General features: G+C 53.0%; 2 protein-coding genes across 8 annotated transcripts in view; both read right to left on the reverse strand.

The window, feature by feature from the left end:
* Window positions 1-1349: 1349 nt before the first annotated feature.
* LOC102939683 (adhesion G protein-coupled receptor E3) lies at window positions 1350-31906 on the reverse strand. 6 transcript variants are annotated; one of them, XM_037887897.2, is made up of 21 exons: window positions 30989-31904; window positions 29155-29258; window positions 21360-21416; window positions 20456-20593; window positions 19595-19750; window positions 17732-17887; window positions 14925-15059; window positions 10927-11058; window positions 9773-9849; window positions 8715-8819; window positions 7814-7991; window positions 7186-7305; window positions 6270-6472; window positions 5441-5611; window positions 5042-5272; window positions 4309-4544; window positions 3624-3690; window positions 2751-2842; window positions 2314-2482; window positions 2090-2197; window positions 1350-1574 (listed from the first exon to the last, which is right to left on the reverse strand). In XM_037887897.2, the coding sequence occupies exons 2-21, from the start codon at window positions 29183-29185 to the stop codon at window positions 1569-1571; spliced, it is 2568 nt and encodes an 855-aa protein (XP_037743825.1). In that variant the 5' UTR covers window positions 29186-29258; window positions 30989-31904; the 3' UTR covers window positions 1350-1568. The 6 variants fall into 6 exon arrangements, with proteins under 6 accessions (XP_037743825.1, XP_043389004.1, XP_037743824.1 ...); XM_043533069.1 differs by having other exon boundaries at window positions 5078-5272; window positions 29155-29288; XM_037887896.2 differs by having other exon boundaries at window positions 29155-29288.
* A 27930-nt stretch (window positions 31907-59836) lies between these two features.
* The window catches only part of LOC119564798 (adhesion G protein-coupled receptor E3), a 56950-nt gene continuing 46892 nt past the window's right edge, over window positions 59837-69894 (reverse strand). For both annotated transcript variants that reach the window (XM_043533047.1, XM_043533049.1), the window contains exons 17-20: window positions 61248-61339; window positions 60811-60979; window positions 60587-60694; window positions 59837-60061 (exon numbers count right to left, since the gene is read on the reverse strand). In XM_043533047.1, coding sequence (XP_043388982.1) covers window positions 60056-60061; window positions 60587-60694; window positions 60811-60979; window positions 61248-61339 — 375 coding nt within the window. In that variant the 3' untranslated portion in view covers window positions 59837-60055. The remainder of the gene's footprint in view (window positions 60062-60586; window positions 60695-60810; window positions 60980-61247; window positions 61340-69894) is intronic.

The following is a 69894-nucleotide window of genomic DNA, read 5'->3' on the forward strand; positions in this document are numbered from 1 at the left end:
TTATTGAAAGTTCTCTTTGTTATACACAGACTCAGTGCTTGTGAGAGGGGATGTAATTGCCTCTTAGAGGCACCTGGGGTGGCCTGAAGTTTTCCCAGATTACTGGGTGGGGGTGTGACGGGTTCGGTCACAGAGATCCCCTTGGGACTGTCACCTGATGTGCTGCAATTACCTCTGAGTCAGTTTTCCCTGCCAGCTTGGGACTCCAGAAACCGGCCTTGTTGAGCCAGACACTCTAGCCCGCTGCAACACAGAGCCAGAGTCTGGGCCATGACCCCAAAGCTGAAGACTTCAACTAATAACAGCTCAGCAGGTTACCTGTCTCCAGCACCCAGACACCCAGCTCCCAATGGGATCCAAACCTCAAAAACTGTTTTACTCTGTATAAAGTTTATTCATGGTAAATTCGTAAATTGTTCACCCTCTGTATCGCTGATAAAGAGATATGTACAGCTGTTTGCTCCCCCAGGTGTTAATCACTTACTCTGGGTTTATTAATATTCAAAAGTGATTTTATTAAGTATAAAGAGTAGGATTTAAGTGGTTTCAAGTAATAACAGCCAGAACAAAGTAAGTCACAAAGCAAAATAAAACAAAATACGCAAGTCTAAGCCTAGGACATTAAGAAACCTATTACAGGTATCAAGTATCAGAGCATGAGCTGTGTTAGTCTGTAAACACAAAAACTACGAGGAGTCTGGTGAAAACCTTAAAGGCTAACAGATTTATTTGGGCATAAGCTTTCAAGGGTAAAAAACCCACCCACTTGCATCTGAAGAAGTGGGTTTTTTACCCAAGAAAGCTTATGCCAAATAAATCTGTTTGTCTTTAAGGTGCCACCGAACTCCTCGTTGTTTTTGACTACAGGTAATATCTCACCCTCAAAGATGTTCCAATTAGCTTCTTTCACAGACTAGAATCCTTCCTAGTCTGGGCCCAGTCCTTTCCCTGGTACAGTCTTTGTTCCATTCAGCAGACACCTCAGGTGGTAAGTTGTGGTTTTCTCATGACTGGCACCCCCTTTGTCCTGCTCCACCCCCTTTATAGCTTTGGCACAAGGCGGGAATCTTTTGTCTCTCTGGGTCCCCACCCCTCCTTGGAAAGTACCAGGTTTAAGATGGATTCCATTACCAGGTGACATGGTCACACGTCACTGTAATACCCCTAGTCTCCATTCCCGGTGGGCTGGCCCACACGTACACAGGAAGGCTTTCAAGCAACTAAGGCCATTTATGACTGATTGTTTCTGGAGCACCCTTAATGGCCTCCACTTAATGTTTTTCATCAGTGATACAAGTTTATATCTTATTCTCCTAACTCCAGATATAGAAATAAAACATGCAAACAAATAGGATGAACACACTTAGTAGATTACAAGCTTTCTAAAGACACCCTACAAGGGGTATTTAGCGTAAAGCGTATTCCAGTTATGTCATATTCAGAAGCATATTTCCATAAAGCGTAGGGAGTGCAACATCACAGGGGGCTCCGGCTGGTTCTGTTTTGTATTGGAACTGCTAGGTATTGAACCCGGCCCTGGTTGTTGCCGCCTCCACCTGGCAGAAGGGTTACTCCTGGCAAGAAAAGCAGGACAATGACAATAGGTTCCAAGGCCACGGAGAGTGGAATGTGCAAACTGGCGGGTTGTCTCTGGGAGGCAACACACAAAGCCCCTGGATCCTGACCCATAGGGATAATGGAGCCAAGGGAAATTCTTCACAGTGCTGACTGCTCATTGGGGATGATTCGTCTGCACTGACAAGGTTTCAATCCCAGGGACAATCAGATCATTACACTGCAAGAGCCAATGCCTGCCTCGTCCACAGTGAGTGACCCCTGGAGCTCTCAGGAGAGCCAAGGGAAGGAAATGCGGAGGGGCCAGGACAGGGCATTCTGTTCTGGTGCCTAAGACATCTAGGATACTCCTCGATAGTGACCGACTCACTTACACTTCCAGTGACTTTCCCAGCTGGCTCATAACCAATCCTGAGTCATTCAGGGGGCAAAGCACCTTTACAGCAGTAAGGAGACCCAGCTAGAGATGAGTGTTTCACAGGCTGGTATTGGAACAGAGCAGAGGACCTCTTACCGTCTTGGTGCTGGTGGTGGGGACAGCAGACATGGATAGATCGGATGTCTGAGATTTCGTGCTGGACGTTCGGAATCCCTTGATCCATCTCCTGTACTCCTCTCTCACCTGGAGAGTGAGGGACACAGTCACTGCACTATGTAACTAACTCTGAGGAGATCAGACATGGCCACCGCGAGGCCGGTGAAGGCGCTGGGTGGGCGCTGACGGGCCGCGGGCATTACCTGCCGATTGAGGAGGCAGTGCACCAGGAAGATGAAGGGTCCCTGCAGGCTGCTGACGATGGTGAATAAATACGCCATGACCGTGCCTGCTGGTCCTACTTGGAGGAGACCAAGGCTCCATGTGCAGCCCAGGATGAAGAGCTGGGCAATGGCTTTAAAGGTCAGTAACCTGGATAAAGGCAGATGGAGAGATCCCGTTACAATAACCCTATGGAGAGCAATTGCATCAGGAGGATCTGGACAGAGTGGGGTGGAAGTACCGGCCCCAGCTTTCCTATGTGGAACAGGGTTACTGTCAAAGCAAACACTGTGGGAATTTGTTCCCATGGATCCTAGATATGCTGTTCCCGTCCTGCAATCCCTCCCTCCCTCCCAGTGCCAAGGACCCTCCAATCCAAGGCATCTGACCCTCCAGGATTGTTTCGTTGCCTTCTCACCTGTGGTCTCTGAGGGTGGACACATCTGCATTGAGGGAGGAGAGTCTGTTTCTCAGGATCCACAGGGTAAGGGCAAAGAACGTTATATTTATCTGTGGGAACAGTGGGAAATATTTCCTGTAAAACATCCCATCTGGGGCTGGTGACTCCAGCTGAGGCAGAGAACTATCCCAGGGGACCGAGCCTAACATTGCAGAAATGGGGACTGCTCATTTCTGGTGGGAATCATCCCCTCTCCTGTGGGAATCATCCCCTCTCCTGGCAGCTCTCGGTCCCTCCCCATGCGTGGAGCTGACAGCACAGCCAGGGCTGAGATGGATCAATGGGATCACAGAGGCCAGATGCTGCTCAGAGTTCAATATGGAGCCTCTCCAGTGGAGTCAGTTGTTATTTTGGGTTTACACTGGTGTAACTGAGAGCAGGATCTGGCTCAGAGACTCCAGATCCTGCCTCGAGAATACTTCCTGCTACTTTCAGGCTGTAACAAATTCCCCTCCCCGCAACTTCCCCAGGGGTTATGGAGGAATATGTAGGGACATTTGTTTCCCCCCCTACAACAACCACTGCAGAGTGTAGCCCTCTCCCTTCCTCGTTCCTTGGGTCATTAACTAGACTAGATCACACTCTTGCTGTCTTCACTTGGCAAAACTCCTACTGACTTCCATGGGAGCTGTGCCTGAGTAAAGGCTGTAGGCCTGGGGATACAGCTCAGGGACTAATCCCGGGACTGAGCACAGCAGACGAGCCAGGCGGGACCTAACTGGGTCTTTCCTTGTGTTTTATGGGCCACATTCTACTACCTGCTTCACTGAAATCAAGGGGGTCACAGAGGGGAGAGGAGAATGGGGCCCTGTGGTTCTGTGAGGTACCCACCAGGATTATGGCACAGACTGGACCCAGGAAGCTCCAATGAAAGCCTCTGTCCTGGCTGAGCCAGCAGCTGCAGGCAGGGAGGAAGAAGAAGGTGACTTTAATGGGATTATGACCCTTTTTCAGCACCGGGGTAGAGAGGGGGTGTCACAGGGCAGCTGGCTCTCAAAAGCGAGATGGATCTCGGCCTGCCTGTGACATGGCCGACGCTCTTGCGGGCAGCAGGCTAACGGCCCTCCCCATCTACCTCAGGAAGTGGAGCTACCCTGAAAACACGAGATGAGGATCTAGACTGGGCTGTCGAGAACACGCCACACCCTGTTTTAATGGAGTCGCTCACTTTAGAGGGGATCCTCAGGGATTTGCCCACAGTAAGAAGGTGCGTTTGTTTCCTACCCACCAGCCCCACAAACCCAGCCTGGGACCTGGGAGTCAAGCTGGGATCTTTCTGGCTTGTTCTTCCGCATCATCAGTGGGGCGAGGAGTGTAGATGTCTGACAGGTGGGCAACTCAACGACAGCGCTCGGGGCAGCCTAGTGTCCCTGGGGATGGGAAGGGTCCCAGGGGGACAGTCAGCTGCCAGGCAGGGTGAGCACGGAAATCTGGGTTCAAGTCAGACCTGGGGTGAGCCGGACAACCGCATGGAAGCCACATCCCAGCTCCCCTTCGGGATGGGCTCTGCACGTACTATTTGGAAGTTCCGTAGCCTCCAGGATTCACCGCTGCAGAAATAGCCACCACCAGGGCTGGGAATCCGTAGCCGAACGGGTACGTGAATCTCTTCTTGAACCGGCTGGCGCTGGTGTAATTCACGACCTGCAGGTTCCTGACGGTGAGGAAGAGGTGCAGCCCCTCCAGGAACATCCAGGTGAAGCAGGCCAGGAAGAGGTAGTGTAGGAAGCCAGCTATGACAGCACACGCCACCTGGGGAAGACAGAGAGCCCAGGGACACTGCAGTGGGGAAGGGAAATGCTGAGTATGGGGGAGACCTGCCGGGGGGAGGGGGGGGTCACACCGGGATTCTTGTTAGCACAGTTCTCCAGTTATAGTGCTCCATGACTCAGAGACGGCAGGTTCCTCGGTCTATGGAAGGTCCTGCGGGTGCACATTGCTGGTGCAGGAAGGGAGCAGAGATTAGTGGTTAGAGCAGGGGATCAGGGCTCAGGGGATCCAGGTTCTGTTCCCAGCCCTGCCACAGAGTCCCTGGGTGACCATGGGCAAGTCACGTAGGAGAGGAATCGAGGCAAAGGGACACTCTGATATAAGGATAGAACTGGCTGAACTCCAGGGGTTGGGGACACTCAGACCACTGTGCCCAGTGTGAAGGGGCAAAACAGGGTGGAAACACCCCCGTGGGAATCCCCCCTGTGTCCTGCATAGCCCAGAATCCAGGGAGCATAAAGGGGTTGAGAGCCACACACCCCAGCCCTGCAGCGAGTGGAGGAATCAGGCTGCACCCGACTGCCGGTGCGGGTCAGCGCGATAAGGAAGAGCAGGTCGGCCAGGAAGAGGCAGAGGCAGAGCTGCAGGTGGAGGGAGGTGCTGACGTTGCGGATGGAGCGGCACACGAGGAAGGTGAGGATGGCGAGGAAGAGGCACAGCAGAGAGAGGGCCAGTCCCACGTAGGTGACAATGGTCAGTGGCTCACTCTCCTGTAACACAGCAAAGGGAGAATCACCGGTGACCCCAGCCCAGCCCCCTCGGCTCCGACTCAGCCTTTCCCCCAGCAAAACCTCCAGTCGCTCCAGGGAGAGCTTTGCCCATGGCTGAGCGCAGAGCTCAGGGTCCAGCCCTGTGATCCGAGTCTCACGGTGAGATACCGTCACTGTGGTGGGAGCCATTAGGATGGCGAAGCTGGAGAGATGGTCACAGCGGCAGGTGGTGTGAGTGCTGTTCGTGTGCACGGCGGTGCAGCCGTCCAGAGACCAGCTGCCGCTCTCGGCCACTACTTTCCAGTAGACACAGAGAGCCTCTTCCTCCTGTTTTATGGCCTGGAAACACAACAGAATCATCCTCATCCTCACGGGACCACAAAACATCGTTTCTGTTATCACATGTCTATAGCAAACCCGAGGCCACCTACAGCTCCACGGCTCTCCCCACGCAGCCCCAGCACCCACTGGGGCCATCCCGGTGAGAGCCGAGAGAGAGCACAGATCCTGCTGCTCCAAACGCACAGGCCCTGCTGTTGGAGGGAAAGGGAAATAAACCCTTGCTAGCCGTTAGCACGAAACGGAACGTGGCCATTGGCCGAGTACTTCTGACTGCACCCAGCAGGGGGCAGTGCTGTGCGCACAAACACATATGCACCCTCACCACGGCATCACCGTATCAAAGTGTTTCATGCTGATTTCCTGAACTCCACTATCTGTAGAAAGCGGCTGTCCAGTTATTCCGGCTCAGGGGTGAGCTAAGCGGAGCTGTTACCCTAGAGCACTTTGCACGGCCGTGTGTCGTGGTGCGACCCCTATTCTCCTCCTCTAGTCAAACAGCCCCATCGCATCAGGAAAAAGGAGGCCTCTGCTTCTTAGGACCATCGGGAGCCAGAAAGGCAGCACGGTCCAAATGCCAGACAGGAGATTGTGCCTTGTATATGCCCCTCTAGAGGCCCAGATATGGAGTAAAGCGAGGGGATCTTCCTCCACGCACCTGTCTGTGGCACAGGGTGAAGTTTGCGGATCTGGAGAGGTTAATGGGTCTCCCGTCTCCGACAGCCCCACTCACCACCCTGGAGTTGAGATGACACTTCTCCAGCTTCCCATCAGCCGGTAGATTTCCCTCACTGAGATGTCTCGCACTGATGTTGGAGTCCAGGGTGGAGTAGGAAATAAAAGCAGCAGCCCCCAAACCTGCTGGGAGAGGAGATGATCCCTCATTAGGGAGCTGGAGACGTTATGGTGAAGAATGAGCCGGCCAGGTGCCCAGGGCTCACAGTGAGTCTGTGGCAGATCTGGGAATGGAACCCAGGATCCTGGCCACAACTCAAGATTTAGCCACTGGACCGTGCTACCTCCTCCCTCGGAGCCTCCAGGAGCACGTCCGGCTGGAAACATCTCGCTGCAGGATGCAGAGAAGAAGATAGTTTTTCTCAGTGAGAGCAGGAGAGGGGCTGGCCAGGGATGAGCTTCCCCTGGTGCTGGAGCATTCGGGGCCCTGAATATGGCCGCTGAGGGTAGGGGTACACATTACCCTAGTTCCCCACATCTCCATTTGGGAGCCTAGCTAGACTAGGGCGTCCCTGCCCTTTCCATTCGCTGGGCCCACTTCATACCAGAGCCCCTCTCATGAGCCGTCTCCCCTCTGTGCCCCCAACTCCTCACTGCTTGGGGCTCAAGCTGTGGGACGGCCAGGAAGGAAGGTGTCAGCTCCATGGCCCACAGCCTGAGAACCACTGGTCAGCCAGCAAGGAGAACTCCAGGGCTGGAGACAGAGGCCAGGGCCCGGCCTGGGGATCCATGGGGAGGGAGGGAGGGAAGAACGGGGAAATCCAGACTGGGGTTCATTGCCCGGGAACTGCTCTGTGCCGTGGTTTGGGCCCTGGGTGTCGCCATCCCCAGGGTGGTACCTTGTGTGGCTGCCCCGGTGACTGTATCACAGTGCACTTCCATCGTGTCGTTGTGAGCGCTCAGCGTGAAGACCTCGCTGTCCCGGCTGCAGTTCCCAGTGACGAGCCGCGTCTGGATAGCTGCGGGGGGTGGGGGTGAGGAATGACAGAGCCCCTCGCTGTGAAACCCCTTCCCTGGGAATCTGTCCATTCTGGGCCAGATCCACCCCCCTCCCACTCCACTTGGAGCTGGGGGGCTTCAGGACTCTTCTGCACTGTGGGAGGGGGAAGTTTGGAGCCCCCCCAACGAGTTCCATTGATCACCCCCCCATATCCCCTCCCCCCATTCTGGCTGTGTCTCCCGGGGGAGTAGTGGGGGTGGAGGTAGGTGCCTGGCTCAGCGTGGCGGCCCCTCGTGGTGGAATGCCAAATATTACATTTAAACCCTTCTCGGGCATTGCTGTTCCTGGTGGGGCTGGGTTCTGTTTCCTGGTGCAGGGGCAGTGCTGTTCTGGGTCTGTACTGAACACAGGCTCACATCCACAACGGCATACAGGCTCTAACTTCCAGTGGATTTGGGGCACAGTGTATAACCCCGTATCTCACAGCAGACAGCAGGTGGCGCTGAGAGCCACACGTCCCCCCTCACCCAGAGACTCTGTCGTCACGTTCTGTGTTGTCCTCTCCGGGGACTGGAGCGCAGTGGCCAGTGCGGCCAGTTCCACGCTCTGCAGCAGGACCGTCACGGCCGACTCCACTTCCTGCTTGTCTCTGCCCTCCCAGAGGGAGATGCTGTTCAGGAGGGAGTTGAAAGAGCGAGTCGTGTCCTGGGGACAGGAAAGGAAAAGCCCTGGGAGCAAGCAGTCTGGGGGTTGAGGTGCCATGTCCCATGTGTTCCCAGGGGGCATCGGGCATCACAGCCTCTCCCAGTTTCGGGGGCTGCAGTACTCTCAGAGGGGGAGCCCTTTACAAAGGGGGTCCACTGCGGCTGACTCGGGGCCCCACTGGGACCTGAGGCCAACTGGGGCTAGAACCCTTTGTCATTCCTTCTTCGCTCCTGCTCCCCCATCCCTCCATTGCAGATGCCAGGGAACAACGTTGTCACAAGCCGATGGCTTCCTAGGCTGTCTCTGTGCTTCGTCCAGCAGCTGCTCAGAAATGTCTGGCAGGGCAGGGACAGAGCCCAGATCCCGCTGCCTGAAAAACTCAGGTCATGACAGATGAGCTGAAGGAGAATCCCCATTAAGCGTTAGCAGTATAGCACCTCTGATGAACAACAACAGGTCTGAACACTAGAGGGCGCATGTGGGTGGACAAACACAAACATGCACTCACACCCCTGGCGGGCATGTGCACGCAGACACAGACAAACACCACGAGAAGGTGCACCCCGCCACCCAGCAGTGGAGGGCACAGGTCTTTTCTGAAGAGGATCTACATGTCTCCCCGCCCCCCAGTGAGACTCTGACCCGGCACAGCAGCACGCAGGGCTCTGGGCACACTCAGGGGCACTAGCCCGCAGAGCACATTCAAGGGACGGGGCCTCTCACCTCCAGTGATAACGTCGCACTCCCGTCTCCACACGTGGACATCAGAATCTCTAAGGTCGAATTAAAGAAATTGCAAAAACTGCTGTTTCCGCTGCTCTGCTTTACCTGCAGAGAGACCCAGGGCAGGGGGTGAGCTCTGCAGGGCCTGAAAGGCGACCGACATTGGTGTTTGCCTTATGGAGGGGCCTGATCCTGACACCCCTCATTGAGTGAATAAAGCTTTTATATCAGACGTGTCCAGGACATATACGATGGTGCAGCTGTAGTGAAGTGAGCTGTAGCTCACGAAAGCTGATGCTCAAATAAATTTGTTCGTCACTAAGGTGCCACAAGTCCTCCTTTTCTTTTTGCAGATACAGACTAACACGGCTGCTACTCTGAAACCTGTTCCCAAAGAGGAGTTATCAGTGGTTCACAGTCAAGCTGGAAGGGCATATTGAGTGGGATCAGTTCTGGGTCTGGTTCTGTTCAATATCTTCATCGATGATTTAGATAATGGCATACAGAGTACACTTATAAAGTTTGTGGATGATACCACGCTGGGAGGAGTGCAAGTGCTTTGGAGGATAGGATTAAAATTCAAAATGATCTGGACAAACTGGAGAAATGGTCTGAAGTAAATAGGATGAAATTCTACAAGGACAAATGCAAAGTATTCCATTTAGGAAGGAACAATCAGTTGCATACTTACAAAACGGGAAATGACTGCCTAGGAAGGAGTACTGCGGAAAGGGATCTGGAGGTCATAATGGATCAGAAGCTAAATATGAGTCAACAGGGTAATGCTGTTGCAAAAAAAGCAAACCTGATTCTGGGATGTATTAGCAGGAGCATTGTAAGCAAGACACGAGAAGTAATTCTTCCGCTCTACTAGTCGGATGAGGAGGATCGAGTCCCAGCGATGAAAGGAACAAACACAGCATTGCCCTGATCTTGGATGGGGTTTACAGGGGTCACCGTAATACCAAGAGCAAAGGGTTTTGTCTGGGAATTTCCATATTGGTGGTACAAAACACAGGGCAAAATCCCCAACAAATGAATGATGGGTTCAAATGTACCTGCAGAGAGAAATTCCTGCATGTCTCTTTGATTCCCTCCAACTCAGCACTGGAGTTCATGCTGGGGACTTGGAGTTCTGGGTAGAGAGGAGCAGACGTTAGAGCTTTCATATCAGATTTTCATGTCAACTCACTCCTGCCTGGGGGAAAATCCCCTTCTCTTCCCAGCCCTGACGGCTGCTCTCTGTCCACATGCCAGTCCCGCACTGCCAATAGTTTAACATGCAGCTCCCTCCCTTCCTCCCCGTCTCACAATGTCTCTCTCTACGTTCCATTTACACTCCGCTTTGGCTGTCCCTCCTGCTCCTGTCTCTGAGACTTCTTGACGTGTTTCCATCGACTCTGCAGAGAGACCTGCTGGGTACAGACGCCTCTGCCCACTGCGGAAAACCCACCTTCACCCATGCCTTCGCCCCGCTGCACTGCTGCCTCAGAGCCGCCCAAGGTAAGCGCCTCCTGAGCCCCCTCCCGCACCCAAACTCCCTCCCAGGTCTGCATCCCGCACCCCCTCCCGCACCCTCGCCCCCTTCCCCAGCCCTGAGCCCCCTCCCGGAGCCAATACCTGCTCCCAGACCTTGCACCCCACAGCCGCACCTGCACCCCAGCCCCCTTCCCCAGGCTCAGCCCAGAGCCTGCACCCCCTCCCTCACCCCAACCCCTGTCCCAGCCTGGTGAAAGTGAGTGAGGGTGGGAGAGAGCGAGCGAGGGAGGGAGAGGGATGGAGTGAGTGGGGCGGGGCCTCGGAGAAGGGGCGGGGAAGGGTGTTTGGGTTTGTGTGATTAGACAGTTGGCAACCCGAGGGAAGAGACACCCAGCCCCTGGCAGCCCTGCCCACCCCCTCCCCGGCCTGGCCCCTGCTCCGCGCCCAGAGCCAGACATGGGCACGCTGGTGGCCGTGGCTCTGAGACAACCGGAAAGACCCCAGTGGACGGACAGGCTGGGCTGGGGGGAGGTGAGGGCCTGGAGGCTGAGCCCTCCCCTGCTAGGGCTGAGACCCAGAGGGACCCCGTCCATGGGGGGCAGGGGGGCTGGTGCACCAATCCAGACCAGTTCCCAGCTCGCTGCCCCCTCGGGCAAGACCTCAGCCTGTGTAACCCCAGGCCCTGCCCAGCCCCCCGAGGTGCCCCCTCCATGTCCCCAGTAACAGGACCCACCTTGGCACAGGGTCGTGTTTCTGTTGGAGGGGACGTAGCCGGCCCGGCACTCACACCGGTAGCTCCCTTTAGTGTTGATACACGTAGCCCTGGGGCCGCAGATATCTGGGGTCTTGCGGCACTCGTCGATGTCTGAGAGGGCAAAGCGGGGTGGTGGTGTCACACACAGCATGGCTGGGGGCGCACTGGGGGCGAATGACCATGGAGGCACCCCCCCACCGATTGCAGGGGGCGTGGTCTGTCGGTCAGTCTGTCCGCCCAATCTACCCCCCCCGCTTCTATTCTCCTTTCTTCCCTGCTATTTGCAGGGCCCCAATCCCTGCAGCGCAACCCCTCCCTCACCCCCAGACCGGGGGGCCCAACCTTTGCCAGACCAGGACCCTGCGATCTCCTCCCTGCACCAGCCCTGAGAGAGCGGGGTTAAGGCGGGGGGCCGATCAGCCAGTTAAGCTGCAAAGGGGAAGCGACATAGGCTGCGTGCAGGGCGCTAGCTAGAAGGAAGCTCGCCTGGGAGGGGGGGCTTCTATACAGCCCGAGGGCTGGGCCCAGTGGTGGGGGCCTGAGGCAAGGGGGGCTAGGAAGCCCCGAGGAGGGCTAGGAGCCCCGGTGAAAGGGTTTCGCTGGCAGGCATAGGAGAGAGGGGTCTGACTTTGAAAGGCTCCCCCAGCACGGGGATCACAGCGTGACCTGGCCGGACGGCCGAGACACGGGGCAGCCGCGACTCCAAGAGAAGAAAGGGGGCACTGAACTGGAGCTAGTCGCCAGAAGGGGGCGCCAAGCTCAGCGTTACAGACCCCAGCCCAGTGGCTCACCTCCTGGTTTGGGATACACCCAGCACTGCCCCATGGAGCACTAGGAGAAGGGTGGGTGGGCTGCGCTCAGGGGCGTGCAGGGGAATTGGGTGGTGTCCCTTTTATCTAGTTTCTTTGCTCTCTGGTGGTGCTCACGGGGGTCTATGGCAGAAGCCCGCAGACCCCCAACATTTGGCCAGGCCCTGCACGGCTGGTAAAGGGGTTGTTTGGAAGCCAGCTGGATCCAGGGGATCCCCCTATTCCTAACATTGTGCAGTGAGCAGCGGCCTGACAACGTCCATTCCCGGACCCTGCTGTGACCCCCAGGCCCAGGGCCCCGCGGGGCAAATCCACCGAGCCCTTGGACGGATGATGCCAGCTTGAGACTCGCTGCCGATCCGGCCTGTGGAAACTGAAGCCGGAGGAGACCTGCCCAGCCTGACCCCCAGCATAGCCCCAGCTGGAGTCGCCACCCAGCGGTTCACCAATCCGGCCCCAAAGGGAGAGGACTTTACTGCCCTGGTTGGTCCTGGGGCCTTTCACAACTGTGGAGAGTCTGATCTGACAGACGGGCCCTGCCCTGCTCGGGTGCAGAGAGCCCTGCCGTGATCTAGCCAAACGTTGGAGGGCCGTACACCCGCCAGGCTGCGAACGCGGGTAGCGCCAGCTCCTGGGCAAAGGGGGACACATGGGGGATGTCAGGGCTCCATGGTGCAGCGGGGTCACTCACCCCGTGCAGGGAGCGGGGTTTTCTACCTGGGGACCCGGCTTCTACGTGCAGAGACGCACTCATTCTGGCTGCTAAGCTCTCCCTGATATTTATTCATAACGCTTTTGCTTCTCGCAGAAATCCTTGTGGCTAAAATCCCCTTGACCAGGACATCAGCAAACAAGCCAATCAGTGGGGAGAGTCAAGAGCGCTCACGGATCCTTCCCTTGGGCTGTGTTCCAGCAGCTCCTTCTCAGACTCCCCTTCTCTCTCTTTCCCGTGACAGCGTTTTGCTATTTCCCGCTATGCCTCTTCCCCTGGGTCGTTATTTGCATAAAGGCAGCACCCAGAGTGCTTCACACACACTGCCATAAAGAGCTTCTAGTCTAAAGAGACAAGAAGTGGGAGAGAAAACTGAGGCACAGAATTGCCCAAGGACACCTAGCAGTAACAGAGCTGGGACTAGAACCCAAGTCTCCTGAGTCCCAGTCTCACACTTTATTTCCTCCATAGAAGGCCGAGAATGTGTCTCCCCTGCCTCGCCATGCAGATTTTACCCTCTCTGACCCCACTGAGAGGAACTTTGTGTCTCCTGGCTCATGGCTGGGAGTGCATCAGGGCTGGAAAAAATCCCTTGTTCCTTTGGCAGGAAACTCAACTTTTGCTCCATTGTTAAACCCCTTGGAAGGCAACAGGCCTACGCCATGCCTGTGAGGGGGCGTGTATGTGCCAGCCTCTAGTGAAGGCCGCTGAGCCCTGGAACAAGGAGAGAGCAAGTTTGTCCTGCTCTAGTGGCTGGTTCCCATAAGTAGTGTGACGGGGCAAGGCCAGATGGCTATAGAAAAGTAGTGGGAGATAGATATATTAGCTCCAGGCTAAACAAATCCCTGGTCCCAGGATAGTGAAATGGCAGCTACTCCAGGTCAATTAAGACACCTGGGGCCAATTAAGAACTTTCCAGAAGGCAGGGAGAATGCTAGGTTGATTGGGACACCTGAAGCCAATCAGGGCCTGGCTGAAACTAGTTAAAAGCCTCCCAGTTAGTCAGGTGGGGGTGCATGTCAGGAGCTGTGGGAGGAAGTTGCGCTGTTGGAGAGGCTGAGTAGTACACACCATATCAGGCACAAGGAAGGAGGCCCTGAGGTAAGGGTGAAGTGGAGCTTGAGGAAGTGAGGGCTGCTGTGGGGGAAGTAGCCCAGGGAATTGTACTTGTCATGTTTCTAAAAGGTCAGCTACCATAGCTGATACTATTAAGGTCCCTGGGCTGGAGCCCGGAGTAGAGGGTGGGCCCGGGCTCCTCCCCCCCCCCACCTTTGCCCCCTGATTAATCACTGAGACTGGGAGACAACAGAGACTGTGCAAGGAAGGATAACTTCTCCTCACCTCCCTCCCTGGCTTATGATGAAAATGGCTCAGTAGACTGTGACCCTTGTCTCTAAAGAGAGAAGGTTTACGTGGAGGGTCACGGTGAGCCTCTGAGGCTAGCGAAATCTGCCAGGAAACACGGGACCCACGGAGGCAAGGACAGAGCTTTGTCACAGTAGATAACAGCCTGCTACAATGACTAGCTAATGGAGTTACTCCCTGAGCTCCAGCAGCTGCGCTGTGTGCTTTCAGCAGACAAGTCCTGGGTTTGATTCCTGCTAATGACTCAAGCTGGTTCCTTGGTGATGCCAGCTCCTTCCCCAGCCTTAGCAGCTGCTGAGGGTTAGGTTAATGGGGTTCCAGAAATTAATGGGCTTTCTGAGCCCAAGCTCCATTAAAGGTTGTCCAACAGAGTCCTCGGCTCCGTCTCAGCCCAGTTTGCTTTGCAAAGACCTGACCTTCCCCTCCTCAAAGCTCTGCTGTGAAAGAGCATCTTGGGCTCTGATTGCAGCTGCAGGTTTGGGGGGATGTTGCAGCTTCTAATGACGTCCCCAATGCCCTACGCTCGAGCCTCGGCGGAATTAAGCAGCATGGCAAGAGACATGGCGACCTTGAGTCCCTGGGCTCAGTTTCCAATTGTAAGACAGGCTGGGAGTCAGAACAGACACTTTGCCGGGGTGTGGCGCAGAGAAAGAGCGAGACCTCAGGGCAACCTGGTTAATTTCACCCTCCATGCGTGCGGGTTAATTTCAGAGGTCCTGGGTAAGCTCAGTGGCCGTGCATTAACAGCATCGCCAACGCCAAGCAATCAAGAAAAGCCCAAACCCTGAGCCAGGCTGTAAAAAAGTCCCGAGATTGGTTTAAAAAATCACGAGATTTTTTTTTTTTAAAAAGAAATCCATTTTGGCTTTGTTTTGTTTGACTCTGGTTTGGGAGCTGTCAGTCACCCCAGCATAATGTTTAGCAGGTTTTCGTCCCCCATGTGGGCCATGCCCTAATTTTGATTTTAGCTAAAAACAGAATCACGTGACTCCAGGAGGTGGGGCTTTAGGGCAACGCCACCCGTTAGCAACACTGCAGAAAAGCCAGAAACTTCATGCCTTTGCCACGACTGTTTCCAGCTCCCGTTGTACCTGTGCAGATCTTAGACGAATCCCTTTGACTCTTCCCAAATCCCCAACTGCATTTACACCTGTAACTCCCTGGCATGTTGATGCAGTTCCCGTGGGGCTCACAGACTGTGGCGTTTCGCTGGCACTCGTCAATGTCTGCAAGGAGAGAGAAAGCGCTAGGTCAGGCTGATCTAGGAGCTGTACCTTGGGCACTGGGGCGACGCTGCTGGGGGATAATCCAGCTGTCTGAAATGCACCGTGCTCTGGGGAGACGGGGCTGGTTAGAGCCAGGAGTTCAGTTACTGGGTCAGCGAACGGGAGCAAGTTGGCTATTGTCTGGAATGAGCCGCTCCAGCTGGGAAGGGAAAAGCAGCCCCGCCGGGACACGTGCCTGCTGCTTGCTAAAGCTATCAAGCGGATCTGGCGATGCCCAGTGCCGCAATATCAGTGCAGATGGCAATGCCTGAACGAGCCGTCCGCCCCTGGAAGGGACAAATGGGGAGCTGCTTTGGAGGAAGGGGATAGAGAACAACATGAGGGCTAGTCTAATGCCTTGATATCAGTCAATGGGGTGACCCCCTCTGCAACCCATTAGCTGCCCTGGGAACCCCCTTGCACAAAGGACAGTGCAGAACCAGAGGGGGTTCAGGGACAGGCAATGAGAATGATCAGGGGCCTGGAAAAGCCCTCTACAGCGAAAGACTGAAAAGACGGACTGTCAGGTTAGAGTGAACGTAAGAGGGGACGTGCTAAGAGTCTCTACATGACTGATGGGGATAGAGAAGGGAGATGGGGAGCTTCTGTTCTCCCCATCTCATAACACGAGAGCAGGGGCCAGTCAGGGAAGTTAGAAGAGGGGAAATTCGAAACTGAGCCAAGGAAAGGCGTTCCGTGCAATGTGCGATTAGCCTGTGGAACTCCTCACCACAGGAGTCACTGAGGCCAAGACTTTAGAACGATTCAAGGAGCGACTGGACATTCATACGGATGATGAGAACAGCCGGAGTGATCAGAGTTAAAGGGCACAAATGTTTGGGAAGAGAGAGAACCTCCTGCTGTGGGCTTCAGCCCACCTGAGTATTAGAGACCAGGAAGTGAGGGCAGATTATCCCCCGGCTGCCACTGCAGGGCTCTTCCACCGTCCTCGGCAGCATCTGGCTTTGGCCCCTTGGAGCCGGGATACCAGGCTAGACGGGCCTCAGCTCTGATCCCGTCTGTACCGTGCAAGTGCCAGCGTTACTTATGTCTCAGCCTGGCCGGCGCCTCCGTTTCGCCTCTTCAGAGGCTGAGCTGCTCCCGGGGCAGACTGAACCCTGGAAGAACCGACCGGCTGCGTCCTGCCCAGTTCTGCCTCCTCTGCCCCTCGATCCTGCGACCGCTCGCGGGTTCTCCTGAACGCACCAAGGTGGCGCCGCGTTTCCAGAGCCCTGCTTTACTCCGGGAACAACGTACGATCGGGTTCCGCCCCCGAAGACTTCCAAGAGTCCACGCGGGATTGGAACGGAGCTTCCAGCATCCTTATCCCGCCCGTCCTGGTTCGATCGGGATGTTTATAGCGGGTAGCGCCGCAGCCGGGGCACCGTGGTGCCAGGTGCTGTACACACAGCCACAGCCGCTGCTCCAACACGCTTTCCCCCTGCTCCAGCGCTCTGTCTGCTGAAGACGGGGCCATGCGCTGGGTTCTTGGTGGGGTGGCCAGAGCTCTCCCCTCCCTCAGGCACACGGGTGTCCTGAGGCTTCCAAACTCGCTCTGAGTTGCAGGGAGCTGAGATTGGGTGTCTCTAGGGGCTTCAGTACACGGGGAAATTGACGGTAACAGCTCCTGTGGAATAGCTCCCCATCCGGACACTCTGGTCTGGAATAATCAGTGCACTTCCAAAGAGAACAGCGATCGCGATCGATTCCCCCTGGGGGCAAGCCCTAGGGATTCTCCCCACGGCTCCCGATACCAGCTATCCCCGGACAATCCCAGGAACGCTGGCTGAGATAACTGCGGCGCTGACTTCTTCTTGTGCCTCGACCCGCCCCAGGACACTGGCTGGGGTTATCCCCCGCGGGCTGGGGCTGGGCGCAGGAACGGCTGGGCGAGGTCTCTGCCAGGGGAAGCGTTTGAACAAACGGGCTCCTGAGTTCTCCCAGTTCTACGGGCCCAGGGCTCCGCACCCCCCAAACAGGAATGTAAAGGGCAGTTCCCATGGGAACGGCCGGCTGGGACTTGGTACAAGCTCTAACTACCGGCTGAATGTCGCAAACGAGGGCTTGGAACCCCCCGGCCCCTTCTCCCGTCAGGACGCCCTGGCTGCCTAAGGGGGCAAAATGGCCCCCTAGGAAACACCCTCCCATCCAGAGGGCTCCCTGTCAGTGTGGAGCTGGAAAAGGCTCTGCTCCCAGCCGTGAGGGAGGGGGCAGATTGGGGGCGTGGCCAGGGTGCCCTGCGCTGGGGCTATTCCCTGCTCCCCAGGGCCCATGGGGCAGAGCGCACTGGGCTGTGTGTGCACCATACATGAGGCCCCTTCCCAGGCTCAGGGGGCTCCAGCAGCCTGGATTCTCTGTGCTGGGGACAGTGAGAGTCCCCACCGGTCTCCCCGGGGCCTCCCCGCAATCCTAGGGGTTTATTCCCAATCCAAACACCGAGGCAGGGGAGATCCTGGCCCCAGGAGTTGAGGGTCACGGCTGATCACAGCCCCGGTGAGTGGATCGGGTGCCTTTGCTGCAGCCAGCAGCAGCCTCTGGTGCAGCACCAGGCCTGGAACGAGCGCGGGGGTGTGTGTGTGGGGGGGGGTGCAGGGGACTGAGCAGGGTGCGGTGGGGGCCAGGGGAGAGCTCACCCTGGCAGGTGTCCCCACTCGCGTGTGTGAACTTGGCTTTCCCAGAGCTGGTCTCGTAGCCATGGATGCAGGTGCAGGAGTAATTCCCAGGCAAGTTGGTGCAGTTTGCATGGGGTCCGCAGTCTGCCGGGCTCGGGCCCCGACACTCGTCAATATCTGCAGCACAAGAGGGGACGCTCTGAACAGTCCTGGCAGGGAGACGCTCCTGTATCATCCACCTGTACTGAGCTGGGTGATAGGACCCAGGCGACCGGGCCCCTGGGAGCTTAACAATCACAGGCCTGATTCTCAGCTACGCTCCGGCCACGCTAGGCTGCTCCGGCAGCGGAACGGCCACTCGAGAATATGGTGTGTTGAAATCTGTGTTAGCATCACAAGCTCTCACTTTACATCTGCAAGGGGCTTTCCCGGAGCTTCTTGCATGCTCGGGGGCTCGGGTGACAAGCAGGTGATCTGGGGTTTCCAGCAGTGTGTCTGCCAAAGAGCCAGCCTAGAGCATAGTGGGGTTAGTTGTGCCTGTTTGCCTTCAGGAGCAGCCTGCTTTGTCTCTCTCTGTTTGGGGTCCTCGTGTGCTAGGGTTCTGGATTCTAAGAATAACCCTGTGTTAAGCTGCAGGCTGCCAGGGAGAGGATGTGATGCTTTGTTTCTAACTAGCACAGCTCCAGGCATTGTCGTTCCCCATAGAAACAGCCAGTCCCTCTTCAAAACCCAACATATTCACAGCCTCCATGCCCCAGTAGCAGTGAGTTCCAGAGGCTAATGCTGCCCCGGGTGGAGGAGGAGTATTTCCTTGTATCTGCTTTGAATTTCCCCCTTTTTCAATTCAGTTTAATCCACAGGCCGCCCCCTTGCTCACTGGTCTTTCTAAAGCTCGCGATTTTCTAAGCTAATCTGATTTTCTTTTAATGCCTGGAATTGTCGTCACGAGCTCAGCCGTGCACTTAAGACTCACTGGAGCCGAATTAAGTGCGTAGCTGTGCAGGGATGGAGCTAAGCATGTGCTTTGCTGACTTGGGGGCTCAGGGAGCACAGACAGGGACCAGCACAAAGCGATTTAGCAGCTGGAAGTTCCAGCGTCCCCCGGTGGAGACACCAGCATGTGGGTATCCCCTGCCACGGGACTTGCATTGGTGCATGCACCAGCTTCACCAGTGCAAAGGGGTCTCCGAATCCACTGGACTGCGAGCCCAGAAAGACCTCTCGGTCTGTTCCCTGGACAAACTCCCAGCCCGTGTGTCCCTGAGTGCGGAGCTGGCCAGCCCGTGTGTCCCCGAGCCATGCCACTGGAAGCCAGGGTGTCTCAGGGAAGCCCGGGGCTGGGCTGGCAATGCCAGTCTCCATGCATGTCCCCTCACAGCGCTGCCCACGCAGGGAACTTGGGGTCCCTCGAACTAGCAGCTGCAGCCCCTAGAGGCCAGAGGAGAGCATGGCTGCCTGCCCCCAGCAGAAGCTCAAGCAATAGGGGACTGGGGGCGAATTCAAGAACACTTTAGCCCAATTCCCAGAGCTGTTCCCGGGGCCACTTCCGAGGCTTGGGGGGACACTAGTCGCTCAGATGCTGCGTGCCGGGGCCAAGAGGGTCCCCTCCCCTCTCTCCAGCGCATCTCTGCAGCATGAGGAGTTTGCTCCGTGGGTCTGTTTCTAACCCCGAGGGTTTATTCCCTGTCCAAGTGCTGGGCACAGGGCTGAGCCCGGCCCCATGCTCTGCGGGAGCAGGTGGGGGCCACGTCTCTTCACAGCCTCGCTGACACCCTTGGGCCACTGCCAAAGCCAGCAGCAGCCCCGGGGCAGCGCCAGGCCTGGAACGAGCATTTGTGTGTGTGAGGGGGGGTCTCAGCAGGTGGGGGCCAGGGGAGAGCTCACCCTGGCAGGTGCTCTCACTCGCGTTCATGAATATGGTTTTCCCAGAGCTGGGCTCGTAGCCATCGAGGCAGGTGCAGAAGTAAGACCCAGCCGTGTTGTTGCAGTTTGCGTTGACTCCACAGTCTGCCGGGCTTGGCTCCATACACTCGTTAATATCTGTAATGCAAGGGGGACGCTCTGTACAGTCCTGGCAGGGAGACTTTCCCCGTATTCCCCCTCCAGCCCCCCGCATTGAGCAGGGTGATGGGACCCAGGCTTCCGGGGCCCTGAGCAGTTAGTGATTAAGGCCGTGGTTCTCAGTTACCCATTTCTGCTGCTGAAATGTCGTAAACAGCCCCCCGAGCCTCCAGTCCCAGGTACGGGGGGGGTTCGGCCCCACAAACACCCAGATCCCCCATGTGAGGGGAGGGTGGGGAGATGTCCCCCTGGGGCTCCAGGCTCCCTGTGTGTTGTGGGGGGGATGACAAGCTGCCTCTCCTCTGCCCCCTCCCTCCTTGGATCCCTGCGTGGCGGGGGGCAAGGGCAGGGGGGAAGTATAGCCAGGGCTGCCCCATCCTGCTCCTCTGGGCAGGGATCCGTGGGGCCCTTGTGCCCCTGGACACCCAGGGGCTGATTAGGGCAGAGGCTGGGATTCAGACGGGTCAGTGTGATGGGCCCCCCACCCTGTGCCCAATTCACAGAACCCAAGATTGCTGCTGACTCTGGAGGCCCCCGGTTCAATCCCCAGGAGGGCGGCCCTCACCCGTGCTGCCGCCCCCACTCTTTCCCCGGCTGAGCACCCCCCACAGGCCATGGAGTTAGTTGCTCTTAATGCCCTGCTCTGTCCCAGCCCCCCGCAGGACAACGTGGGAGCCCCGTTACCGTCACAGGGCTCCGTTGTGTCGGTGAAGAAGCGATTCTTTCCTGACCGGTACCCATCCAGGCAGGTGCAGTGGGTGTTGTTCACACACTTGGCGTTTTGTGGGCAGAGCATATGGTTGTTGCAGTCCTCAGTGGTACCTGCGGGGGCGGGAACAGCTGGGCAGGGTCAGCCAGTGCAGAGCGGCCCCCCCGCCTTCCCCCCACAGTGGGATCGACTCCTTTCACACGCCCCATTCGCTGATTTTCCTCCCTGGGCGCCTGGCAAACAGCTCCGACGCCATCCACCGCCTGGCAACAAGCTGCCCTCGGCTGCACAGGAGGCCTTGGCTCCCCGGGGGTGCCCCCGGCACAGACTGGCAGAGCCGCCGGAGCCGGGCGTCGGTTCAAGTGAAATGTTTTCAATCTCACGCAATTTGTCTCCTTTTTGTTGCTGTCGTCGTTACTCTGATTAGCGTCAATTTCAAACCCAAACCTCGCTTCGAACCGGAAAACGGGAATTTTTCGTTTTGAAAATTATTTCATCTCCTCCCCCCGCCCATGCAATTTTTTCCCGAGTAAAACCAAACATTCCTCCGAACCGAATCGGCCTTGGCTGCAGTGGGGATCTGCCCCTCACTCCAGCCCCCAGTGTAGAGCCCTGGGCCCCGGTGTCTATTCTCTGCTGGCCACGGGGCTGGGATGGGAAGGTGAGGGCTACACAGGGCGCCTTCTCCTCTCCCCTGCACGTACCCACCGTGCTCTATAATCCCACCCGAAGACGCTCACGCCAAGGGGCTGCTCCTCGCTCACCAGACCCCTGACTCTGCTCTCCTTCCACAAGGGAAGGGACCGGAGGGGGTGGAGGCCAGAGACCCCGGGCAGCCGGGAGCGCTCGGGAACGTTAGCTAGGAGGAGTCGGCCTTACCTTGTACGCCATTATTCTGGGCCACGGTGCCCCAGAGGCACAGGGCGATGCAGAGCCCTGGAAGGCAAAGAGACAGGGTAAGGCACCATGGGCAGATGATAACCACCACTCAGCTGCACCCGCCCCCCCAGCCGCCCCAGTCCTGCCAATCCTGGGCCAAGGGCCAGTCAGTGCCCTGACGATGGTGGAGTTAAAAATGCAGACACCTGGTGCTCTGGGAAATCAGCCCCAGCTGGGATCCCTGTTCATATTTTTAACTGGTTCCAGTTGGGAACTGGACTTTGGGCCAGGGCAACTGGGTCTTTTATTGTGTGTATTAGCAACAAAGACCAGGAGCCCCCATTGTCAGGGCTGGATTTATACTTAGGGCGCCCCTAGGTGTAGGGTCTCAGCGGTGTTCCCCGCCCCCCCGGCTTGGAGCTCCGGGGGCCCTGCTGTCTGGAGGTGGCCAGGAGCGGCAGGGTACCCCTGCTGCCGGGAAGCTCTTAACTGCCACGGGTGGTGGGGAAACCCCACCACTTTTAACTTTTAGGTGCCCTGCTTCCCAGCACCCCCTTGCCCACTGCCCAGCGCCCCCCACCCCCTCTGCCCAGAGCTGCCCCATGAACTCCCCCAGAGACCCACTCTCCCAAGCCCTGCCCCCCGGCCCACACTCACTGGCCCCCTTGGGAGGTGACACTCTCTGCCAGGCGGAGCGAGGAGCGCTCCAGCAGCAGGGCTGCGTGGGGCTGTCTCCCCCTCAGCCAGCCCTGCCCCCTGCTGGGACCTGGGAGCAGAAAACTTTGAATTTTTAGGCACCCCATAGAATGCCGGCGCCCCTAGGCACGTGCCTCCTGTGCCTAATCGGAAATCTGGCCCTGCCCATTGTGCCAGGAGGCGCCCAGAGCCCACCAAAATCAGGGCCCCATTGTGCCAGGTGCTGCACAGAGCCGACCGAGATCAGGGCCACATCACACTCGGTGCTGCACAGACACACAGTGAGCCAGTCTGTGACCCAAAAGGCTCATGGCAATAGGCAAAGGGAGGAGCATTCTCTCCACTTTACAGATGGGGAAACTGAGGCACAGCGAGGGGTAATGACTTACCCAAGGTCACCCAGTGCATCCATGCAATGGACGAACTCACTTGGTAAGGGGAAGCACTGAGGGGGGATGGGGCGAAAAGACAACACAGGCTGCTTTTGATCTGCTTTTCATTCAGGTATCGCCCCAGATCCGCCCCCTCGTGCTGGTGTTTATTTATAGCCTGTTGCTCTTAGTCATTAACCACACATTGGTGTGAAGAACCACCGAACAGAGGACAGGCAAACAGAGAGAGTTTGCCTGGGAACCCTCCGAGAGGAGCTAAGGTGAGTACTGCATTAGGGGGGCTGTGTTGTGAGCTGGTGGGGTGAATATTCCAGTGTCTGTCTGCTGTGACCATTTGTTTGACCGTGCGCTTGTTTGTTTGAATAGTGTGACTGTTTGACCGTGTGGGTGTTTGACTGAAAAGTGTGAATTGGGTGTGCTTTGTTCCAGGTGGGCCCTGAGTGGTTGATTGGAGGGAAGGCTTTGAGCCGGGCCAGCTGGTTCGAGCCAACAGCCTTATAAAAAGGCAGCCAGCAGTGACATGAGTGAGCAGCGAACCGAGGATAGGCAAACAGAGGGAGTTTGCCTGGAGTTCGCACAGAGTGTTTTAGCCTTTCAGGCTCCTATGAGCAGTACATACAACATCTGAGGAGCCTCTTATAAGGAAGACATGGATAGTGAGCGATCAGCTGTTGTGACCTGCTCAGAATGTGCCATGTTTGTCTTTCTCCCAGAGGACAGAAGCGACTTCGTCTGTATGAAGTGCAAGCCAGTCTGCATATTGGAAGAGAAGCTTAAAGGACTAGAGAACCAATTATCAATTCTGCATTGCATCAGAGAATATGAAGATTTTCCAGATAGAAGTCAGTGTTTGGTGCTGGAAGCACGAGAGAGTGCAGTGCAGAACGGGGAAGAATATTGGCAGCATGTGACCTCCAGAAGAAGAAAGAAGAGAACCTATGTACCCCCAATGCAGATAGAGGTGCGAAACTGTTTTCAGGCTCTCTGCACAGGTACTACTGTGGAGAAGGATTTGGAAGAGCCCTCTGAGGGAAGGGATCAGAAGGAGACCCCATCGGTCGGAAGGCATGGGATGCATTGTCCTAGGGATGGGGGTTCCATGACCACCACTCCCAAGAGGAGGAGACGGGTGGTGATGGTCGGGGACTCCCTCCTAATGGGGACGGAGTCATCCATCTACCAACCAGATGGGGAGATTCGAGAAGATTGCTGCTTGCCTGGAGCTAGAATTCAGGATGTGACGGAGTTTCTGCCGAGACTGATTGAGACCTCAGACCGCTACCCCTTCCTACTTCTCCACGTGGGCACCAGTGATACTGCCAAGAATGACCTTGAGCAGATCACTGCAGACTCCGTGGCCCTGGGAAGAAGGATAAAGGAATTTGAGACACAAGTCGTGTTCTCATCCTGTCAGGGTTCCCTCCCCACTCTGAACTCTATGGTACAGATGTGGGGACCCACATGAAACCCCCCCCCCCAGCTTATATTTACCAGCTTAGGTTAAAAACTTTCCCAAGGCACAAATTTCACCTTGTTCTTGAACAGTATGCTGCCACCACCAAGTGATTTAGACAAAGAACAGGGAAAGGACCACTTGGAGTTCCTATTTCCCCAAAATATCCCCCCAAGCCCTTACACCCCCTTTCCTGGGGAGGCTGGAGAATAAACAAGATGAGCACAAATCAGCCTTCGATTTTTAAGACCCAAAAAACCCAATCAGATTCTTAAAAACAGAACCTTATTAGAAGAACAAAAAAAGATAAGAGAACAACTCTGTAAGATTAGAATGGAGGATAATCTTACAGGCAGTCAGATTCAAAACATAGAGAATCCCTCTAGACAAAACCTTAAGTTACAAAAAGACACAAAAACAGGAATACACATTTCCTCCAGCACAGCGAATTTCACAAGCCAAAATAAAGAAAACCTAATGCATTTCCGAGCTAGATTACTTACTAACTTTACAGGAGTTGGAGGGCTTGCATCCTTCATCTGTTCCCAGCAAAGGTATCACACAGACAGACAAAAGCCTTTTCCCCCCACTCCAGATTTGAAAATATCTTGTCCCCTCATTGGTCATTTTGGGTCAGGTGCCAGCCAGGTTACCTGAGCTTCTTAACCCTTTACAGATAAAAGGACCTTGCCTCTGGCCAGAAGGGATTTTATAGAATACAGAAATTATTCTGTATACAGAAAGGTGATTACCCTTCCCTATATATTTATGACAAATCCATCCTCCCTGTTGAAGGAAAAGGCCCAGGTAGGGACTGTCGAATTGTGGAGGTGAATGTGTGGTTATGCAGGTGGTGTCGGAGAGAGGGCTTTGGATTCTTCAGCCATGGGATGTTGTTCTGGGAAAAAGGATTGCTAGGAAGAGATGGGATCCACCTAATGAAGAGAGGGAAGAGAATCTTCGCAGGCAGGCTGGCTAACCTTGTGAGGAGGGCTTTAAACTACGTTCGCCGGGGGATGGTGACCTAAGCCCTGAGGTAAGTGGGGAAGTAGGATACTGGGAGGAAACACAAGGAGGAGGGTACAAGATGGGAAGCCTCCTGATTCTTACTGAGAAAGTAGGGCAATTGGCTAATTATCTTAGGTGCATGTACACGAATGCGAGAAGCCTGGGAAGTAAGCAGGAAGAATTGGAAGTCCTGGCACAATCAAGGAACTATGATGTGACTGGAATAACAGAAACTTGGTGGGGCAGTTCACATGACTGGAGCACTGTCATGGATGGGTATAAACTGTTCAGGAAGGACAGGTGTGGGAGGAAAGGTGGAGGAGTTGCGCTGTATGTAAGAGAGCGGTATGATTGCTCTGAGCTCCAGTATGAAACTGGAGAAAATCCAGTTGAGAGTCTTTGGGTTAAGTTTAGAGGCAAGAGCAACAAGGGTGATGTCGCGGTGGGCGTGTGCTGTACACCACAGGACCAGGGGGATGAGGTGGACGAGGCTTTCTTTGGAAAACTAACGGAAGTTTCCAGATCACAGGTCCTGGTTCTAATGGGGGCCTTCAATCACCCTGACATCTGCTGGGAGAGACATAAGCAGTGCACAGACAATCCAGGAAGTTTTTGGAAAGTGTTGGAGACAACTTCCTGGTACGAGTGCTGGAGGAACCAACTGGGGGCTGTGCTGCTCTTGGCCTGCTGCTTACAAACAGGGAAGAATTGGTCGGGGAAGTAGAAGTGGGTGGCAACCACAGCAGCAGTGACCATGAGATGGTTGAGTTGCTGACAAAAGGAAGAAAGGACAGTATCAAAATACAGACCCTGGACTTCAGAAAAGCAGACTTGGACTCCCTTAGGGAACTGATGGGCAGGATCCCCTGGGAGGCTAATATGAGGGGGAAAGGAGTCCAGGAGAGCTGGTTGTATTTTAAAGAAGCCTTATTTAGGGTGCAGGAGCGAACCATCCCGATGTGCAGAAAGAATAGCAAATATGGCAGGCCACCAGCTTTGCTTAACAATGAAATCTTTGGGGAGTTTACCTCAAGAAGGAAGCTTACAAGAAGTGGAAATTTGGACAGATGACTAGAGAGGAGTATAAAGATATTGCTGGATCATGCAGGGGTATAATCAGGAAGGCCAAGGCACAATCGGAGTTGCAGCTAGCAAGGCATGTGAAGGGTAATAAGAAGGGTTTCTACAGATATGCTATCAACAAGAAGAAGGTCAGGGAAAATGTGGGACCCTTACTGAATGTGGGAGGCAACATAGTGACAGATGATGTGGAAAAAGCTGAAGTACTCAATGCTTTTTTTGCCTCGGTCTTCACAGAAGGTCAACTCCCAGACTGCTGCACTGGACAGCACAGCATGGGGAGAAGATGAGCAGCCCTCAGTGGTGAAAGAACAGGTTAAGGACTATTTAGAAAAGCTGGACGTGCACAAGTCCATGGGGCCAGATCTAATGCATCCAAGGATGCTGAGGGAGTTGCCTGATGTGATTGCATTCATTGGCCATTATCTTTGAAAACTCATGGCGATCAGGGGAGGTCCCAGATGATTGGAAAAAGGCTAATGTAGTGCCCATCTTTAAAAAAGGGAAGAAAGAGAACCCAGGGAACTACAGACCGGTCAGCCTCACCTCAGTCCCTAACAAAATCATGGAGCAGGTCCTCAAGGAATCCATTTAGAAGCACTTGGAGGAGAGGAAGGTGATCAGGAACAGTCAATATGGATTCACCAAGGGCAAGTCATGCCTGACCAACCTGATTGCCTTCTATGATGAGATAAATGGCTCTGTGGATGAGGGGAAAGCAGTGGACGTATTATTCCTTGACTTTAGCAAAGCTTTTGATACTGTCTGCCACAGTATTCTTGCCAGCAAGTTAAAGTAGTATGGATTGGATGAATGGACTATAAGGTGGACAGAAAGCTGGCTAGATTGTCAGGTTCAATGGGTAGTGATCAACGGCTTGATGTCTAGTTGGCAGCTGGTATCAAGCGGAGTGCCCCAGGTGTCGGTCCTGGGGCTGGTTTTATTCAATATCTTCATTAATGATCTGGGGGACCGCGTGGATTGCACCCTCAGCAAGTTTGCAGATGACACTAAGCTGGGGGGAGAGGTAGCTATGTTGGAGGGTAGAGATAAGATATGGAGGGACCTAGACAAATTGGAGGATTGGGCCAAAAGAAATTTGAGGTTCAACAATGACAAGTGCAGAGTCCTGCACTTAGGAGGGAAGAATCCCATGCACCACTACAGACTAGGGACCGAATGGCTAGGCAGCAGTTCTGCAGAAAAGGACCTAGGGGTTACAGTGGATGAGAAGCTGGATATGAGTCAACAGTGTGCCCTTGTTGCCAAGAAGGCCAATGGCATTTTGGGCTGTATAAGTAGGGGCATTGCCAGCAGATCGAGGAACGTGATCGTTCCCCTCTATTCGACATTGGTGAGGCCTCACCTGGAGTACTGTGTCCAGTTTTGGGCCCCACACTACAAGAAGGGTGTGTAAAAATTGGAAAACGTCCAGCGGAGCGCAACAAAAATGATTAGGGGACTGGAACACATGAGTTATGAGGAGAGGCTGAGGGAACTGGGATTGTTTAGTCTGCGGAAGAGAAGACTGAGGGGGGATTTGATAGCTGCTTTCAACTACCTGAAAGGGGGTTCCAAAGAGGATGGCTCTAGACTGTTCTCGGTGGTAGCAGATGACAGAACAAGGAGTAATGGTCTCAAGTTGCAGTGGGGGAGGTTTAGGTTGGATATTAGGAAAAACTTTTACACTAGGAGGGTGGTGAAACACTGGAATGCGTTACCTAGGGAGGTGGTTGAATCTCCTTCCTTGGAAGTTTTTAAGGTCAGGCTTGACAAAGCCCTGGCTGGGATGATTTAATTGGGGACTGGTCCTGCTTTGAGCAGGGGGTTGGACTAGATGACCTCCTGAGGTCCCTTCCAACCCCGATATTTTATGATTCTATGTGCCGCGTTTGTGCCCATCATGAGAGTCCCACACAGAATGTGTCTCTGCCATGAAGCTGACACAGGCTTGGCAGCTCTCAAAGGGGTTATCAGCCCTGTAAGGAGGGGTGGGGTCATTGGATCACAAACGCGGCACATAGAATCATAGAATCATAGAATATCAGGGTTGGAAGGGACCTCAGGAAGTCATCTAGTCCAACCCCCTGCTCAAAGCAGGACCAATCCCCAATTAAATCATCCCAGCCAGGGCTTTGTCAAGCCTGACCTTAAAAACTTCTAAGGAAGGAGATTCCACCACCTCCCTAGGTAACGCATACAGCCTTACGTTCTGCCAACCTGGGAACTTAACGAATGACACTTGCGTGCTCCCTGGTGGTAGAGCGGGGAACAGGATGAGGAGGAGAAATACTTGAGAGAAATAAAAAAATAAGTGTTTTAAAAATGTTATACACAGAAATAAGCAACAGAGAAAGAGAGAGAGAGAGATGGTGTCTCCTGGCCCAGGTCTATGGACCAAACTTTGCTTATTTGCCCCACTGTGATTCTGGTGTAAATCCAGTGAAGTCAATTCTTTCATTAAGAACTATTATTCCTGTAGTGATATTTCGGAACCCCAGCTCTATGCCATGACAGAAAGCTGGTTCAACCAGCTACCTGGAAATTCCCCTTGTGTAATGACTCTATGTTACAACTCACAGGCACAGTGGGCATTCCCAGAGGTGAGCGGTATGGCCAATGTAGTCCTACACTCTGGCTATTGCCAGCTGCTGGAATGGTTCCTTGGGACTACAGAGAGTTGAGGATGAATCAGGGAAGGCTTTGGGCTGCTCTGCTTCCAGGGACCAGACTGATCCGCAGTTATCCCCTGGGATTCAGTACCTGTGAAAGCGGTGGAAAACCATCTGGGACCCCTCTACGCTCTGGTCTCATAGTGAGCCCATCTCAGATGAGCCCATCTCAGCTAGCCCCAGTAATCTGGCCAGCTAAATCTAAGGGTGTTTCAGTGAATCTGGATGGAGTCTCAGTTAGTGTAACATGAGCATTGGAGGGAGCAGAGGAAATTGCGCATTACACCTAGGTGTAAATCCTGGGCTTCCTTCCTAGTTGGCATGCCAAAAATTGAAGCGTGGCCACGCTTGAGCAAGCAACAGGAGAAGCTAGATGAGAGCTAGTGCGACTATGTTTTCTCGAGCTGGAACATTCACCTTCCAGCCCCACTGTGGGCCCCTCTGGACTCTCCTAGCCCCACCCGAATTCAGCCCATGGACTTTGTTCCACTCACCCAATGGATACACGTCACCTCGGGGTCCCATGGTGGCTCAGGCGCTGTCAGGGCAGGTCAAGTTCTGAGGATTCTGAGCTTTGCAACCTCCTTATCTTCAAGAACTTAGACAGAAAGCCAAGTCGACTCATGTCCTGTTGCATTATATCGTATCAACCAACAGTACTGCACACATGAGAGCACTGTCTTCGCAGCATGCCCTGCTCTCCTTCCTTCCGCCCTACCACTTCTCCCAGCCCCATAATCATTCACCTTGCTGAGTACCTATGGGGGACACTGACCACAGTGCAGAGGACCTAGCATCACTTCACACAATCTTCACACGGAAATGTGGAGTTCCAAGGGACCTCAGGAGGTCAAACAATCCACCCCCATGCGCTGAGGCAGGACCAAGTGCACCTAGAACATCCCGAGCAGGTGTTTGTCCAACCTGTTCTTAAAACCCCCCAATAACAGGGATTCCACAACCTCCCTAGGTCACCTGTTCCTGTGCTGAACCATCTTTAGAGTTAGAAAGTTTTTTTCTAATATCTAACCTAAATCTCCCTTGCTGCTAACTAAGGCAATTCCTTCTTGTCCTACCCTTGGTGCACATGGGCACCAATTGATCACAGTCCTCTTTATAACAACCTTTTGCATATTTGCAGATTGTTATCATGTCCCCCCCGTGCCATCTCTTCTCTGAACAAAACATGCCCATTTCTTTCAACCTTTCTTCACAGGTCATGTTTTCTAAACCTCTGATCATTTCTGTTGCTCTACTCTGGACTCTACAATTTGTCCTCATCCTTTTTGAAGTGCAGCACCCAAACCTGGACACGGTTCTCCCATGCCGAGTAGAGGAGAACAGTCACCACCCATCTCTGACCCACCCCACTCCTGTTAATACATCCCAGAATGACATTTGCCTTTTGTCAAGAGCATCACACTGTAGACTCACATTCCATTAGTGGTCCACCAGAAACCTTGCACTCTTTTCTGCAGTGTTGCTGCCGAGCCAGTGAGTCCCAATACCTACCCTGTGAGTAAGGACTTCCAACTAGCTTTGCACCCTCCTTCTGGTAATTTCATCTAGTCCATATTTCCTTAATGTCATGTGGGACTGTGTCAAAAGAATACTAAATTCAGGATACATCACGTCCACCGCTTCCCCCCATCCACTAGACTGGGTACCCAATCAAAGAAGGCAATTATGTTTGTTTGGCATGACTTGTTCTTGACAAATCCATGTTGGTTATTACTTATCACCTATTATCCTCTAGGTTTTAATAAATTGGTAGTTCAATCATTTGTTCCACTATCTTTCTGGGTATTGAAGTTAGGCTGTCTGGTCTATTCTTCCCTAAGAGCTCCTTTTTACCTTTTTTTGAAGTGTGCCCTTGTTATGAACCTCACCCATCCTCCATGAGTTCTGGAAGATAATCGCTAATGGTTCGGAGGTTGCTTCAGCTAGTTTCTTAAGTACTCTAGGGTGAATTTCATCAGGCCCTGCCGAGTTGCATAGATCTAACTTAGTTAAATATTCTTAATCTGTTAACTTATCTGTTATTTCCCTATTCTGGCCAGTGTTCCATCCCTCTCATTAAAATTAACTGGTGTGAAGTATCTGGTCACAACCTTTTAAATCCCGCATTCAGTGAAACTTAAGAGGTGCCCATATTGAGTGGTTGGTTGCTAACATAATGGTTGGAGGTGTCAGAGTCCTGGGGTTAGAATCATAGAATATCAGGGTTAGAAGGGACCTTAGGAGGTCATCAAGTCCAAGCCCCTGCTCAAAGCAGGACCAATCCCCAATTTTTGCCCCAGATCCCTAAATGGCTCCCTCTGCACTTACTGCTGTAAGTAGTCTTCTAAGGTGGTGCAGTTGTAATGCTTAAGTCATTTTCTGAGACGTAGCTCTTCTTAACAAAAAACAAACAAAAGAACAGATCTTTATCCAGATCACACTTATGCGTGAGCTGGTGTTGTCCAAGTCACAGGTGTAATTATAGCTCTTGTCTGCAGCTGTCGTCTTGGAGATGCAGACAGAACATCAGTCCTGTTCCAGATGGTGCCATAGGAACAGGGTTAACACAGGAAGAAGACGAAAGAGGCAGCTAATGACTACCCATGCTTGACGGTGTCAGAGAGCAGGATGTGGGCAGTCAGGTCTAGTGGTCACAGCAGGACCCGGCAGCCAAGAACCGGAGCCGTAGGTCAGAGCCAGGAGCCAAATGCCAGTGGCAAGGGTCAGAGCTAGGGGCAGGAGCCAGGAGTCAGAACCCAGGATCAGAATTGGGGTCGGAGCCGAGGGTCAGAACCAGATTACCTGGAGAGAGGGAAGGCAGGAGCAGGGCTGGACCAAGGCCGGAGCTATCATAGCTGTGGCAAAAGCTTTGAGCAGCTACTGAACTGCTACTGGTGGACTTAAAAGCCCGTCTGCTGACCCTTCCCGCCAATTAGGCAGCTGGTACAGGCCAGCTGCGCTTGTTAGGTTGCCTGGAGACTGGCTCTGCTGCAAGCCCTGATTCCAGAGAGATGGTCCTTGTTGATGGTCCCATACGTCAGGGTCTTCAAGGGAGTGACTTGTCAGGACTTGGGGCTCTCCAGTCCTCCCATCCTGTTGTCTGTGAGCTCAAGGTGAAGAGAGGCAGAGAAATACACTCAAGCTCCTCCTCCTATGATCACTCTCATGTGTGGATCTTACCAGGTTCCCTTTTCTTGTGGCTCCCACCTAGAGGAACAGCTCTGGTCCAATCCGTGTCATAAACATGCTTCCTCCAAAGAGGTCAACCTTCCACTGAGAAAAAACACTGCACACATGTGGGTTTTGCCCATATAAAGTTTCTGCTCAGTGACTTCCCCTTTCTCAGATGTTTCCTGGTGACGAGCTCTGTCCTGTCTGGATTGTGCTGAGCAGTGTGGCATGGTTCACCTGCCTTCTTTCCTCCTCTGTCAACTTGAGAACAACACATCCCTAGGCACCCTTAAGGGTTAGATTCACAAACACAAGTTACCAGTGTAGAATTACAGATATTCCCAGATCCCCAACTGGTGTAAATCGGCCTCAGTCCAAAGGAGTCCACACACCCATTTACACCAGCTGAGGATCCAGCTTTATATTATGAACTGCCACCTGCTCTGGGGTGGAGTCGTGCCCAGAATGAGCCCAGGGATTAGAAATGGGGCGTTTATTAAAAATGAGGACGCTCGTCAGAAACGACCCTCCGTCTACCCTGAGGAAACTGAGCTCAGACTCAGGGCGGAGGCTGCTGGAACCAGACTACCAAGCCAAATCCCAGACACCAAGAGCTAGTGAGGCTCCCTGCTTACCCCTGGCTGAGTTACACATCCCCGCACGCCACAGACTGCGCCCTGCGACCTGAACTCTGCTCCCCTGCCCAGATCAGTTCTCCCCCAGCTCTCGTGGCTGTGGCTGTTTGGTGCCGTAGCTGGTTCTGTTGGCAGAGTCATTTGGCGAAGGGCTGAGTGCACATGGCTGACGAAAGGCTGGCGTTCCTGGGGGGCGGGGGGGCAGCGCTAAGTTTGCAGGGGGTGGCGCAGTAGTCAGGGTAACAGTGCAACCTGCCTGGAGTGGAGAAGTTGCGGGCATGTGCTCGTAGCTGGCTGAACTTTTTATTTCCCTTCTTTTGTGCGTTTCATTTCCAAAGTCTTTTTCATGTTTTGCTGGAGGTTGCAGGGGAGGGAGCGGGAGAAGAAGAGCTGTTGATGGAGAATCCTTTATCCAGCAGCTGCACGAGTTCTTCTCTGCTGGAGGAGACACTCTGGCAGAAAAGCAGCCCTGAACAGAGAAGATTTTAGATGGTCCCACCCCCACAATCAGGCTTGGGTGAACCCACTTCCCCCATCAATCAGGTTTTGAGCACCCGGCCTCCACTCACCCAGTGACATTTGTGGACACCTGGCCTCCATCCATCAGGTTTCTGGGCACAGTTGCTGTTACAGCCAGTGAGAGTGAACAGGGAATAGGAACCATGATATTTGCTATATGCTCTGCCGGTCTGAGCCCCTGAGCCCCTCAGCTCCCTGTGTACGGACACTGACTGCATGTCCCCGAGGGAGGGGAGGCCCCAGCAGGGTGGGGCCAGCGTAGGTAGCCCCTGAGCCAGCCTCTCCTCCAGCTCCAGCATAGGAGGCAGGGCAGGGATGGACTGTAGCGACCATTATCAGCCATTGAGGTTTAAATCAGCCCCCGTCCTCTGCCCCCCACCACGGCTGCTCCAGCCCCCAACAAGGCTGGTGTAGTATCTGCCAATGAGATTCCCCGAGGGCCCCCTTCCCAGAAAGGGCACAGCAGAGAATGGGGGCCTCAGCTGTAAATTACATTTCAGCCTGAAATTTACCAACAGTTTCAAACCTGGAGAAATGCTATAGCCGGCTCCTGAGCAGCTGGGGGATGGAAACAAAGCAAAGGGATGAGACGTCTACATTGGTCTTGGGAAAATAGTCACTTGGGTCTGGCAAGCATCTTAGCAGTTTGTACGCAAGCATCCATTTAGTGGGGTCCTTAGGCTGCTGGAGGATTCCTGGGACAAGGCAGAACGGTCCCACCTCCGGTCCAACAGCCTCTGTGCTATTGAGGAGGATGAAAGGCTCAGGGAAGGAGAACATCGAAGTGGAGCAGAGGGAAACAATCCCATAGTTGGGACCCTCCTTCCAGAGGATGCCATGGTATCCTCTCACACTGAGGATACCCCTCCAGGGGAGGGAACTCCAGTTATTGATAAGAGATAGGCAATGGTAAGGGGGGATTCAATCATTAGAAACATAGATAGCTGGGTTTGCGATGACTGGGAGAACCCCATGGTGACTTGCTTGTCTGGTGCGAAGGTTGCAGATCTCTCAAGACATCTAGACAGACGTATGTGTAGTGCTGGAGAGGAGCAGGTGGTCGTGATACATGTAGGTACCAGTGACATAGGAAAGGATGGGAGAGAGATCCTGGAGGCAAAATTTAGGCTGCTGGGTAAGAGATTGAAGTCTCGGGTTAGGGTTAGGGTTCCATGCGTATGGCCAGTTAGACAGGCAGAACTGCAGGGTCTCAATGCATGGATGAGATGATGGTGTAGGGAGGAGAGGGTTAGATTTATTCAGAACTGGGGAACCTTTTGGGAAAGGGGGAGTCTACAGGAAGGATGGGCTCCATGTAAACCAAAATGGAACCAGATAGCTGGCACTTAAAATTAAAGAGGTCATAGAGCACTTTTTAAACTAAGGGCTGAGGGAAAGCCAACATGTGAGGATGGAAGATGCTAAAATACAGGTAGGATCTGATGAGAAACAGACAAATGAAAAAGAGTCCCATTCAATTAGATCATGCAATGGCAGACAGCTAAAAAGTGACAGGTTTTTAAAGTACTTATACACCAATGCTAGAAGTCTAAATAATAAGATAGGTGAACTAGAGTGTGTCCTATTAAATGAGGATATGGATATAATGGGCATCACAGAAAGTTGGTGGAATGACGATAATCAATGGGACACAGTAATACCAGGGTACAAAATATATCGGAAGGACAGAACAGGTCACGCTGCTGGGGGAGTGGCAGTAGAAAGCATTGAGTCAAATGAAGTAAAAATCTTAAATGAACCAAACTGTATGATGGAATCTCTATGGATAGTAATTCCATGCTCGAATAATAATATAGCAGTGGGGGGGAGGGGTACTACTGACCACCTGACCAGGATGGTGATAGTGACTGTGAAACGCTCAGGGAGATTAGAGAGGCTATAACAATAAAAACCTCAGTAATAATGGGGGATTTCAACTACCCCAGATTGGCTGGGTACAGGTCACCTCAGGACTGGATGCAGAGATAAAGTTTCTGGACACCTTAAATGACTGTTTCTTGGAGCAGCTAGTCCTGCGACCCACAAGAGGAGATGCAATTCTTGATTTAGTCCTAAGTGGAGCACTGGATCTGGTGCAAGGGGTGAATATAGCGGAACCGCTGGTAATAGTGACCATAATATAATTAAATTTACCATCCCTGGGTCGGGGGAATGCCACAGCAACCCAGCACGGGAGCATTTAATTTCAGAAAGGGGAACTACACAAAAATGAGGAAGTTAGTTAAAGAGACATTAAAAGGTACAGCGCTGAAAGTGAACTCTCTACAAGTTGCATGGAAACTTTTTAAAGACACTTTAATAGAGGCTCAATTTAAACACAGACTCCAAATTAAAAAACATAGTAAGAGAAACAAAAAAGTGCCACCACGGCTAAACAACAAAGTGCAAGAAGCAGTGAGAGGCAAAAAGGGATCCTTTAAAAAGTGGAAGTTTTGGTGAGTGGGGTGCAGGGGAGGGAAAGGGCAAAGGCAGGTTAAAGGAGAATTTGTTGGACTTTCACACCGCCAGGGGAGAAACTGAGGCAAAGGACACTGCCCAATATATTCTGGGGTAGGAGTTTTCTCATGGTTAAGGCTACAGTTATGTCATGGAGGTCATGGACATGAGGCATTTCCCCTCCAATTAGATTGGTCCCTCAATTATCCCCACCCCAGAACTGACCAGGGGGCAGGGAGCTCCCTAGCCTGATGGGGGAGGAAGGCCATGGGGCACCACCCCCCCGAGGCCTGCCCTGGGCCCTACCTGGCGAGGCTCTGCTGCCCGGGCCTGCCTTCTCCCCGCAGGGCTTGGCCATGATGCTGATCTTCTTGATGCCATAGAAGGGGGCAGCGTGGGGCGCGGTGGCGTGGACGGGGAAGGCCATCTCCACCACCAAGCCTCCCTGGCTCCCCCAGCATCAGGGCCCGGAGGCTAGCCTAGGGCTCCTTGGTCTCCAGGCTCGACGCCTGCTGGGACTGGTGGGCCATGTTCATGGCCGTGATGGCAGCACTCTCCGGCTCCCGCTGCACCTGGATCACCTTGACCAGGAGTGGGATGGGTCAGAGATGGGAGGTGACTGTTCTCTTCTACTCAGCATGGGAGAACCGTGCCCAGGCCTGGGTGCTGCGCTTCAGGAAGGATGAGGACAAATTGTACAGAGTCCAGAGGAGAGCAACAGATAATACAATACTATAGTATTCTGTGGGGCCTGGGGGCCTGGGGCAAATTGCCCCACTTGCCTCCCCGCCCCCCCGCCCCTCCGGGCGGCCCTGATGATCAGAGGTTTAGAAAACATGACCTTTGAGGAAAGGTTGAAAGAATTGGGCATGTTTTGTTCAGAGAAGAGATGGCACAGGGGGGACATGATAACAATCTGCAAATATGCAAAAGGTTGTTATAAAGAGGACTGTGATCAATTGGTGCCCATGTGCACCAAGGGTAGGACAAGAAGAAATTGCCTTAGTTAGCAGCAAGGGAGAGTTAGGTTAGATATTAGGAAAAAACTTTCTAACTCTAAGGATGGTTCAGCACAGGAACAGGTGACCTGTTGAGGTGAGAGTGCTGAAGGAATTGGCGGCTGTGATTGCAGAGCCCTTGGCCATTATCTTTGAAAACTCGTGGCGAACGGGGGAAGTCCCGGATGACTGGAAAAAGGCTAATGTAGTGCCCATCTTTAAAAAAGGGAAGAAGGAGGATCCTGGGAACTACAGGCCAGTCAGCCTCACCTCAGTCCCTGGAAAAATCATGGAGCAGGTCCTCAAAGAATCAATCCTGAAGCACTTACACGAGAGGAAAGTGATCAGGAACAGTCAGCATGGATTCACCAAGGGAAGGTCATGCCTGACTAATCTAATCGCCTTTTATGATGAGATTACTGGTTCTGTGGATGAAGGGAAAGCAGTGGATGTATTGTTTCTTGACTTTAGCAAAGCTTTTGACACGGTCTCCCACAGCATTCTTGTCAGCAAGTTAAGGAAGTATGGGCTGGATGAATGCACTATAAGGTGGGTAGAAAGCTGGCTAGATTGTCGGGCACAACGGGTAGTGATCAATGGCTCCATGTCTAGTTGGCAGCCGGTGTCAAGTGGAGTGCCCCAGGGGTCGGTCCTGGGGCCCGTTTTGTTCAATATCTTCATAAATGATCTGGAGGATGGTGTGGATTGCACTCTCAGCAAATTTGCGGATGATACTAAACTGGGAGGAGTGGTAGATACGCTGGAGGGTAGGGATAGGATACAGAGGGCCCTAGACAAATTGGAGGATTGGGCCAAAAGAAATCTGATGAGGTTCAATAAGGATAAGTGCAGGGTCCTGCACTTAGGATGGAAGAATCCAATGCACCGCTACAGACTAGGGACCGAATGGCTAGGCAGCAGTTCTGCGGAAAAGGACCTAGGGGTTACAGTGGACGAGAAGCTGGATATGAGTCAGCAGTGTGCCCTTGTTGCCAAGAAGGCCAATGGCATTTTGGGATGTATAAGTAGGGGCATAGCGAGCAGATCGAGGGACGTGATCGTTCCCCTCTATTCGACACTGGTGAGGCCTCATCTGGAGTACTGTGTCCAGTTTTGGGCCCCACACTACAAGAAGGATGTGGATAAATTGGAAAGAGTCCAGCGAAGGGCAACAAAAATGATTAGGGGTCTAGAGCACATGACTTATGAGGAGAGGCTGAGGGAGCTGGGATTGTTTAGTCTGCAGAAGAGAAGAATGAGGGGGGATTTGATAGCTGCTTTCAACTACCTGAAAGGGGGTTCCAAAGAGGATGGCTCTAGACTGTTCTCAATGGTAGCAGATGACAGAACGAGGAGTAATGGTCTCAAGTTGCAATGGGGGAGGTTTAGATTGGATATTAGGAAAAACTTTTTCACTAAGAGGGTGGTGAAACACTGGAATGCGTTACCTAGGGAGGTGGTAGAATCTCCTTCCTTAGAGGTTTTTAAGGTCAGGCTTGACAAAGCCCTGGCTGGGATGATTTAACTGGGACTTGGTCCTGCTTTGAGCAGGGGGTTGGACTAGATGACCTTCTGGGGTCCCTTCCAACCCTGATATTCTATGATTCTATGATTCTATGATCTCCTCTGGGTCCCCTTGGATCTCTCAGTCATGCAGGTGTCTTTCTCTCTGGGGCCAAGGGTAGCGGGCTGGGTGGGTGCCCCGTGTGCTCTGCTGTTAGTTCCAACTGGGCTTCCTGCCCCGTAAGAGGGTGTCTTATACAGGCGCTCCTGTGGTGAGGCCTGCGTGGGCAATGTCAGGGCCCCGCCCCATCACCCTGCCTCCTGCGTCGGGCGGTGGTGACCCTGAGTGAGTCACAGTATCAAAGTGGGAACAGCTCTGTTAGGTCCCATCTGGTCCATCGTCCCAGAGCAGGACTATTCTCCCCAGGCTAGTTTTAAATATGGCATAACTGGCTGGGTTGTCGGGATCAGGGATTGAACCCTGGACCTCTGGGGTGAGCTGCTACGACCTGAGCTAAAAGAAGCACTGCAGTAGCAGGCTCAGAAACATCCCTCTGGGGTCCCACCACTGCAGGGAGACAGGGTATGGCCATATGGGTTAGGCAAATGTCCCTAGCCATGGAGCTCCCAATCTGCCCCCAGGGAAGAGATTCCCAGTGGCAGCATCACACAGTATTTCCTGGTGTGAGTATAGGGGGTGAACAGTGAGGTGGCAAAATTTGAAGACAATACAAAACTATTCAAGCTAGTTAAGGCCAAAGCTGACAGCAAAGGGATACAAAGGGATCCCAGGAAACTGGGTGACTGGGCAACAAGATGGCAGATGACATTCAGTGGTGACAAGTGCAAAGTAATGCACATTGGCAAACATAATCCCAACTGCACACACAAACCGATGGTGTCTAAACTAGCTGTTACTACGCAAGAAACGGATCTTGGCGTCATCGTGGAGAGTTCTCTGAAAACATCCACTCAATGTGCAGCAGCCGTCGCAAAAGCCAAGAGAACGTTAGGAACCACTAGGAAAGGGCTAGATGATGAAACAGAAAATATCATTGTGCCTTTATTTAGAGCCATGGTACGACCACACCTTGAATACTGCATGCAATCCTGAGTGCCCCATCTCTGAAAGGATATATTAGAATTGGAAAAGATGCAGAGAAGGGCAATGGAAATTATTAGGGAGCTGGAACAACTTCTGTATGAGGACAGATTGGAAAGACTTGCACTGTTCAGCTTGGAAAAGAGACACTTGGGGGGATATGATAGAGGGCTGTGACATCATGAGGAAGTGACTAGGGAAGTGTTATTTACCCCACTGCAAGAACCAGGCGTTGTCCAAGGAAATTATTAGGCAGCAGATTTAAAACTCACAAAGGGAATTGTGAAGGCCAAAAGCATAACAGGTGTGACAAAGTTCCTCCTCTACCTTGGTGGGTCTTGCGCTTATTGGCGGATTTGCTCGCCTTGGAGCTTCATGGCAGCCCTCAGCTTGGATGTTACTCTGAACCCACAGTCCAGGTCGACTCCTCCTGTGTCTGACCAGGAGTTGGGAGGATTTGGAGGGAACCTGGGCCCGCCCTCTACTCCGGGTTCCAGCCCAGGGCCCTGTGGAATGCAGCTGTCTAGAGTGTCTCCTGGAACAGCTGTGCGACAGCTACAACTCCCTGGGCTACTTCCCCACGGCATCCTCCCAACACCTTCTTTATCCTCACCATAGGACCTTCCTCCTGGTGTCTGATAATGCTTGTACACCTCAGTCCTCCAACAGTCCGCGTTTCTCACTCTCAGCTCCTAGTGCCTCTTGCTCCCAGCTCCTCACACGCACATCACAAACTGAAGTGAGCTCCTTTTTAAACCCAGGTGCCCTGATTAGCCTGCCTTAATTGATTCTAGCAGCTTCTTGATTGGCTGCAGGTGTTCTAATCAGCCTGTCTGTCTTCATTGTCTCCAGAAGGTTCCTGATTTTTCTCGAACCTTCCCGGTACCTTACCCAGGGCAAAGGGACCTACTTAATCTGGGGCTAATATATCTGCCTTCTATTACCCTCCTGTAGCCACCTGGCCGGACCCTGTCACACAGGGTTCAAAAAAGAATAAGTTCCTGGAGGACAGGTCCAGCAATGGCTATTAGCCAAGATGCTCAGGGACACAACCCCATGCTCTGGGTGTCCCTAAACCTCCACCTGCCAGAAGCATCGGACACTTACCACTGTCAGAGACAGGACACTGGGCTAGGTGGACCATTGGTCTGACCCAGTGTGGCTGTTGGCCTGTTCCTCCTAATCCTCCGCCTATATGAGGCCCATGGCTGGATGAAGGCATAGGTGCTACAAGCCCATGGCTAGGGCCTCAGCTCCCGGAATCATGCCGGGATTGAGACTGTTATCCCTTCTCACCCCTGGGCAGGGCCCAGCATGAGAGCTAGGCACCATTTTTATTCCACTTCAGCTCAGTGTGATCCCCAGTGGCTCCCAGCAGATCATGGGGCTGCCACCAGCCTCTGGCTGCAGATGAGAAGAGACCTCCTGCAGTCCCAGCACAGCCTGTCTGTGCGTGTGTGTACGTACATCTCAGCCCTCTGGTCAGTGCACACGCAGAATTACACAGAGAAACAAGTCAGTTTACACCAGCACGTGTTCTGAGTCCAAGGTAGCTGCATTCCACACAGGGTCGCCCTCCGCAGCCCGCGTAGCACTGAGGGCCCTCTCCACTCACATGGCCACAACCACACAAGCATCTCAAGGTGGGTCTAAAGCCTCCATTCGCCAGCTCGCCCGGCCCACAGCTGGAGGAGGCATTCTCAGCCCCATTTCACAGGAGGGTCAGCAGAGCACGGCGGGGAGCAGCCACCTGGAGCTGAGACCTGACTCCCAGCCCCCCCGTTTTAACCACTGCCCCCAGCTGCCTCCTCCCCCATATGGCACCAAAATGGGCACCGCTGGGTTCACACAGCGATGGGGGTTCAGAGCGGGCGGGAAACACGGGGGCCGGATGCAGGCAGCAGGGATCGCAGGGGAGAAGGGGCTTGCACTGCGAACAGCAAGTTTGTAAACATGAAGCAGTGGTGAACGGGGGACAGGGTGGCACCGGCAGAGCGTGGAGCATCTCCGGTGGGTGGCTGCCGCGAGAGAAATTCGCCCCTGTATGGAGAGGGAGCACACGAGCCCTCTGGGCTGTAGGGTTGCCACGTGTCTGGTTTTTGAGTGGAACGCCCAGTTGAAAAGGGACCCTGGCGGCTCCAGTCAACACCACTGACCGGGCCGCTAAAAGTCCAGACTGTGGCACAGTGGGGCAAAGGCAGGCTCCCTACCTGCCCTGGCTCCAGGTGGCTCCTGGAAGCGGCCAGCATATCCAGCTCCTAGGTGTAGGGGCACGGCCCCCGCCCCAAGCACCAGCTCCACAGGTCCCATTTGCCAGGAGCTGCGAGGATGGTGCCCGCGTGTGCAGGCAGCATGCTGAGCCCCCTGCCCATTTGCCTAGGGGCCAGACATGCTGGCCACTTCTGGGAGCCTTCTGAAGCAAGCGCTGCTTGGCAGAAGCCCTCACCCCAAACCCCCTCCCACACCCAAATCCTTCCTCCCAGAGCCCGCACCACTTCCTTCACCCCAGCCCCCTGTCCTAGCCCTGATCCCCCTTCTGTACCCCAAATCACTCATCCCCGGCCCCACCCCAGAGCCCACACCTCCAACAGAAGCCCGCACCCACTCCCGAACCCCAACCCCCTTGGCCACAGCCTGGAGATCGCAACCCGACCCGGAGCCTGCACCCCCTTCCACACTCCAACCCCCTGCCCCAGCCCTGAGGCCCCTCCTGCATTCTGAATAACTCGGCCCCAGCCTGGAGCCCGCACCCTCAGCCGGAGCCCTCACCCCCTCCTGCACCCCAGCCCCCTGCCCCAGCCTGGTGAAAGTGAGTGAGGGTGGGGGAGAGCGAGCAATGGAGGGAGGGGGGGATGGTGTGAGTGGGGCCTCAGGGCTGGGGCACGGCAAGGATGTTCAGTTTTGTGCCATTAGAGTAAGCTGGCAACCCGAACGGACTGGTGTGGGGCTGGAACGGTTCACAGGCCTCATGGGCCGGGGTACATTTCAGCCAGTGCTCAGAGTAAGGGCGGGACTCCGGCCATTTACACAGAAGCAGCTTTCTCGCAGATCCACCTGTAGTGCAAGTTGCAGGGCTCGTCGTTCCACCGGCCGTCCTCGTGCAGGTGGGCGCAGTCCTCATCTCTGATGTGAAAACTGTACATGTTATTGGGCTCCCCTGTGGCCCAAAACCTGAAAGGGAAGGAAGAGAAGAGCCCTCAAGCCGTTGGGCCACCGGTTCTGGCTGAGATGCTCCCATCTATGTGCTATCTGGTAACCGGGTTCCCCCGCAACATAACCTAGAGCAGCCTCAGGGTTGGTCTAACTTATGCTCAGGCCCCTGCGGTGTTGTGGGCAGCCAAAAATAGCCAAGCCCAGCTGTGCTCCTGCCCCACCCCTACGTAGGAGGCTTTTCTGCTCTTCTCCAGGCCCTTGAGCCCTGGGCAAGTGTGTGTGTGTGTGGGAGATTACGTTCCCTTTATGGCCCCTTGATGGCACCAGAGCTGCATAAAGGGGGGTCTCAAGAAAAAGAAGGGAACAACATGGCCTCCAAGGAAGGCAGGCTGCCCTCTCCCTGAATGGGGGTTTGTGGCATTTTCACCCCAAAACTCAAGGGTTCATTAAATTCCCCCCACAAACAGACAGATTTTTTTATTTTGAATTATCCAGATCAACACAGGTCTGGGGAAAGTGTCACCTGCTAGCAGAGCAGGCCTCGTTACTGGGCCACTAGAGGATAACAACCTACTACCAGTTAATGGAGCTGCTCCTTTGGCTCAATAACGCCTAGCTGGGAGATAGTACCTTTCAACAGGGGAGAGAAAAGCACTTGACAAAGCATCATTTGGCCATTTTGCAGCAGGGGAAACCGAGGCACAGAGCGGGGCAGTGACTTGCCCAAGGCCACCCAACAGGCCAGCAGCACAGTCGGGATTGGAAGCCAGCACTACTGAGTCCTAGAGCAGGGCTCTAACCACTGGGCCAGGACGTTACTGTTACAGGCCCTCAGTTCACACCCATGCAGTGGAGGATGTCACCTTATCAGTGGTCGAAACTGCCACCTGCCCAGGCTATGGCAGCACAAACTTCTCCTTGCCATGGTGGTTCAGACCTGCCCTGCCTTGGAGAGACCCTTCTGTAGGCTGAGAGGGGCGCTCCGTCCCCTTGGCCCATTCAGTCCTTGGTCCCTCGGCTGTGATGGCCGACAAGCCCCCAGCGATCTGTGGATGCCTTTCCCACTGGGAACTGGGCTGAGACCCAGCAAGCTCGTTTCATACAGAGGGCACCCAGCAGCAACGCCATGTAGTCGCTACAGACCTGGCCCGATTCGAACCAGTGACCTGCGGGGGACTGATAAAGGCTCGAGTCGGTCAGTCGTCAGGGCATGAAATCAAACCTGAGTGGTGCTGCCCCAGGCCTCAGCCTTGGAGCTACTGAGGTGGAAAGCGCCTGCAGGAGCAGGGGCAGCTGGGGAAGGCCAGGGGCAGGAAGGGGAGAGCAGAGGATCGCCCCATGCTTACGTAAATGCCGCAGGGGTATTGTCCACCCAGTGCCAGACACCTTCAGTCCCTTGGTCTGTGAAGCCGATCCAGTGACGAAGAGAATCAGCTTTAATGGCCAAGTAATTCTAGAGAGGGGACAGCACAGAGGACTGGGTGGTTAGAACTGGAGCATAAGCTAGGCCTCATGGCGGCCCTCTGCATGGGTGCATTTTACCCGAGGAGGGGGCCGGAGGGTCGTACCTGCTCCGTTTGATCGTTGATCACCACCAGATCGGCAGTCTGGCTCAAACAGGTCCTTCTGGCCACCGGCCAGCCCTGGGCAGCCGAGGAGAAAAGGTAGCACCTCCCTCGGTACTGCTCCCAGCCAGGCTGGCACTGGGAAGTGCCTGCCGGAGAGAACACAGCAGAGCCAGCACGTGACGCGGGAGGTATGGGCGGGAGGGGCTCCCCACCCTGGATAAACCCAGCGACTGCCTTCAGCAGCTGCCAGGTACCGCGGGAGCTTCCTTCAAGCAGGCCCTGCCCCAGGAAAGCATTTCAGCAAGGGCACAGCTGTAAGGTCACTGGGAGAATATTATTCACCCATTTGATGCTTCCTCTAAATGTGGAGGAAATTCTGAGTCACTTCCGGATGGAACAGATCACTATTTACTCTCTCAGCTTGCCAGCAGGTTTTTAGACACTTAGCTATCGAGAAGAGAGAGATGGATGGGTAGATACAATAGAGACTTTGCTTAATACGCTGCTGAAAACATTAAACTGACTCTTTCAGCGCAATCCTTCATATAACGCCGAGGGAAGAGCGCCCCCTAGGACCGCAATGGGGGATTGCGCTCAGCACTGACTGCGAGGAAAGACTGCCCCCTACAGACCCCTCATTCCCTACGGCTTCAACGAATATGAAGGCCCCCCAACGTTCGCGAAGGGCTGAGAGTTATTCAGTATTATTATCTGTACTGCCGTAGCCCCCCCAATCAGGCCCCGTTGTGCCAGGCGCTGTACAGACGCAGAACAGAAAACGGTCCCCCTGCCGCGAAAAGCGAGCCAAGGCTGGCGTGTATCTCACCGTTCCCTTTCTGTGCGGCATCCAGGATCTTGTAGGTCTCGGCCCTGATGTCATCTCTGTCATGTTTCGCTTTGGCCAGATCCCTGGACACTGGAAACAGAACACGCCGTCATGTATGGGAATGGGGTCCCATCCCTTTAAATAGTTTGGGAGCCTCGAATGGCGCTCACCATGTTCTGTGCGTCCAAAGCGGCCAGAAGTTAGCCAGAGCCACGGGCGTGTGCAGCTCGGCCTGGCGTGTCTGTGTACAGACCGTAAGCACCGGGATTTGGGGCCTGGCTGTGACACTGAAATGGGGCCCCTTTCTCAGCAGCGGGAGGCACCAAGCTTGTTACAGTCGGTCCCATACAGTCATTAGGGACTGGAGACCTGGCCGAACACTCCAGCAGAAGCCCACCTTTCACCAGGGTCAAATTTATTCAGCTCAACCCTGGTCTCTCTCTTTCCCCAAACCCCAGCAGGAGCCCTGCCTCTCCCCCCACTGCCCTGCCCCCCAGTTCCCTACCCTTGGCTCCCCAACACCCCAAGCTTATTACACCTGGGCCTCCTCTTTCTGCCAAGCCCTTGAATCTACCTGCCTCCCCTCAGCCCCATCTCCTCCCAGCTTTTCCCCAAATGATTCTGGGGTGCAAGAAACAGCCTCTCTGGAGCAGCCCAGCCCAAAGAGTTCCCTGAAGCCCAGACTGGGAACACACTGGCATGAGAATCCCTGGCACTAAAGGGTTAATCGACTTTCCCCCATTCAGAATGGGGCCCCTGGTGCACACAGAGCCCCGAGTGCAGGCTCTGGGGGTATTGGCTGCGTCCCCACTGGGGTCCGCAAGGCTGGGGCTTGACCCTCAGTTTCCTGCCTCGGTGCCTCCATCTCAGGGAACGAATCACAAAAGCCGCTCGTTCAGGCTGGATCCGGTGTGGGGGGGATCCCAGATTGCCATGGCCACCCAGGGCTGGGATTCTCCAGCCCCATCTCAGCTTCCTGCTGCTGTTCCCCCACCCCGGCCTTCCTCCGCCTGAGCCCTGCTCCACACCCCCGCCTGTCCTCACCTTCCTCTCTCAGCGTGGCCTGGTCCGACTGCAGCCTCTTCAGCTCCTTGGCCAGCTCCTCCCCTGAGAGACAAACAGAGCCCATCACACTCCTGGGAGTCTCGGGGACCGGGGCTGAGCGGGAGTGGGGAGGGGTGGAGATTGGTCAGGAATGGGGAATGGGGTAGGGAGGGCATAGTGAGGAGGAGGAGGAGGAGGAGGAGGAGGAGGAGGGAGGAAGGCCAAAGGGGTGAGATGAGAGGTGCAGGGGAGTCAGAGAGGGGACGTCGGGCTGTGGATCGTGAGGACTCTGGTACGTACCAGTGCTGTGCATGGCGGATTGATTGAAATGAAGCATCCCCAGTTGCTTCGCCATCTCGGAGCCTGGAAGAGACAGAGCCCGGTGAGCTGGGAACCGTCTTTCTCCCCACACTGGTCACGTGGGGCAGGGTCATGTTCCCGAGCAGAGCGGGTCTACGAGGACCGCCCAGGGCCGGTTTCCTTCCCCAGAGGAGGCTGCATGAGGGTGGATTTGCTTTAACCCCCCAGGCCCTGATAATCATTAAGGCTCCAGATGGGAGTGAATTGCCCCAGGCCAGGCAGTGAGGCAAGGTTAGAACTCAGGGCCCCCTGACTCCCTGCCCTGTGCTCATTCCCCCAGACCCACGGACGTCGGCCAGCCCTGCCTAGGGGAGAGCCAGTTAGTGGGATTAGTTAGGGTTCCCCCTAGACTAGTGAGTAATGGGGCACCTCATCAAGAACACCCTTTGCAAGCGGAACGCCCTGAAAAGTCGAGAGATGAAGCTGAGGCTCTGCAGAGCTGCGGTGCTCAGTATCTGGGCCTCTGGGACTGAATTGTGGCCCAGCACCGTCAAGATTGGCAAGAAATTGGGCGCCATTCAGACGAAGCATCTTCAAATGATCGAAAGCATCAAATGCCTGGGATGCAGGTCGAATGAAGGGATCTGCTTTCTAACGAATCAGGTCCTGCTCGACTAGACGGTCGCCCAATCCTCTCTCAGGCGGCATGGTCATCTGCTCCGAAGTTCTGCCAACTTCCCTGAGAGACTCTCTTCAACTTGGACCCGAGGAAAGCTGGATGGGAGACCTAAAACACGACAGCTGGACGGTGTCAGAGACGCGTCCCTCACCGGCATCCTAACTCATAATGCGCAGCTTTGGCTCAGGGCAGAACAGCATGGAGGCCCAGAGTGCCTTCCGTCTCCTCTATGCTGTCCAAACAACAGCAAGAGAACTGACCAGCCCTCTAGCCTAGGGAAATTTGCACTAGTGTCTCCATGTCCTGGTGCAAATCTCTAGTGTCGACACACAGCACGGGGCTTGCACAGTGCCATTCCCTTTTGTAATTCACCAGCGTGAGACCCACTGGAGTGAGTCCTGCTTTGCACCAAGGAAGCACGTCTGCATGAACGGGTTTGCATCTCCTTTTAACCATCGGGGCAAAGTCTCAGCGACGGGGCGGATTTTCCGTCACTCGGAGCTTTTAACAGATTGGGCCTCTCTCCCGTAAAGCACTGGTATACTCCACCACCCAATATGGAATCGCTGGGTGGCCTCCTCTGGCCTGGGTTCTGCAGGAGGTCAGAACAGATGTTCCGAACAGTCTCTTCTGGCCGTAACATTCATGGGTTTGTGAGCTACCAGGGTGTACATTTCCCTGCTGCAGACAGGCTCTTAGCTAAATAAAGCCTGATCCAAACACCATTCAAGATCATAGGAGTCTTTCACTCAGGCTTAACAGGCTGAGATCATTAATCAGTGAATTGGGGTGCAACCAAAACAATAAGAATCTTGATATGTCCTGTTCCCTTGTGCTCCCACATCTGTTTGCCTGCCTCCACCTCTTGTCCCTTGTCTAATACTTAGGTCGGAAGCGATTTGGGGCAGGACTGTCGTTTTGTTCGGTATTTGTGCAGCACCCAGCGCAATTGGGGTCTGGGCTGCGAGTGGGACTTCTAGCTGGTACCGTAATACACCTAATAGTGTTATGCTGGAGGGTGCTGTTGACCTCCCCCACGTGGGTCTGGGATCCACAGAGAATGACAGACCTCATTAAAGCCAATGGGTGCCAAGTGTGGGAGAAGCAATCAAGCCCCTGTAGGCCGTGAGATGGCTACAGACAATGGAGGAGACTGCCCAAAGCACCAGGCTGTATGGCAAGTTAGAGCTGAGGTGGGCCGGCCTGAGGGTGTCACGGGTTGCAGCCCCAGGTGCTAGGAAACAGGCTGCCAGCTGCATGGGTGGAAGGATGAAGGAGCTGTGAGTGGGACCCTGGGAGGAAGCAGAGACAGAGCTCCCCAGGCACAGAGCTCGCTGGAGGGGAAGCTGTGGAGATTTCTGAGCAAGGAACCTGGCTGCTGCTGTTAGTTCCTGCCCTGCTCAGTCGAACAGGACCCCGGGTAACTAAACAAGTCGCATGACTGGAGTACTGTCATGGATGGGTATAAACTGTTCAGGAAGGACAGGCAGGGCAGAAAAGGTGGGGGAGTTGCACTGTATGTAAGGGAGCAGTATGACTGCTCAGAGCTCAAGTATGAAACTGCAGAAAAACCTGAGAGTCTCTGGATTAAGTTTAGAAGCGTGAGCAACAAGGGTGATGTCGTGGTGGGAGTCTGCTATAGACCACCGGACCAGGGGGATGAGGTGGACGAGGCTTTCTTCCGGCAACTCGCAGAAGCTACTAGATCGCACGCCCTGGTTCTCATGGGCGACTTCAATCACCCTGATATCTGCTGGGAGAGCAATACAGCGGTGCACAGACAATCCAGGAAGTGTTGGAAAGTGTAGGGGACAATTTCCTGGTGCAAGTGCTGGAGGAACCAACTAGGGGCCGAGCTCTTCTTGACCGGCTGCTCACAAACAGGGAAGAATTAGTAGGGGAAGCAAAAGTGGATGGGAACCTGGGAGGCAGTGACCAGGAGATGGTCGAGTTCAGGATCCTGAGACAAGGAAGAAAGGAAAGCAGCAGAATACAGACCCTGGACTTCAGAAAAGCAGACTTTGACTCCCTCAGGGAACTGATGGGCAGGATCCTCTGGGAGAATAACATGAGGGGGAAAGGAGTCCAGGAGAGCTGTCTGTATTTTAAAGAATCCTTATTGAGGTTACAGGGACAAACCATCCCGATGTGTAGAAAGAATAGTAAATATGGCAGGTGACCAGCTTGGCTTAATAGTGAAATCCTTGCTGATCTTAAACACAAAAAAGAGGCTTACAAGAAGTGGAAGATTGAACAAATGACCAGGGATGAGTATATAAATATTGCTCGGGCATGTAAGAATGAAATCAGGAAGGCTAAATGACACCTGGAGTTGCAGCTAGCGAGGGATGTTAAGAGTCAGCTCCCAGACTCCTGCACTGGCCAACACAGCATGGGGAGTAGGTAGCCAGCCCTCTGTGGAGAAAGAAGTGGTTAGGGAGGGGGGATTTGATAGCTGCTTGGGTTCTAAAGAGGATGGTTCTAGACTATTCTCAGTGGTAGAAGATGACAGGACAGGGTTTCTTCAGGTATGTTGGCAATAAGAAGAAAGCCAAGGAAAGTGTGGGCCCCTTACTGAATGAGGGAGGCAATCTAGTGACAGAGGATGTGGAAAAAGCTAATGTACTCAATGCTTTTTTTGCCTCTGTCTTCATGAACAAGGTCAGGTCCCAGACTACTGCACTGGGCAGCACAGCATGGGGAGGAGGTGACCAGCCCTCTGTGAAGAAAGAAGTGGTTCGGGACTATTTAGAAAAACTGGACATGCACAAATCCATGGGGCCGGATGCGTTGCATGTGAGAGTGCTAAAGGAGTTGGCGGATGTGATTGCAGAGCCATTGGCCATTATCTTTGAAAACTTGTGGCGATCGGGGGAAGTCCCAGATGACTGGAAAAAGGCTAATGTAGTGCCCATCTTTAAAAAAGGGAAGAAGGAGGATCCTGGGAACTACAGGCCAGTCAGCTTCACCTCAGTCCCCGGAAAAATCATGGAGCAGGTCCTCAAGGAATCAATCCTGAAGCACTTAGAGGAGAGGAAAGTGATCAGGAACAGTCAGCATGGATTCACCAAGGGCAAGTCATGCCTGACTAATCTAATTGCCTTCTATGACGAGATAACTTGCTCTGTGGATGAAGGGAAAGCAGTGGACGTGTTGTTCCTTGACTTTAGCAAAGCTTTTGACACAGTCTCCCACAGTATTCTTGTCAGCAAGTTAAAGAAGTATGGGCTGGATGAATGGACTATAAGGTGGATAGAAAGCTGGCTAGATTATTGGGTTCAACGGGTAGTGATCAATGGCTCCATGTCTAGTTGGCAGCCGGTATCAAGTGGAGTGCCCCAAGGGTCGGTCCTGGGGCCGGTTTTGTTCAATATCTTCATAAATGATCTGGAGGATGGTGTGGTTTGCACCCTCAGCAAGTTTGCAGATGATACTAAACTGGGAGGAGAGGTAGATATGCTGGAGAGTAGGGATAGGATACAGAGGAACCTAAGCAAATTGGAGGATTGGGCCAAAAGAAATCTGATGAGGTTCAACAAGGACAAGTGCAGAGCCCTGCACTTAGGACGGAAGAATCCCATGCACCGCTACAGACTAGGGACCGAATAGCTAGGCAGCAGTTCTGCAGAAAAGGACCTAGGGGTTACAGTGGACGAGAAGCTGGATATGAGTCAAGAGTGTGCCCTTGTTGCCAAGAAGGTCAATGGCATTTTGGGATGTATAAGTAGGGGCATTGCCAGCAGATCGAGGGACGTGATCGTTCCCCTCTATTTGACATTGGTGAGGCCTCACCTGGAGTACTGTGTCCAGTTTTGGGCCCCACACTACAAGAAGGATGTGGAAAAATTGGAAAGAGTCCAGCGGAGGGCAACAAAAATGATTAGGGGACTGGAACACATGAGTTATGAGGAGAGGCTGAGGGAACTGGGGATTGTTTAGTCTACGGAAGAGGAGACTGAGGGGGGATTTGTTAGCTGCTTTCAACTATCTGAAAGGGGGTTCCAAAGAGGATGGCTCTAGACTGTTCTCAGTGGTAGCAGATGACAGAACAAGGAGTAATGGTCTCAAGTTGCAGTGGGGGAGATTTAGGTTGGATATTAGGAAAAAAATTTTCACTAGGAGGGTGGTGAGACACTGGAATGCGTTACCTAGGGAGGTGGTGGTGGAATCTCCTTCCTTAGAAGGTTTTAAGGTCAGGCTTGACAAAGCCCTGGCTGGGATGATTTAATTGGGGATCGGTCCTGCTTTGAGCAGGGGGTTGGACTAGATGACCTCCTGAGGTCCCTTCCAACCCTGATATTCTGTGATTCTATGATTCTAACTTGGCTTTGGATAGAGACTGGGAGTGGCTGGGTCATTACACATATTGAATCTGTTTCCCCATGTTAAGTATCCTCACACCTTCTTGCCAACCGTCTAAATGGGCCATCTTGATTATCACTACCAAAGATTTTTTTTCCTGGTGATAATAGCTCATCTTAATTAATTAGCCTCTTACAGTTTGTATGGCAACTTCCACCTTCTCTGTATGTATATATATATCTTCTTACTATATGTTGCATTCTATGCATCCGACAAAGTGGGCTGTAGCCCACGAAAGCTTATGCTCCAATAAATTTGTTAGTCTCTAAAGTGCCACAAGTACTCCTGGTTTTTCATGCGGATACAGACTAACACGGCTGCTACTCTGACACCAGGAAATGGGGTTCTCTCACTGCTAGGGCAAAAGGAGTGATGGAAGCCTGAGACGGTGGATGGACTCTAGATGTCCTGGGGATAGAGAGATTAGATAGAATGGGGATGGCTGGATGGAAATACACAAAATCATGTTCCAATTCCTATTTGCTGTCCCTCCCAACCTCTGGGTGTGACTTGCCCTGCGGTGCCCAGAGGTGCCTGACCCCAGAGGCACGTCCATCACTGAGTTAGTGAAGGCGAATAACCGTGACTGCTGATTTCCCTCGTGCCTTCCCCATGGGGCAGGGATTGGTGCTCTAACCGCCCCATCTCTGCTGCTCCCTTCCAGGGAATGCCTGGCTGCAGTTTCCTAGGGGCCCGAAGGGGGCAGCAAAGTCCATATTCACCCTTTACGCCCTGCATGCCGTGTCGTTCGTGCTGTGGGCCGTGCTCCTCTCCGTGGCAATTGCGAAGTGTAAGTATCCTGTAGAGCATTTAGGACCATGACAGAGGAACAGTCCTAGTGGAAAAGCCCAGGGGTGCAATCCTGGCTGCATTAAGTCAATGGTCAAACTCTCATTGGCTTCAACAAGGCCAAGATATCACCCCACATGTCCCTCCCAGCCCCAGCCCGTGTCTCTGTCAATGGCCAGGGTGGAATACTGCAGGGGTTGGGTATAATCCCCCATAATGCACTTTGCTGTGCCCTAGTACTGCTAATTGTAAGACAAGGCTCATTAAGTCAGGCCACCCGACCGCCAGCTCACAGCAGTGGGGCCAAGAGGCACCGACTCATGGGTGCTCCGGGGCTGGAGCACCCATGGGGACAAACTAGTGGGTGCTTAGCACCCACCAGCAGCCCCACCAATCAGCTCCTCCCGCTTCCTCCCAGCTCCTCCTGCCCGCCACGATCAGCTGTTCAGCGGCCTGCAGGAGGCACTGGAGGGGGGAAGAGGAGGAGGGGGGGCAGGAAGAGGCAGGGTAGCGGGCGGGAAGAGGTTGGGTGGGGCCTTGGTGAAAGGGGTGGAGTGAGGGCGGGTCAGAGAGAAGGTCCAGCAGCCCCAGGGAAATCACATTGTCTGCGCCTCTGACGGGGCCCCTTCCCAGGGCCTGCACTCTGAGCAGGGACACACTGGGGTGTGATGCTTGAATGTATCCCCATGTGCCACAAGCTAGTACAGTGTGTGTTGGGACCCCCTCTGGCAGCTGCTCCACATCGGATGACAGCCCAACTACTGCTGCCGGCCAACAGAGCTACTCCTTTAGCTCAAGTGGTTCGAGGTCTTTGCTGCAGGGGTCAGATATTCAAACCCTGCTGATGACACCTGGTGGGAGATTACACCAGCTGCAGTGTTGCCAACTCCAGGTGGTTGAATTAAAGCCCCAGCTCCTGGAGTCATGTGATTAGGTGAGACTCTCAGCTTTCATTTAAAAAATGGAGACAGTTTCTAGTTGCAGAGAAAAGCCTGAGAAAGTGATGTGACCATTTTTAAGCCACTCTCATGTTTTTTTTTAACATTTGTGGTTGGCCAGACTGCGCCAGGGCAGGGGTGGCTCAGAGAGGACTGGGAGATTTTCTCCCCCAGACACGAGTGAGCAGTGGGAAGCTGGGAAATAGAAATGCAGTATTCCTCCCTGGGCCATGACTCCAAACTGAAAACTCATCCCTACTCTGAGTCCCCCAAAACCATATAAACAACAGCTGAGGTCTGTCCCTCTTTCTAGACGCAGAGATGTCCAGAGAGCTGGAGGAGATGCGGACTGATCAATCCGTGCTCAGAGCCAGTGGTAACAATTCAGCTTACTCCCAGGTGCCCGTTTGTTGGTATTGCTCTTGTTACCCCTTTGGCCCAAGGCAAAATCTGAGGCCTTGCCGGGTTTGTTCCCGTGAGGGGGGCAAACGCTGCTCCCAGCCAGGTCTGTTCTCGCTGTGACTTGTTTAGTTACCCGGGGTCCTGTTCCACTGAGCTAACTAACAGCAGCAGCCAGGTTCCTTGCTCAGAAATCTCCACCGCTGCCCCTCCAGCGAGCTCTGTGCCCGGGGAGCTCTGTCTCCGCTCTTCCCCGGGTCCCACTCACAGCTCCTTCAGAAGGTGAGGGCAGGCGAGGGTGTGGAGCAGGGCTCAGGCGGAGGAAGGCCGGGGTGGGAGAACAGGAGTAGGAAGCTGAGATGGGGCTGGAGCATCCCAGCCCTGGGTGGCCATGGCAATCTGGGATCCCCCCAAAAGCAGTTCCAGCCTGAGTAAGCAGCATTTGGGATTCATTCCCTGAGATGGAGGCATCGAGGCAGGAAATCCAGGGCCAAGCCCCACCCTTGCGGACTCCTGGCCGGGACGCACCCAATACCCCCAGAGCCTGTGCTGAGGGCTCTGTGTGCACCAGGAGCCCATTCTGAATTGCGGGGGGCGGGGGGGGGAAGCTGATTAACCCTTTAGTGCCAGGGATTCTCACCCCAGTGTGTTCCCAGTCTGGGCTTCGGGGAACAGTCTGGGTTGGGCTGCTACAGAGAGGCTGTTTTTTGTGCCCCAGAATCATTTGGGGGAAAAGCTGGGAGAAGACTGGGGATGGGGGCTATCAAGGCTGAGTCCCCACTCTGGCACTTGGAGCGCAGAAGGTGGGGGCCCGCAAGGATTCTAAAAATTAATACTGGCCACTCCAGGGTTGTATTAAACTCCCAAGGTTACAGCTTTTCTCTGACCTTGGCTTGATAAACGCTGCCACCACCCAAATGCAAAAAAGGCCCGTTGGACCCAGGAAGGAGCACTTGGGAATTCCTCCTTGTGGGGTACCCTGAAGCCCTTTCACCCGTCCGCCCCGGGGAAGAGCTAAGAAAGAAAACAAAGGAAAGCAGCTGTTGCGTGCCAGCCGGAGTGGGGACGAGCTGCGTGCTGCAGTCCCCGACCCAGCACCCCAGCTGGAGCAGGGCCAAGCCGCATGGTGTGGCCTGTGACCCAGCGCCCTGGCAGGTCTGAGACACCATGGCAAGGAGAAGTTTGTGCTGCCATAGCCCATGTAGGTGGCAGCTTCTACCACTGATAATGTGACATCCTCCACTGCATGGGTGTGAACTGAGGGCCTGTAACAGTAATGTCTTGGCCCAGTGGTTAGAGCCCTGCTTTGGGATGCAGTAGTGCTGGCTTCCATCCCTGACTGTGCTGCTGGGTGGCCTTGGTCAAGTCACTGCTCCGCTCTGTGCCGCAGGTTCTCCTGCAAAATGGCCAAATGATGCTTTGTAAAGTGCTTTTCTCTCCCCTGATGAAAGGTACTATCTCCAAGCTGGGCCAAAGGAGCAGCTTTTTTAACTGGTAGTAGGTTGTTATCCCCTAGTGGCCCAGTAATGAGGCTGCTCTGCTAGCAGTTGACACTCTCCCCAGCCCTTTGTTCGTTTGGATAATTCAAGATATAAGCAGAGTCAGAATGAGCTCTCCCCTAACATCTGGTGGTGAGCTGTGGAAAAGGACTTCAGGGGCTGATCTTGTTTGCATGGGCACACCCACCCTGCCTAGCATGATGGGACTACTTGCCCAAATGGTCACTTTGGCTGCTGTGGGATCCCCAGTCTCTTTGTTATTGGAGCAGGAGTAATAAAGGTTGTTATCCTGGTTATGTGAATCAAGGACAGTAGAACCGTACTGGGCATTTTATGTCTGAGGGACTCACCCTTAACTAAGTAGCACTGACCAGGCAAGGGATATGGGTTCCAAAGGCCAGTGAATTAGGAGAAGATTGGGAGTAGGTATTTGTACTTGATGGTATGGGGGTCTGAAACACTATCTTGACTGGTTCTCTTTCCGCTGTGTAATAATAGAGCTAATTTCGACTGAAGTAAGAGTCTTGTTACATGTAGCAGAGCTGAAATAATTGATACCTAGGTCAAAGCATTAGATCTACTGTGGGCTAATGGTTCTGGTGCAAGAAAATTTTCCATGTTTACCAGGAGTGAGGCTCCTCTACTGAGAGCTGAAATCACTGAGAGCTGTGTTAAGTGCAGGGGGCCTGAAGACATATTGGTGAGTGGCTAGTGAGATGACTAGCAGAGAAGTGTGGCCAGCTGGGTGGCTAGTGGGAGAGGCATGGCCAGCTGGGTGGCTGGCGAAAGGGCTGGTGGAGAGGACGGGAGCAGAACCCCACAGAGAGGAGTGGCAATTGGTGGTCGAGGGCCTGAGCAGTGGAGAGTGTGAGGTGCCTCCATACCTCCCCCACTTCCACCCAGGCTGGGAGGTGAACTCTGCAGATGAACTTCTGAACTCTGGGGCTGCACTGACCAAGGACAGCAACTGTGAGTTGGGTGACTTTTGGGTTGCTGGACTTAAGACCCTGAGGGGAAAAGGACATTGCCCAACTTACTTGGGGGTGGGTCTTTTGCTCTTGGTTTGTGTTATGAATCCTGTTTGTGGTGTTTCCCCAACCTAACGCTGCATTGTTTCCATCCTTTATTAAAAGGCTTTTGCCACACGCAGACTCCGTCCTAGCGAGAGGGGAAGTATTGCCTCTTAGAGGCGCCCAGGGCGGTGGTATGTATTTGTCCCAGGTCTCTGCGTGGGGGCTTGAGCCAGTTTTGCATTGTGTTAGTGAAACGGAACCCCTAGATACTGAACCCGGCCCTTGTTGCTGACAAGTCTGACGGGCAGAAGCGTTACATAAATAAAAGACAAACGGAGCGATATTCCTCAGGGGCTGCTTAAATAAAACCTACTCCCTCTTTAGGAGTTTGTTGCACTCCCAGGAACCAGGAGGTAAAACTTCGGAAGATCTGCAAGAGATCTGAACGGAGCAAGCACAGACACCGCAGCCAAGCGCTACCGAAGAACATTTCAAGTGTCATCGCAGAGCGAGGCGGCGAGGTGAAACCGTAGCTGCGTATGTGGAAGAGCTAAAAATATTCGCTGACTAGGGCTCGGTTGGAAATGTCCTACGTGCTGCAGGGCAGATTAGTAACACCACAAACCAATGAGGGACTTCAAGGACGACTGCTGGCAGAAGGGGACGTAACCTGGCCCAAAGCAACAGACACTGGAAGCAGCAGTGAAAAAACTTACAAGCTTTGCCCTTAAAAGGCAGGGACAATCAAAGTGACTCAGGCACCTTAGAGGTGTTTCCGCATCAGTTTGTAACTTTAAAATGGCAGCATCTCAAGCCCCGGAGAGCAGGGCTGGATTTATACCTTATGCGCCCCTAGGCACAGCATCTTCAGCGCCCCCCTGCCTGCAGCTGGCCTTCGTGTTGCACACAATTTTAGAGAGGTAAGGTGCCCCTAGAATGCTCAGCGCCCCGAGGCATGTGCCTACTATGCCTATTTGGAAATCCGGCCCTGCTGGAGGGTAGACCTCAATGGTACGTCTACACAGCATACTAAGCCGGGGCTCTGGCTCAGGTTTAAGACCAACTTCCACACAGGATTTAGTTTGACTCAGGCTTGCAGAGCCTGCTAGGGGGTGGGGTCAGAGCCGAAGTCCCACTGCCATGCAAGTCAGAGCCCAAACGTTTTGTAGTGTGGATGCAGCTTAGCTCCATGTCACCCGACTTGGGTGTGGAGAGTCCGCCAACACTATCTTACAATCCCCAGGGACTGTGCTTCCCAGCCCTTCAATTCCAAAACTTGCCACTTGCTTTCCAGGAACCTTATGTAACATGGGGATACTGATAATGGCCTCCTTTGTAAAGGACATTGAGACCTTCTGAGGAAATGAGCTAGAGAAGAGGTAGGTAGTATTAGGGTGCAGGTCCAACACAGGCTGGTCCGGCCCCTCTCCTCAACAAGGGGTCAGCTGCTGCTCTGGAGGTGAAAGGCTCTTGGTATCTCCTCAACCACCAGGCCCCGTAATGTCCTCGGGACGATGGCCCTCTGGGTTCCTGACCAGGATGTCGGTTATTCTTTCCCCTGAGAATCCACCCTTAAGATTGGAGACTGGCCCACTTCCCACAGCCTTGGGAGATGAGTCAGAGCTGCGGGACACCAGTGTGGTGCTGAGGTGGGCCAGCTACTGCTCTCATTTACCCGGGTGTGGGGCAGGAGTAACTCTACCGAAGTCAATGGGGTTAGGCCTGATTTCCCCGTGGAATATTCCAGCTGCTGGGGGTGGTTCGAACAAGGCTTCCCACGCCCAGGAAAGACAGAGCCTGCTCCCTCCGCCCACCTCAAGGAGCAGCAATCAGCTGTTTGTAGTGAAGCAGCAGCTTCCTCTCCCATGGGAAAACTGCAGTGTCTGGTGGTGGGCTGGAGCAGGGAGGTGTTTCAGACCTGCTCCCCTTTTCCTCCACCTTCTTCACTGCTGTGTAAGTGGGGTTGGACTGAGCTCCCCTCTGATGTGGAGTGATGAGCTGGGGGAACAGACTCCAGGAGCAGACCGTGTTTGCCTAAGCACCCTACTCCGCTGAGGAACTCAGCGGAGGGAACTGCTTCGCCAAAGTGATCCCTTTTGGCTGCTGTTGGGTTACAAATCACTTTAGCAGGGAGTGCAGGGGAATGGCATGTGGTGACCCTGATTGTGTGAGGAAAGGGCAGCAGAACTGTGCTTAGCCTGCCCTGATTGATGCTCACTTGCTAAGCAGTGGGGTAGGGATGCCAAATCCCTGTGAGAGTGAGAGGGAAAGAGGGTCGGGACAGGAGTTTGAAGGCAGAGCTGATTAGACAAACTGGAGAGTCTTTGTTTTATTAAGTTTCAGAGTAGCAGTGTGTTAGTCTGTATCTGCAAAAAGAATAGGAGGACTTGTGGCACCTTATAGACTAACCAATTTATCTGAGCATAAGCTTTTGTGAGCTACAGCCCACTTCATCAGTGAAGTGAGCTGTAGCTCACGAAAGCTTATGCTTATGCTCAAATAAATAAGTTGCTGCAGATGGTGGGGAACCAGAGCTCCCTGATGCCGCAGGTGATGGGACTCCCCACAACTGCTCAGCTGCCATGGGGAGCAGGGGACTATGAAGCTCCCATTCACTGCAGCTGCGGTGGGGGAACCCGGAGCTCCAGGAGCAGTGGGCGCTGAGATGAACCCGCCTCCCCGTTTTGTCAGTATAGTTTTAGTGAAAGTCAGGACAGGTCACAGGCTTCTGTGAATTGTTGTTTATTGCCCGCGACCTGTCCGTGATTTTTACTAAAAATAGCTTTGCCTTATTCATGGTCAGAAGCTTTTGAGTTTTGGTTGTGGGGTTTCCCATATTACTGCCAGGTCCCTTTCCCCTTTTTATTGAAAGTTCTCTTTGTTATACACAGACTCAGTGCTTGTGAGAGGGGATGTAATTGCCTCCTAGAGGCACCTGGGGTGGTCTGAAGTTTTCCCAGATTACTGGGTGGGGGTGTGACGGGTTCGGTCACAGAGATCCCCTTGGGACTGTCACCTGATGTGCTGAAATTACCTCTGAGTCAGTTTTCCCTGCCAGCTTGGGACTCCAGAAACCGGCCTTGTTGAGCCAGACAACTCGCCCGCTGCAACACAGACTAAGGGTCTGGGCCATGCCCCCAAAGCTGAAGACTTTAACTAATAACAGCTCAGCAGGTTACCCCTCTCCAGCACCCAGACACCCAGCTCCCAATGGGATCCAAACCTCAAATACATCTGTTTTACTCTGTATAAAGTTTATTCATGGTAAATTCGTAAATTGTTCGCCCTCTGTATCACTGATAAAGAGATACGTACAGCTGTTTGCTCCCCCAGGTGTTAATCACTTACTCTGGGTTTATTAATATTCAAAAGTGATTTTATTAAGTATAAAGAGTAGGATTTAAGTGGTTTCAAGTAATAACAGCCAGAACAAAGTAAGTCACAAAGCAAAATAAAACAAAATACGCAAGTCTGAGCCTAGGACATTAAGAAACTGATTACAGGTATCAAGTATCAGAGCGTGAGCTGTGTTAGTCTGTATCCACAAAAACAACGAGGAGTCCGGTGAAAACCTTAAAGGCTAACAGATTTATTTGGGCATAAGCTTTCAAGGGTAAAAAACCCACCCACTTGCATCTGAAGAAGTGGGTTTTTTACCCAAGAAAGCTTATGCCAAATAAATCTATTTGTCTTTAAGGTGCCACCGAACTCCTCGTTGTTTTTGATTACAGGTAATATCTCACCCTCAAAGATGTTCCAATTAGCTTCTTTCACAGACTAGAATCCTTCCTAGTCTGGGCCCAGTCCTTTCCCCTGGTACAGTCTTTGTTCCATTCAGCAGACATCTCAGGTGGTAAGTTGTGGTTTTCTCATGACTGGCACCCCCTTTGTCCTGCTCCACTCCCTTTATAGCTTTGGCACAAGGCGGGAATCTTTTGTCTCTTTGGGTCCCCAGCCCTCCTTCTAAATGGAAAAGTACCGGGTTTAAGATGGATTCCATTACCAGGTGACATGGTCACACGTCACTGTAATACCCCTAGTCTCCATTCCCCGTGGGCTGGCCCACACGTACACAGGAAGGCTTTCAAGTAACTAAGGCCATTTACGACTGATTGTTTCTGGAGCACCCTTAATGGCCTCCACTTAATGTTTTTCATCAGTGATACAAGTTTATATCTTATTCTCCTAACTCCAGATATAGAAATAAAACATGCAAACAAATAGGATGAACACACTTAGTAGATTACAAGCTTTCTAAAGACACCCTACAAGGGGTATTTAGCGTAAAGCGTATTCCAGTTATGTCATATTCAGAAGCATATTTCCATAAAGCGTAGGGAGTGCAACATCACCGGAGGCTCCAGCTGGTTCTGTTTTGTATTGGAACTGCTAGGTATTGAACCCGGCCCTGGTTGTTGCCGCCTCCACCTGGCAGAAGGGTTACTCCTGGCAAGAAAAGCAGGACAATGACAATAGGTTCCAAGGCCACGGAGAGTGGAATGTGCAAACTGGCGGGTTGTCTCTGGGAGGCGACACACAAAGCCCCTGGATCCTGACCCATAGGGATAATGGAGCCAAGGGAAATTCTTCACGGTGCTGACTGCTCATTGGGGATGATTCGTCTGCACTGACAAGGTTTCAATCCCAGGGACAATCTGATATATTCAGATCATTACACTGCAAGAGCCAATGCCTGCCTCGTCCACAGTGAGTGACCCCTGGAGCTCTCAGGAGAGCCAAGGGAAGGAAATGCGGAGGGGCCAGGACAGGGCATTCTGTTCTGGTGCCTAAGACATCTAGGATACTCCTCGGTAGTGACCGACTCACTTACACTTCCAGTGACTTTCCCAGATGGCTCATAACCAATCCTGAGTCATTCGGGGGGCAAAGCACCTTTACAGCAGTAAGGAGACCCAGCTAGAGATGAGTGTTTCACAGGCTGGTATTGGAACAGAGCAGAGGACCTCTTACCGTCTTGGTGCTGGTGGTGGGGACAGCAGACATGGATAGATCGGATGTCTGAGATTTCGTGCTGGACGTTCGGAATCCCTTGATCCATCTCCTGTACTCCTCTCTCACCTGGAGAGTGAGGGACACAGTCACTGCACTATGTAACTAACTCTGAGGAGATCAGACATGGCCACCGCGAGGCCGGTGAAGGCGCTGGGTGGGCGCTGACGGGCCGCGGGCATTACCTGCCGATTGAGGAGGCAGTGCACCAGGAAGATGAAGGGTCCCTGCAGGCTGCTGACGATGGTGAATAAATACGCCATGACCGTGCCTGCTGGTCCTACTTGGAGGAGACCAAGGCTCCATGTGCAGCCCAGGATGAAGAGCTGGGCAATGGCTTTAAAGGTCAGTAACCTGGATAAAGGCAGATGGAGAGATCCCGTTACAATAACCCTATGGAGAGCAATTGCATCAGGAGGATCTGGACAGAGTGGGGTGGAAGTACCGGCCCCAGCTTTCCTATGTGGAACAGGGTTACTGTCAAAGCAAACACTGTGGGAATTTGTTCCCATGGATCCTAGATATGCTGTTCCCGTCCTGCAATCCCTCCCTCCCTCCCAGTGCCAAGGACCCTCCAATCCAAGGCATCTGACCCTCCAGGATTGTTTCGTTGCCTTCTTACCTGTGGTCTCTGAGGGTGGACACATCTGCATTGAGGGAGGAGAGTCTGTTTCTCAGGATCCACAGGGTAAGGGCAAAGAACGTTATATTTATCTGTGGGAACAGTGGGAAATATTTCCTGTAAAACATCCCATCTGGGGCTGGTGACTCCAGCTGAGGCAGAGAACTATCCCAGGGGACCGAGCCTAACATTGCAGAAATGGGGACTGCTCATTTCTGGTGGGAATCATCCCCTCTCCTGTGGGAATCATCCCCTCTCCTGGCAGCTCTCGGTCCCTCCCCATGCGTGGAGCTGACAGCACAGCCAGGGCTGAGATGGATCAGTGGGATCACAGAGGCCAGATGCTGCTCAGAGTTCAATATGGAGCCTCTCCAGTGGAGTCAGGAGTTATTTTGGGTTTACACTGGTGTAACTGAGAGCAGGATCTGGCTCAGAGACTCCAGATCCTGCCTCGAGAATACTTCCTGCCACTTTCAGGCTGTAACAAATTCCCCTCCCCGCAACTTCCCCAGGGGTTATGGAGGAATATGTAGGGACATTTGTTTCCCCCCCCACAACAACCACTGCAGAGTGTAGCCCTCTCCCTTCCTCGTTCCTTGGGTCATTAACTAGACTAGATCACACTCTTGCTGTCTTCACTTGGCAAAACTCCTACTGACTTCCATGGGAGCTGTGCCCGAGTAAAGGCTGTAGGCCTGGGGATACAGCTCAGGGACTAATCCCGGGACTGACCACAGCAGACGAGCCAGGCGGGACCTAACTGGGTCTTTCCTTGTGTTTTATGGGCCACATTCTACTACCTGCTTCACTGAAATCAATGGGGTCACAGAGGTGAGAGGAGAATGGGGCCCTGTGGTTCTGTGAGGTACCCACCAGGATTATGGCAGAGACTGGACCCAGGAAGCTCCAATGAAAGCCTCTGTCCTGGCTGAGCCAGCAGCTGCAGGCAGGGAGGAAGAAGAAGGTGACTTTAACGGGATTACGACCCTTTTTCAGCACCGGGGTAGAGAGGGGGTGTCACAGGGCAGCTGGCTCTGAAAAGCGGGTATGTTTCCTTGAGCTAGAATTTACACCTAGGTGTAACGCGCAATTTCCTCTGCTCCCTCCAATGCTCAGGTTACACCAACTGAGACTCCATCCAGATTCACTGAAACACCCTTAGATTTACCTGGCCAGGTTCCTGGGGCTGGCTGAGATGGGCTCATCTGAGATGGGCTCACTATGAGACCAGAGCGTGGAGGGGTCCCAGATGGCTTTCCACCACTTTCACAGCTTCTGAATCCCAGGAGATAACGGCAGATCAGTCTGGTTAAATCTATTTCTGAAGTGTTCACCCATATATGCCAGGCTAGTATATCACATGATCAATAGGTATGATTCACATTACATATATTAATATGGATAGTATGTGCTTAATGCATATAACATTCTATTGTATGTGCACTTCTAGCAGTTACATGGCCTGGAATGGTGGCCTGTGTCTTTCTATAGTCTTGTTCACCTTTGCTAAGTATCCCATGATATCTCGCATGAGCCAGGAAACCTGTAAGGATCAGCACATATGTAGTAACAGGCAGGGAGTTACTCTCATTGGAATGTCCCAAAAATAAGGACGATGTATACGGGACAAGCCTAGGAGGTGCCGTCACGCTCTTGGTACCTGGAATTCCTGAGTCCAGAACAAAGAGCCAAGGGGTACCGTATGGTACCAGAAAAACAAGGTAGAAAGATGGTAGGTTAAGACTAGCCTCAGAGGATACATACAGTACCTCTTTCCTTGTAAACAGGTTGAGTATAAAAGGGACAGCTTTAGGGGTCTGACTTTGGATGCAAGCCTTCTTAGTAAGGTGAATTCAGCACTGCTGCAGGAGACGGGTTCCCAGAAATTGGAGTTGTATTGAACTTTGTTCTTGTAATATGCTGTTACTGACTTCTAGCAATAAACCGGACCGACACTGGTTATTTGGTCTCTTGTGCATATTGCATAATGAACCAAAGTGTGGTTGAGCAATTGACCATATGGTTTACCAACAGAAGGGAAAACCCCGAATCTTCGGAACTGGAAAGGTTTGTGGGCTGCATCCCGTGGCGGCACTGATCAGCTGTGCAGCGGAGCCACCAAAGGCACCACGGATCAGCTGTTTGGAGGGGCCACCCATCAGCTGTTCCAGTTGTCTCAGAGCCACAGCCACCAGTGTGCCCATGTCTGGCCCTGGGAGCAGAGCAGGGGCCGTGTCAGAGTTCCCTCCCCACTCTGAACTCTAGGGTACAGATGTGGGGACCTGCATGAAAGACCCCCTAAGCTTATTTCTACCAGCTTAGGTTAAAACTTCCCCAAGGCACAAATTCTTTGCCCTTGGATGGGACACTGCCACCACCAAGTGATTTAACAAAGAATTAGGGAAAGGGTCACTTGGAGGTCCTGGTTCCCCAGTATATCCCCCCAAGCCCTTACACCCCCTTTCCTGGGGAGGCTTGAGAATAATATCCTAACCAGTTGGTTACAAAGTGATCACAGACCCAAACCCCTGAGTCTTAGGACAATAGAGAAATCAGTCAGGTTCTTAAAAGAAGGATTTTTTAAAAAAAGATAAAAGAATCACCTCTGTAAAATCAGGATGGAAGATAACTTTACAGGGTAACAAAAAGATTCAAAAACACAGAGGATTTCCCCTCCAGGCAAAACTTGAAAGTTACAACAACAGGGATAAACCTCCCTCTTAGCACAGGGACAATTCACAAGTTAAAACAAAAGATACTCTAATGCATTTCCTTACTATTACTTACTATTTCTGTAATATTAGATGTATCATTTCAGTGGGAGCTGGATTACTTGCTTGGTCTCTCCCTCCGTCACTGGGGAGAACACACACAGAGCACTAAACAAAGCCTTTCCCTGCCCCCCAGATTTGAAAGTATCTTCTTTCCCCATTGGTCCTTCTGGTCTGGTGCCAAATGGGTTATCTGAGCTTCTTAACCCTTTACAGGTAAGGAGGGATTTTATGCTACCTGTAGCTGTATAATGATGACACGCCCCCCAGATCACAAATGGTGCTGGACAGCCTGCTTCACACTGGCTGTGGCTTCTTCCTGGAGCTCTAGGAGAAAACAGAATTAATAAGACACATGCACCTCTAGATATACTACTGACTATAGACACCTAACAATATTTTCCACATTTCAAGAATGATTTTAACCAGTTGACTCTGGAAAACTTTCATGGGAGAGTGCATCAGCCACTTTGTTAGAAGCTCCTGAAATTGTTGTATTTCAAAATCAAAATCTTGGAGAGCTAAACTCTATCGAAGAAGTTTTTTGTTATTGTCCTTGATGGTATGAAGCCACTTCAGTGCAGCATGGTCGGTTTGTAGGTGGAAATGCCGTCCCCAAACGTATAGGCGTAGCTTCTCCAAAGTGTACACAATGGCGTAACATTCCTTTTCGCTGATTGACCATTGGCTTTCCCTCTCAGACAGTTTTTTGCTGAGAAACACGACAGGACAGAATTCTTGATCCGGTCCTTCCTGCATTGAAACTGCTCCCACACCACGCTCAGAGGCATCTGTGGTTACTAGGAAAGGTTTGTCAAAGTCTGGGGCCCTTAGCACAGGGTCAGACATGAGTGTCGCTTTAAGCTGGTTAAAGGCCTTCTGACACTCTTCAGTCCACTGAACTGCATTTGGCTGTTTCTTTTTGGTTAGGTCTGTCAGTGGGGCGGCGATTTGGCTGTAGTGCGGTACAAATGGACTGTAATATCCGGCCAAGCCTAAGAAGGATTGGACCTGTTTCTTTGTCTTTGGGACAGGCCACTTTTGGATGGCAGTCACTTTGACCTTTAGGGGGTTGATAGTTCCTTGACCCACCTGGTGTCCAAGGTAAGTCACTCTGTTTAGGCCTATTTGACACTTTTTAGCCTTAACAGTTAGCCCTGCCTCCCTTATGCGCTCGAAGACTTTTTGCAGATGCTCCAGGTGTTCTGCCCATGAATCAGAAAAGATGGCCACATCATCAAGGTAGGTGAGTGCAGATTCTCCCAATCCTGCTAGGAGACTATCTACAAGTTTTTGGAAAGTGGCGGGTGCATTTAGCAGGCCGAAAGGGAGTACATTACATTCATACAGCCCTACATGTGTGGTGAAGGCTGACCTTTCCTTGGTGGATTCATCCAGCGGTACCTGCCAGTACCCCTTGGTTAAGTCCAAGGTAGAGATGAACTGGGCCCGTCCCAGTTTCTCTAATAGTTCATCTGTGCGTGGCATTGGATAGTTATCTGGGTGAGTTACAGCATTTAGCTTACGGTAGTCCACGCAAAAGGGTATCTCCCCATCTGGTTTGGGAACTAGAACCACTGGAGATGCCCATGCACTGCCAGAGGGGCAGATTACACCCATCTGTAGCATGTCCCAGATCTCCTATTCTGTAGCAGTTTTGGCTTGAGGAGACACCCGGTATGGTTGGGCTCTAATTGGTTGAGCATTGCCTGTGTCAATGGAGTGGTATGCCAGTTCAGTCAGTCCTGGGGTGGCTGAGAACATCAGCGTGAAGCTAGTGCACAGCTCCTTGATCTGTTGGTGCTGCATACATCCCAGGGTCATTGAGAGGTTCATCTCCTCCACGCCACCGTCACTTTTTCCTTCGTAGTAGACGCCTTCAGGCCACTCAGCGTCATCTCCTCCCTGGGCTGTAAACTGACAAACCTTTAATTCTCTGGAATAAAAGGGCTTTAGAGAATTAACATGGTACACCTTAGGCTTTAGGTTTGAGGTGGGGGATGCTATGAGATAGTTAACAGCTCCCAGGCGCTCCTGGACTGTAAATGGCCCTTCCCATGACGCTTCCATCTTATGGGCCTGGAGCGCCTTCAAGACCGTGACCTGGTCCCCTACTTTAAAGGAATGTTCTCTGGCATGTTTATCATACCAGGCCTTTTGCTCTTCCTGAGCATCTTTTAGGTTTTCTTTAGCAAGGACTAAAGAGGTTTGGAGGGTGTTTTGTAGGTTGTTTACAAAGTCCAGAATGTGAGTTGCTGGAGAAGGCGTAAACCCCTCCCATTGCTGCTTCACCAACTGTAATGGCCCCTTAATCTCGCGGCCATACACAAATTCAAATGGTGAAAACCCTAAACTGGTGAAAACCCTAAACTGGTACAGCCCTGTAGGGAAAGAGCAACTGCTGCAACACTAGGTCCCAATCTTTGGAGTGCTCATTTACGAATTAACGTATCATGCCCCCCAAAGTTCCATTAAACTTCTCCACCAAGACATTTGCTTGATGGTGGTAAGGGGTGGCAACCAAGTTGTTCACCCCATGAGTTTCCCAAAGGCTTTTCATGGTTCTTGCCAGGAAATTAGTTCCTGCCTCTGTAAGGATGTTGGAGGGCCAACCTACCCTGGCAAAAATGTCTGTTAATGCCTGGCACACACTTTTAACTCTGGTGTTGCTTAAAGCTACTGCTTCCGGTCATCGTGGGGAAAATCCATGAAAGTCAGTATGTACTGCTTTCCTCTGGGTGTCTTTTTTGGGAAAGGACCCAGAATATCCACAGTTACTCGCTGAAATGGGACCTCAATGATGGGGAGTGGCTGGAGAGGGGCTTTGACCTGGTCTTGGGATTTTCCCACTCTTTGGCACACCTCACAAGACCGGACATAGGTAGAAACGTCCTTGCCCATTCCCTCACAGTGGAAGGACCTCCCCAAACGGTCTTTGGTCCTGTTCACCCCAGCATGGCCACTAGGATGATCGTGGGCTAAGCTCAAGAGCTTTACCTGGTACTTAGTTGGAACTACCAACTGTTCCAGCTGAGGATGGCAGTCTTCCCGGTGCCCACCAGAAAGAGTTTCCTTGTATAAAAGTCCTTTTTCTACAACAAACCTGGATTGATTAGAAGAGTTGAGAGGCGGTGGGTTGCTCCATGCTGCCGTCCAAGCTCCCTGGAGGCTTTCATCTTCTTCCTGCTTGGCCTGGAACTGTTCTCTTGATGCTGGAGACACCAGTTCCTCATTGGATTGTGGACCTAGGCTTGGTCCCTCTGGAAGCAATGCAGGGGATGGGGCGGTTTCTGTTGACGGTGAACCGCTCTCCGCTGGTGCACTATGGGGTATTTCAGGCTCTGGCTCAGCCTCTTGTGTAGGGTTATCTGCTGCTGCCAGTGCAGGCTCGGGGGTGCCCTCTGGTGTTGGGGTTGTAGACAGGGTTGCAACATTGGATTCAGCGCTGGCAATGGTTCTGGTGCCGGTGGCTCCGCCCATTCTGGTTTTGGGACTGGTTCTGGTTGGGTCTCTGGGACTGGACTCACTGTTGCTGTTGCAGTTGTTGGCAGAGGGTCTGGTTCCACCACCTCAGTCTGGGTCTCCGGTAACACAGACGGGGCCCTGGTAGAAGGCTCAGGAACAGGGATAGGTGTGAAGGCTTGCTTAGCCTGGCTGCAGGTGACCATTCCCACCCTCTTGGCTAGCTTCACATGGTTGGCCAAGTCTTCCCCCAGCAGCATGGGAATGGGATAATCATGATAGACTGCAAAAGTCCACATTCCTGAACAGCCCTTTTACTGGACAGGCAAGTTGGCTGTAGGCAAGTTTAAAGAGTTTGACATGAAGGGTTGAATCGTCACTTGGGCCTCTGGGTTGATGAATTTGGGGTCCACTAAGGATTGGTGGATAGTTGACACCTGTGCTCCAGTGTCCCTCCATGAGATAACCTTTTCCCCACCCACACGCACAGTTTCCCTTCACTCTGAGGGTATCTGGGAGGCATTTGGGCCTGAGGACCTTTGGTGTGATTTTGGTGTAATGAACTGCAATTTGTTGGGGTTCTTGGGGCAGTTGGCCTTCCCATGCCCCAGCTCATTACATTTAAAGCTGATGGGTCACTGGGGTGAGGTGAGTTGCTGGAGACTGGTGTGGTGGGACAATAAGGTGCTTGGGGTTTTCCTTGGGATGTAGGTGGGGCCTTGGGCTGCACCCCGGTGGTAGGGTGTTATTTCGGGTTGCCCCTTCTGATATCCGCTCCAACTGCTACCAGCTTTTTTCTTTTCCGCCACCTCCACCAAAGAGGGCACAAACAAAACCGCTCTCCCCTTCCCTCCAGATTTGAAAGTATCTTCTTTCCTTATTGGTCCTTTTGGTCAGGTGCCAACCAGGTTATCTGAGCTTCTTAACCCCTTACAGGTGAAGTGATTCTGGACTTCTGGCCAGGAGGGATTTTATGTTACTGCATACATAAAGGTCGTTACCTTTCCCATTATATTTATGACATACTTGTATCTCAATATGTTTGATTCTAAGTATCCTTAGTGAAGCATTTGGTCAGCTTCTTGAGAAAGGACTATTCTCAGTAAGTGCCCAATCAAGAAACACTTAGCGGACAATGGACTTTGGGAGACGCCAATCCACATCTGAGCTTTCCTGGGAACGTTCAAACTAACATGTAAACAATGGTGTCGGCCTGCAAAAAGCTGAATCATTCCTGGATGTGTGACTTGCCCAGGTGGCTGCAAACTCCATCTTGTTGCTGTGACTGCACAGGAAAACAAAGGGGTTTCTGCCCACAAGGGAGAGAATATAAAAGGCCCTGGAAGCCTCTCCATTTCGTCTTCAGCTGGCTTAAGAGATGGTCTCTCCACCCCCAAGAGATGCCTGAAAGAGAGTGGAACAGAGGACAGTAACTATAGGGGTGTGAGTGATTGCTGAGCTCAGACTAGGAAGGAGTCCAGTCTGTGAAAGCTGCTTATTAGAATATCTCTAAGGGTGAGATTTACCTGTGTGCAGTTTCTTAATGTATTAGGCTTAGACTTGCGTGCTTTGTTTCATTTTGCTCAGTAACTTAGTTTGTTCTGTCTCTTATTACTTGGAACCAATTAAATCCTACTTTTTATACTTAATAAAATCACTTTTGCTTATTATTGAACCCAGAGTTAGTGACTAACACTTGGGGAGCAAACTGCTATGCACATCTCTCTATCAGTGTTATAGAGGGTGGACAATTTATGAGTTTGCCCTGTATAAGCTTTATACAGAGTAAGATGAATTCATGTGGGGTTTAGGCTCCCAGAAAGACTGAATACTGGGTGCTGGGAAAGTCTCCGTTAACGAAGAAGCCCCTGAGCTGAGTGGATCTCAGTTTCAATGAACTGCAGGGGGGCGTGGCCCAACCTCTTGCTCTGTGCTGTAATTGACTGGAGTGTCTGACTCAGCAAGACAAGAGTAGAGGAAAGCCTTCTCTGGCAGGGGCGTATGTTCTCAGTGGTATGCCAGCACATCTAGTGACTGTCTTAAGGGGGTTTCTGTGACCAAACCTGTCACACCTGGAGTTTAGCAGCTTGCCTTCAAGGGGGTTATGTGAAAATCCTCTTAATGTGCCAGAGATGAGTCTGGATGTAAATAAAACACAGAGGGAGTTTGTTGTGGCTCCACAGAGCAATGCTTCTGTAGAGCAAGAAAAAGCGGATTGTTGCTTAGAAAGGCTTCTCCTGAAGAGAAAAATCTTTGCTGCAACTGATGGGTGTGGAAGTGAGAGGGGAGCGCGAGACAACAGCCCCCCCTGCCCGAAGGGTCCCCTGGGCTCATCGTCTCTTCCCGCCTTAGGGGCATGGCCCGCGGGGCGCCCAGGGCAGCACGCCAGGCCCCGCAGCACCAGCCCCCGCTCA

Source organism: Chelonia mydas, chromosome 20 (assembly GCF_015237465.2).
Source record: "Chelonia mydas isolate rCheMyd1 chromosome 20, rCheMyd1.pri.v2, whole genome shotgun sequence".
Classification (NCBI taxonomy): Eukaryota; Metazoa; Chordata; order Testudines; family Cheloniidae; genus Chelonia; species Chelonia mydas.

Excerpts from the sequence above, each read along its gene's own strand:
- LOC102939683 (XM_037887897.2), bottom strand. The coding sequence starts at position 29,185 with ATGGGACCCCGAGGTGACGTGTATCCATTGG. Across the intron at positions 20,594-21,359 it reads CCAGAATAATGGCGTACAAG|GTACCACTGAGGACTGCAAC; the intron begins GTAAGGCCGACT and ends CCGCCCCCGCAG. Across the intron at positions 9,850-10,926 it reads AAACACGACCCTGTGCCAAG|AACTCCAAGTCCCCAGCATG; the intron begins GTGGGTCCTGTT and ends CTCTCTACCCAG.